Source organism: Talpa europaea (assembly GCF_964194135.1).
Source record: "Talpa europaea genome assembly, chromosome: 12".
Classification (NCBI taxonomy): Eukaryota; Metazoa; Chordata; class Mammalia; order Eulipotyphla; family Talpidae; genus Talpa; species Talpa europaea.
This window is the reverse complement of record NC_140079.1, coordinates 81,698,034-81,769,306: the sequence shown is the minus strand read 5'-3', so window position 1 is coordinate 81,769,306 and position 71,273 is coordinate 81,698,034. Positions and strand designations below refer to the sequence as shown.

At 50.0% G+C, this 71,273-nt stretch overlaps 1 protein-coding gene across 1 annotated transcript; it reads left to right on the top strand.

The window, feature by feature from the left end:
• Positions 1-20,248: 20,248 nt before the first annotated feature.
• Positions 20,249-52,141, top strand: CARD11 (caspase recruitment domain family member 11; the record flags this gene model as incomplete). Its single annotated transcript, XM_084251324.1, has 23 exons — positions 20,249-20,456; positions 22,237-22,374; positions 23,401-23,726; positions 26,165-26,344; positions 27,214-27,366; positions 27,799-27,924; positions 28,561-28,758; positions 30,414-30,590; positions 31,572-31,623; positions 32,766-32,848; positions 34,007-34,107; positions 35,161-35,213; positions 37,146-37,278; positions 37,832-38,033; positions 38,464-38,590; positions 40,123-40,363; positions 40,935-41,031; positions 41,447-41,542; positions 43,073-43,208; positions 44,055-44,234; positions 47,779-47,903; positions 50,091-50,206; positions 51,937-52,141. Exons 1-23 carry the CDS (start codon positions 20,258-20,260, stop codon positions 52,139-52,141), a joined length of 3,444 nt encoding a protein of 1,147 aa, XP_084107450.1. The 5' UTR covers positions 20,249-20,257.
• Between the last annotated feature and the right edge of the window lie 19,132 nt (positions 52,142-71,273).

Genomic DNA, 71,273 nt, shown 5'->3' with positions numbered 1-71,273 from the left:
TCTGGGGCCTGGCTGGCGGCACGCTGGAAGACAGGGAATTTGAGAGGACCCTGGAGAGACCCCCCTAGACTGACCCAGGACAGAGCTAGTTTGCAAATATGTGAGTATGTTTTCCATCTAGCTGGTCCTTTTACTCCACAGCATGGGTGTGCCAACTAGAAAGCAAGATCTTTATTTAGGGAGAATCTTCTGTGCAGGTTGGGGGCTGCTGCATTTACCACCATCCCCAGCATCCCTCTTGCTCCTCAGAGTTTCATGCATATTCCTTTCTTAATTTCTAAAAAAAATCCCAGTGGAATCCCAAACAGTTGGTGTTGGAGCAATTACTTTGTGCTGTAGCTTTGATTGTGTGGAGCCTAGAATTGAGCCAGAGAAGACTTAGTAAAGGTCTGATGGTCAAATGTGAACCAGACCGCTCTCACTTTCCTGTGCTGGTTTTTTCAACTTTCTTCCGGCAGACTATGGTGCAAAGGGCTGTGTGGGGTGAGTGCACAGAATGCGTTCTTGTTGCAGGACTGAGACAGCCATGGCCCAAGCTGGGTGGAGAGGAAGTATGTGCAGGGTCTGTTTGCAGAAGCCAGGGTCCCTGCCTTTATCTGAAGCTCACAGCCCTGTAGACGTGGTCTCTGGAGTATCCGTGCCCCCATGTGGAGCATCTTTCATCAGTTCCTCCGAGGTCTGTTAAGATTCCAAGGATTCTGTTGCTGGAGTCCAGCAGCTTACCCAAGGTCCAGCCCCTGCCCACAAGCAAAATGGAACAAGAAACAGACCCTGGAGAGCAGAAGAGGTGGGAGACCCTTCATCCAGAATCCAGTGCAGCCCCACATGGTGACAGGCTTGCCAAGGAAGCCCACCCCCTTCCCGGATCTCTTGAAGGCATCTGAGAAGGTTCCTCATTCCTTAATGAGATGCTGCAGGAAGTCGTTAAGTCCTGTGGGGTTTAAGAAACCTTGCAGCCCCCAGGGAACTTTTGCTTATTAGAGACTATAGTTTACTTTTAGGAGGTTAAACTGACATCATTGGCTTACAGATATAAGCTTGGTCTTAGAGACATCCTTGAAAATGAGACACAGTGATTAATCTGTGATGTCTCAGAGTCACCCCAGCAGGTAACATCCCTGGATGCAGAAATTATGAGTGGTCCCTGCTTCCACCGCCTGGGTCTGAACCCCTGGCTGCCCGCCACGTGTTTGGATGAGGCTGAGCAGCCAGCCTCCCGCAACCTCAAGTCCATACTGATCGAAGGTGTCTGGGTGCGGTTTTGATGGGGCCTGATTTAATTATTGGTGATTGTCTCCTTTGCGCGTGCATTAAAAGGCCAATCTGGTTGACATCTGATTTATAAGTTTTTACTTATGTGGCACGTGCTGGCAATGATCTCTGAGCATAAAGATTCCCAAATTCCTTTCACTGTGACTGTCAGAGGCCCGGGAAAGTCTTTCCATCACATCTGTGTGGGAAGCACAAACAGCAGAAAACAAGGGTCGGGTTGCCGCGCCGCGCCGGGGAGTAGAGAAAGTGAAAAGAAGCGCCCACAGCCTCCAACGCGGCAAATTCATGCAAAGACACTTTACACAACAAGCCATTAAAAGAGAGAGGGGCGCTGCAGAACCCTCGCTCCTGAAAGGAAAATCAGTGTCTTCTGAGATGTTTTGTGACATTCTGTCCCTGACTCCCCTTATCTCTCAGATACGTGGAAACTGTGAGTCTCATCTTCTAAGTTTCAACCTCGCTCATGGCTTTCAAACAGGCTGGCAGGTCAGCGGGAAATTACTCAGGCTCATGTGCCAATGGCTCAGGGTCTCAGGAGCGAGCGGGGAGGGTGAGGTGCTGGGACTCAAAGTCACAGCCCTCCCAGCCAGGCTGCTCTCTCTCACACCCTGCACCCAGTGTTTCCTGCACCCAGTGTTTCCCGCACCCGCGCCTCCCTTGACTGTCCTGCTTCATTTCTCTTTCCTTTTCTCAGCTGCGCACCTGTGGGCACCAAATAAGGCTCTTTGTTCTTGTTCCCTTTTCTCTGTCCGCATCCTCCCTGCAACCCTCACCCACTTCGTCAGCTCCAACCCCTCCCCCCACTGCAACCTGAAGCTGGCCTTCCTGATCCCCAGGCTTCCAGAACCTCCTGTCAGAAAGGCACCAGAGGGTGTGAGTGGCCTCAAATCCCTCATCCACACTCACACACACCCAATTCCTCTCCCTGGGCCTCAATTTTCTAATCTCTTCATCAGGAGTTGATGACTTTCCCACAGCATTGTTGTGGGTTGTGGTAATGTTGGTTCAGGACCCAGCACCTCTCGGCTCAAGAAATTGTAGCTGTCTTTATTTATATGTATTTTATAAATTAAGGTGAAATTCATGTGACATTAAATTCACTATTTTAAAGTAAGTAATCCAATGGCATTCAGTGTATTCACAGCATTATGCAACCACCACCTGTGTCTAGTTCTAAAGCATTTTCAACACCCCCAAATAAACCTCAGCTACATTAGTGGTCACCCTCGCATGCTCTCCCCCACCCCACCCACACCTAAGAGACCACGAACATGCTTCCTGTCTCCTGGGATTTACCTATTCTGGATAGTTCCTATAAATGGAGTCATAGCCTCTTCTCTCACTGTGTACTGGTTTTTAAATTGTATTATCTTTTATTGAGGTTACCAGTTCACAACATGGTACATGACTCAGAGATCTACTCCATCCCTCTTCCGCTGTCTTCAGAGTACTGTTTTCAGGCTCATCCACGTTGTGGCATCACCAGGACCTCATCCTTTTCACAGCTGAACAGTAGTCCATGGTGTGTGTGAGATGTCTTTATCTCAGGGGTCACTGGGTTGAGAGGTCAGGCTGCCAGGGGTGAGAAGGGATGCTGGCAGAGCACAGTGGGAGAAGCGGAAACCATGCTCAGTGCCATAAGTGAACCCGAGAGTCCCGGCCTCTTGCCCACCCCCAGGGCATTTCCCTCTGTCCTGGAGACTGAACTCCCAGCTGCCCCATTGGGGGGCATGTTGGAGAAACAGTTCTGACCAGCCTTCCCGAGCTGTGTTTGGCTCTGCTCCTGAGTACATTATAACAATTAATTACAGCCAGCCTTGATTATCTCAAGTAATAGGGACCAGAATAACACAGAGCTAATTGAAACGAGGGGCTGCGGGGGTGGTAAAAAGGAGGGGGCCGTTCCCTGAGAGCACTGTTTATTTTGTAGTTAATGATGAGTAAAGAGACCCTTCCTGGGCCTCACTCTTTTTCCGCCTCTCTCTCTCGCTCTCGGATGCCTACCATTTAATTGGACACACAAAACCTATTTTGCTCCCCACATAGTGACTGCTCAATTAATGCATTATAACGAACTTACTCCCTTGCCATCTCTTTGGCAGAGCGTTCCAGGATAGAAAATCCAACTGGTTTGAATTTCACTTCTGCGCCTGCCTAATCTCACATGGAAACGCTCATTGTTATAATAATAGTTACGGCTACTTACAATAGTTACGACTATCATTAGAACAATAAGCTCCGGATGTAGGCATCATGCTTTATTCTTCTAAAAATGCCTCCGATAAATGGTAATGTCACCACAAGATACATAGAAAAAGGGGAATGAGGCAAATCAGACATCTGGAACCTCTGCGAAACCAGGTCATCGGCTCCACAGGATCGGGAGTCGCTGTCACTATTCTAGCTTCCCTGTGAGTCCTTTCTTGAAGGAGCGGGTGTACTAACTAAATAGTGACACAGCGCCCTTATTTTCCTGCCCAGTTAAAAACTAAAACCACTGTTGTGTCCTGATGTTTTCCATCAGCGGCAGCGTGATTGTTCCTTTTCTCCTGGGAAGTATAGTCAAGGGCTAGAGTAATCCGTGATTTGGTAACAGATGACCTAAGCATGACCAGAGTGTGTGTGTGTGTGTGTGTGTGTGTGTGTTTTCGTGCGTGCGTGTGTGTGTCATGCTTTCCAGATCCTCTGCACTATAGCAATCTTCTCTCATTCTCATCTGCCTCCGCCTCACCGTCTGCTGTGGGTTTAGTTCCTGAGTCATTCTGTCCTTCTCTGATATTGGATGAGTGCCCGCTGCATGTCAGACACCGCAGCACATCAGGCACTGCACCCCGGGTGTCCAGGAATGCACCTTCTGAAGGTCAGCTGGCAAAGTGACTGTATACTTCCTTTTACTTACACAATGAGGGAAGGGCGTGTTAGACTTACTCCCAAAAGATGCTACCTGTCTTGGGTTATCCATTTTCAGAGGATTATGATTCCACATGCTGAACTGAACCCCAGCCCACCCATGGAGAGTGTGGGTGCTCCTTTATCATGCAGGAGGCCCTTCAGATTCTGGTAGTGCCCAGGGAAGGAGCACCTTGCAAAAACCGGTTGTTGCCCTTACACTGATTGTGAAGTTTGGGAGCACCAGCCCACAAAGTCTCCCGACAGAATGGAGTAGCAGCTGGCTTCTCTGCATTTCACCCTGTTATGATGGTTTGTGATGACTCTGTCCCTGAAGGTCAGAAATTGGAGAGCTGTGTATCCTAGACTTCTAATCCATGACTGAATGAGAGCGCAAGATAGATTGGTGCTTGGATCTGAATTGCAAGCGCAGCAAAACAAGCTGGGTACAAATGAAGGGCATCCCATCCCGTCAGCAGACTGTCATGGTGAAAACCCTCCCAGCACACACAGAGATAAAGGTCTTACCCACTGAAGGGAGGAGACTATAACAAGGAAAAGAGCCAGCATTTATCCATTGGAAATCAATCAGTTTATAAATATTAAACACCTACCTAAGTAGGATACATGCTGGGCCACAGGGCTTCCAAGGAAATAGGAGGTGGGTCTCTGCCCAGAGAGGCGTAAGCACGGGGGCTGACACAAGTAAACATTAACTACACCAGGTACGAGAGTTTCAAATCAGAAGCGCTGACAAAAGGTTAAGAGCAAATCTAAGCTTTTCTCTACATACTGTTTGGTGCAGAGTAATTATACAGGACACCTAGGTAGGGACTGCTTGTTGCAGTCTGGAGTTAGACGCTGGCTTCTGAAGGAGTGAACTAAGTGATATTGACTGGCACGCAGGTTGTTGCATGTGTGCAGCACCTACCATGTGTGCTGCAGCACCCCCAAGATGAGTGTGCTACTTGTCTGATTTTACAGAACAATAAAAGGGGCTCAAAGAGGTCTAGCAAGTGGCAGAACTAGAGTCCAGATTCAACTCTTCAGGACCACCATGTTCCTGTCCCCTAGAACACAAGGAAGCTTCAGGTTTATCTCTTCATGCAAAAATGTTTCAGTTTGCTTTTCTTTTTGCTTGACTAGAGTAGAATTCCTAGGCTGCATTCCCTCTCCTTCCTCTCTTTCTGGGAGGGTGGGTGCAATGATGTCTCTTCCTACCAACCAGCACAACCTATGGTAACCTCTCAAGAAGAGGAACTACATTCCTCTTCTGTGTATACCCTGCAAGTGGAATTCCAGTCTCCCACCTTCTAAGGCTCCTACAGAAGGAATCTTCTGAGACTGTCTATTTTAACAGAGTCATTCTAACCCAGCCCTTTAAAACCACATCCCTTTTCCTTTCTTCTGCAGCTGGAAATTTGCCCAGTGAACTGATGTCTGAGAAAGTACAATTTTGACCTCAAGCCTTGAACACTTCAGGGTAAAATAAGGAAGTCTGAGGTCTAAATAAAACCCAGGTCTGCTGTTTCCTGCACTAGGGTTTCGAACAGAGCTTAAGGCCTTTCGAGAAAGAGGCACTGGGGCCCTGTGCACTCTGGGGCAGGTCAGGACAACGACCCCGGGAGAACTAGAAAGTTGGAGACAAAAACTCCCCTCCCTTCAACGCCACCCCTCTGCCCTGTTCCCATATAAGAAAACCTGAAGTCTGAGTTTTTCTAGATACCAACTTTCTGGTTGATTGAAATAGTTGGCAGAATTATTTTCAAACATGAGGAAATATGTTTAGAAGTGTTAACTGCATTTACCTGTTCCCGTGACGTTTCATAAAGCAGACTACCCCACAACTAGAAATGCATTTTAAATGGATCGCTATTATCGATTCTAAGTATGTTTTTGATGTGTCTTTTGAATGCAGAGTGGAGAGGCCAGTGCTTCTGTAGGGGGCTGGTTTTGAGGCCTCAAAGGCAGCCCGTGACACAGCGGGGGAGGGGGGGGCTTTGGTCCCTAGAGATAACTTCATCTGAGCTGCAGAGGCCACCCTAAGACCCACTCTGGACACCCTTGTCAGCACTGTGCTGTGCCTCTGGTTTGCATTCTCTGAGCTCTGCTCACCTTGAGACTGTGGACCAGACCCTGCTGCTGCCCAGGCTTCCTTTCCTTCCTCTCTTCTTCATCAGGCACCTGGCTCCACCTCTCACCTCCTTTTTCTTCTTCCTATGAGCCTGCAAGCTTTTCTTACTGTTGCTCCTTCAAGTTTCTCTTTCCTTGCCTCATTAACTCTGCTCTGAACATCCCTTGTGGCTTATCCTTGTCCTCATTTTGCCCTTTTTCTTCCCTTTTTCTTTTCTATCTTCCACATATAGTGATGCTTGTTGAATCAAATGAGTGAATGAATGTCTTTAAGTCTCTCTGAAGCACTCTCATTACCAAATTTGGCAGCCATTCCCCCATAGATGCCCAAAGGCCTCGGGCCTCTGCCTGGTTTGCCACTTTAACCTCGGCTCACGCTCCCTCTGGGTTCCAGTGCCAGCCAAGTAAAATGAGAAGATAAAAGGGCAAGATTTAAGGTCTGAATGTGGCTCCCATAGAACCTTCCAGTGCTTGTTCTTGGCTGCTGTCCGAGTGGAGCTCTTATTTGATGTCGCTCGTGACCTTTTCTCTGAAATGCAAGGGCCCAGCCTTTTCATGAAGAAGATTCTCGGGAATGCTTGGTTCACCCCACACACTCATCCACAGCCCCAAGACTCCCAGGAGCAGGATTCTGCTGCTTAATGCTCAAGTTCAGGGTCATGTCTTTCCCGTATCCAATTTCGTCTCTTCCAAACTGTCTCCTCAGTTCCCAAAATCAAAAAGTAACTCATGGTTCCTCCTACCCTTTTCTGTGCTACAATTTAATTCCCCTATGATTTATGCACCAAAATGTGTGTTCCATTTAAGGGTTGCTTTTGCACAGTGGTAACCCCAAGCCTCCAGGCCAGACCCTGGAAGGAGATGTGGTTTTTCACTCTGCAGATGTGTGGAGAGCAACCTGCAGGAAGTATGCTAGAGAGTCACAGATGGCAGCCTCACAGGTCCACTCTGGAGGCAGACATAGCAGGCGTGGAAATAAGTCATGACAATCAGGGCGAAAAGCACACAAATGCTGGTCTATGCACAGCATCCTGGTGGCAGGAGGAGGGCGTCAGCGCTCCACCTGGAGGGGAGGAGGGGAACAGAGCAACCAGCGAAGGCTGATCACATCACTCCCTCTCCCTAAGTTCTTCTAGGTTACTGATCCTGAATACAGTCCTGGGACAAGGTGATAAGGGACAGTTTCTATCATCAAATCTTTGGTCACTGGAGCATTCAATTCAACACTTCACTGAAAACCCCGTACATACTATATAGCTGGTGTGATTACAAACAGAGACTTGAAACTCCAAAATGTCTCCCAACTCATGAAACCAATAGCCAAGACATGGAAGACTTTGCCAAAGGAAAAGAATTTCAGCTGGTCCACAGCTGAAGCAAAGGGTTTATCTTTGAAATCGCAGAACATTCCTGAATAGGAACCAGCTGGTAGTCCTGGGTACTTAACTGTCCCTGTGGCAAAAAGCCTTTTGTTGACCAGGCTGTGAAGGCACCAGCAGGAGAGAAAAGTACTTCATTATTGGCAAGGCGAGTCCCATAGCGAGCTGCCCTTCACAGTGGCCCGAGAGGCTGACCTCACTCTGGGGTTTGGGTTTGGCAAAGTGGCCCAGCCATGGCTCACAGTGCTCATCAGAGCTGTCAGTTTGCTATATGCACAGCTCTGGAATCCAGACGGAGCAAATGCTCATAAAGAGCCAGTGTGATAAATTGATACACATTTCAGAACAATTTAAACCTGTCATTCCTAATTGTGCTTTTTTTTTTCAAAAGCATCTCTGCAGTGGTGGTAGAAAAATGAGAGCTGGGAGAAAAGCAGTATCTTTGGTAATGCAAGAGGTGTGTGCCCTTCCAAATTTCCTCTCTGTGGTTCAAGTTGGAGGCCACTACAGTACAAGTTTGAACACAGGGGCGGGCAGAGGGGTTAGTGTTTGTCATGGCCGTGGTCTCCAGCTTGCATAAGTGCGCCATTCCACCCCCGCCTGACTTTTTACTCATGCTTCCTCCTTTCCTGACAGACACCAGGTTGGGACATTTGTATTCACAGAAACCACTGACCTTTGGGCTGGTGTCGCTGGGGGGAGCAACTCAAGGCACTCCAAGGAGATGTCCCCAGGAGGTGGTGGTGCCCCTGGCTGAGGGGCAGGGCATGCTGGGAATGATGGCGGAGGTTATGGGTGTCACGTGGATTGGGGATAGGTTGTGCATGTGGAATAACGAAGGCTAAATTAGGTTACAGCATGTCTGACACATGCTGGCGAAGTGACTAGGAATTGACTGAAAACCCAGAGGTCCAGCACAGGATTTGAGGCAGGACCAGAGTATGCAAGTAAGATAAATCATCTTGCCTCTGCATTGCAAGCCAGGAAAGGCTAAGCAAACGGACATTGGTGTAGTCTGTTAGTTACCACTTCCTGGCAATGCCTTATCTCCTCGTGGCATTGCTAACCCCCCAGAGTCCCACTATTTGTTTCTGTCCCCTGCAGCACTTTATATGTGGCCAGTACTTAGTCTTTATTGATTGCTTGCTTACTCTGGTTTTGTAACTAGAAAAAAAAAAGAAACAGGAATGAACAGTTAGTTAAGACAGCTGCCCAGATTGCAGGACTCAGAAACATGTTGCTGGGATCATATGACTTTCTTGGAAGGCTTAGATTTTATTTGTCACGTGTACCTGTTAGGGTGCATTTCAGCTACAATTAGTGGAAACAAAATCAGTTTTATACATGCTAAGGATTTTATTATTCTCATGAACCCAGAACCCAAATGTTAGCTATCCAGGGCTGCCACCAATGACCTAAGATTCTATAGTAGCCTATGCAGCCAAACTCAGAATTTGGCCTTTATCTTCATGCTGCTCTGCTCTGCAAGATAGCTGCTCTGCCTCTGAGCAGTGCATCCCCACTCCAGAGAGGAAGATAGAGACAAACAAAAGGCTATTCTCATCTGATTCTGCCCACTCTAAAGAGCCTCCCTCAATGACTTTCCCTTTCTACTTAGATCTCATTGGCGGAATTGTGTCACACAGCCACCGCTAGCTGCAAGGGATGCTGAAAATGAAGGTTTTATGTGGACACAGTAATGCTCCAAGCAAATTCGGAACTCTGTTAATAAGTGAGAGAGAATGGATATTGGGTTGGCAGCTGGCAGTGTCTGCCACTCCACTGTGAATTTAAAACGATAATTGCTGCTTTCAAAATATGTATCTGTGAAGCTCTACTGATTGCTGTACACATGTTAATTGATGAGAAATATTATCATCTCAATATTTCAGTTGAATGAGCTAAGACAGAGGTTAAAAAGTTAACTGGGATGCCAGGGAAGAATCTTGCAGGGAGAATTTTCTAGATGTTTCCCTAACTGCCCTTTTTTTAGGAATAAATGGGATGGGGTGGGAGGAGAGAGACACACATGAAGGGATGATTCTGGCTCTTTCTGTAAAGTTTTTAGTTCAGGGCTATAAGCACTGTAGATGGCTGGAGGGTGGGTGTATACGAGTGTCTCTTACAGGCAGTAGATCATCCTTTTAAATCATTTCCCCTTTTTTTGCCAGAAGTCCTTTCAATTAAGTGGAGGTATCATTGGAATAATTAAACCCTCCATCTCAAGCAGGCTAATCAATTAACTAGAGATGCATTTATCTCATGGACGGTTGGCCCTTCTAGTTCCAGAGGTTTTGCACTGGGAGAGCTGTTGGAGAGGAGATGTCTGTCCCGCAAAGACAGCTCATTCTAAAGACCATGGTACTCTGGATTTGAAGTCTTCTTCTTGACTTCATTCAAGATTTAGTTTTTAGTTATTCAGCCAACAAATATATGTTGAACATCTTCTAAGAGGAAAGCCCCATGCTGAGTTCTCAAGGGGTGGGGAAGGGGTGCAGAGATGAGACAGGCATGTGGCAAGTGACTGAACTTCGCTGATCCAGTGTCCTCATCTGTGGAATGGGACTGTAAAGGTGTCTGCCCCATGGGGTTGTTGCATTAAATGAGATTGCCCTCATGGAGAATGTAGCACAGTCTCTGCATTTAGCAGTGACCATGTACCTTTCCATAGGCAGCTATTGAAGGATCTGTGCCAGCAAAGTAAGGGAATAACACAAGAAAGAGGAAGCTATGGAGTCAAGGAAACAAGGAATTGAGTTGTTTAGATTAGATGCTTTGCTTAATAAATGTTAGTTGTGATCATTGCTAGTTTAATTAAGATCACATGACATGCTGAATTGGAGTCTGCTGCTCAGTGACTAGGGGACCCCACCCCATTATTGTACTCTCTGGTCCTACCTCCTCTTCATAAAATAGAACCAATGTTATTAAAAGCAGCTGTGCATATTAAGCAAGGTGACATCTGTGAAGTGAACTGTCTGCAATCATTGTGAAGGACAGACTAGGGAAAGTGCACAGAGAATGGGGATAAATGATTCTTTATCCTTAAATCTATTCTCTGTATTTCCAACTATTGACATTTTTTTCTTTCTCACATGTTTCTCTGTTTTGTTTTACACAGATCATACATATGTAGTCTGATCATACATGTGGAGTCTGAAAAGTACAGCAGGCTTGTGGGGAAAAACATCAGTTCCCAACCTGGTCATCACCATCCCCAGCCCTGATCCCCAGAGGCTACCACTTCTAACTCTTCTTCACTTATTTTCTCCTGTTATTTACCTTCTTACTTCTCAATGATATTTTCTCATTGCTCCATCATTTTGCTGCAGCATCTCTCCACTAGTTTCCAAAAATAGAGTACATATGTTTAGAGCCCATGCCTTTCTGAAAATATTATTATTTAATTTCACATTTAAGAGTTCACATAAAAATCTAGGTTAAAAACTATTTCTGCCAAAAATGGGAAGGCATTGCCTCATCATCTCCCAGCTTCAAGTGTTGTTAGTGAAAGATTTGGCTCCAAACTTACTTCCAGTTTTTTGCATGTAACTTGGAAACTTTGAGGGTTTTTCTCTTTTCCCTAATGACCTGAAATTTCAGAGTCATATTCTGAGAAGGTTATTTTCCATTGGTTGTACTGAGCACACGAAGGGCCCTTTAAATCTGAAGACCCACGTTCTTACTGTCATCTAATATTGTTTCTCTAAGAAGCTCACCCCTTGATTTCTATTATAACCCCAAAAGATATACAAGAAAGGGAACATAACCTTTGTAACCTCTATAATTTCTAGTTGTTGGATACTAGACTTTCCATATCCATCTTGCCCACCCTCCCGCCTTCATATATTCCTTCTCTAACTTTTTATTAACTTTTTAACTTCTGGGAAGAATTCCTCAACTTTATCTTCCAAATCTCTATTGATTATAAAACTCTGCTACCTTATTTTAATTGCCAAGGACATTTCTTGTTCTTTGAGTGTTCTGTTTTATGTCTGTTCTTTGATTGCACTGTTTTATTGCACTGTTTTTGTGGATGTAGTGTCTTATCTCTTAATGGATTTTAATTATCAAATTGTTTTGGCAAATTTTCTGTTATTCTCGGCATTGTCTGCTTCCTGCAGGGTCCTTATATCAGTTTGTCTTTTCTGATCTCTTCTTTCACATGAATACTTTCCTCAAACATCAAGTGATCCTTGGTTCTCTGTTTATCTTAAGTGAAAAATAGTACATACAAGTGCTGCTCGTCCACTGAGGGGCTTCACTGCAGGGTGAACAGGCACTGACAGAGCTTGACTAGCTCTAGGGATGGGCACCTGCAGTGCTCAGACCTGTCATTCCTTTTTGGAGAGAGAAGCAACAGCTGTTCTTCTTCAGACTGAGCCAATATTTGCTACCTTAGAACTTCTTTTTAGTTCTGAATTAAGCTTGTATGTTTAAATGATATTTCAGAGAGCTTTCACATGTACACTTTCTGGTTAGAGCCCTTTAGATAGCAAACTTTTAAAAAGAACAAGTCCAGTAGCTGTGTAGCAGTGAGTATGAGGGGGTGAGAATGTTGGTCCAGACCCTGCCTTCCACGCTGCTAGTTATATGAGCTTGGACCTCACCCAGGCAGAAATTTCTTGAAGCAGTGTTGAAGGTGGAGGTGATGTTTCAACCAGTTGACTGTTACACCTGTAAGTCATCCTCTTAGGGTGCATATCCTGTACATTCTCCCTGACCTTGGGACCTATTTCTCCAGGCTGTAATCACATTCTAAGGGCAGAAAGAGAAAGTGGAGCCTCGTTCCTCGTTGTCTTGTGCCTCTGTTTTCCCAGCCTATGTTGACTTGCTGCATAGTTATACAAATCTGTACTAACCTTTTTGCCTTTCCTATAATTATATCTTTCTTATGGTTAATTTTTGAAAAGGCTTTCCTTCTGATCATTAAAGAACACAGGTTCTCTCTCTTTTTTTAATGCTCCCCCAACCCAGCCCCCAGTGCTGGCAGTCCCCTCCCAGCTGCAGAGCAGGGGGTCCATGGGGAGGCCAAGGAGAGGGTGTCCTCCAGAGAAGCGTTCCGCTGCTACCTCCCCAGGGCCAGAGGCACTGACAGTTCACTCTGATCAGAGCTGACAGGGGCAGCTTTTGTCAGCCCTGGGAGATCTGGTGTCATCTGTGATTAATCCTCAAAACCAAAACCAAGCAAGTTCCTGATTAAACAGTGGCATCCTGAGTGGAGCAATTGGTCATGAGGCAGCTGCCTGAGCACCCACCAGAGGGGGCCCAATCTATGTCAATTCCCTGACCTTCCCCCATCTACCCTGTTCCCCTAAAACCCACAGCTACAGCTGGGCTCCTGGATTGGCTGCACCAGGCAGCCAATGGCCTTGTCAGTCACCGTAAGGAATGCCACCTTGGGGAAATTACAGAGTGTGTGCCCTGGCGTGTCCCAGCCCAAACTGGTGGCTGAGGACATAACTCACAGTGAAGGGTATTCTACTGGGCTCCGGAATGTGGTTGGGTGCTTTTGACCTAGTGAATGAGTAGTTGATTAGACTGTCTCCACTCTGCAAATGCTTCTATCAAAGACATCAACATCTTCCACGCTGGCCCAAGTACACCCCAAGGCCAGCACTGCCCTTCTGTCCATTCCCAGAGCTCTCAGGACCTGCAGTCATGACCGTCCAGGATGACCACAGTCTTAACCAAAAGCCCTTCTCCCCCAGCAACTCCTGACCACCGCATGCACCTGGAGACTTGCACGCCGCAGGATTTGCAGCCCTTTTCTTCCAAGGCAGAGCATCACGTTGATGCTATAAATGTTCTTTCTCTTTCTGACCTTCACCCATCCACAAAGTCATGTCATCTTCCTTTTACAGACCCCAGCCACTGCTGCTCCAGGTCCAGAGGAAGACCTGCTCCGGGCAACACCAGCCCCAGCCAGGAGGAGTAGAAGGCAGACCTCAATATCCGGAGAGCAGTTCCTCCAAGCACCAGCCACATGCCAGGTACCTCACACGTATCACTTCCTCCATATCAAGAAATATATAAAGGGCCTCCCCAGTGGCGCAGCAGTTGAGCACTGGGTTGCAAAGCTGCCCGCAGCCTCTGCAGCGCCGGTTCGATCCCTGGCCACCGGGCGAGGGTCCCACATGACACGCAGACCTCTCCTGCCACCCACTGCTCCCATCATCAGTGTACTTCGGTCCTTCTGCCTGCTCTGCTCCCCGCTCTGGCTCTGGTGAATTCTCTCACCCTCCTGCACTTCTGACTGTACCCAGTGCTTGTATAAATAAGTAAATTAAAATATTATTAAAAAAAAGAAATATATAAAGTGAGACCACAGACTCACTGGGGGAGTGGCGAGGGGAGAGGGAGGTGCAGGGAACAGCCCCAAAGGGAGCAGGAGTTTGTAGAGTCTGAGAGAAGCCAGCTCTGGGGATGCAGGGGTGCTGGGCCTTGGGGCCAGCAGTAGGCAGCCACCAGGGGTCAGAACAAAGATTTTGAAGCACAAGAGGGCCACGTGATAGATGTTTCGAATGAGTGAAGGGAAGTGTGGCCGGCAGGCCCTCGGAGTTTGTCTGTGAGTGGGTGGGTGATCCCGGCTCTTTTGGAAGCTTGAACCTGCTTCTCCCACTGTTTGTAGGAAACCTGATGTGGTCCAGGGTTTGAGACGGGGAGCCAGGGCCTGCTGAGGGCTGGGTCAGCACTGACACAGGTCGAGCTGAGGTTGAGAGGAGGGAGGGCCCGGTGAGGGAGGCTATGAAAAGGCAGAGTGTCAGCATCTCAGGGGGCTTTCTTGGCAGATTATTTTCAAAGAAAATGCTTCCTCCCTCTGCCCAGCTCTTGACACCAGCACCGGCTTTGTCCCCAGTGTTGGGCCTGAGTCAGGACGACTTACAGTGCAGTGGTTGAGAAGGGAAATACACCCAAAATGGTGTCTGAGAGGGTCTTTTTCCTTCAAAGCTTATTACACTCTTCATAGTTTTTTTTCCCATGAAATTTTCAGACGTAAAAGTATATGTGTGTGCGTTTATGTGTGCATAGATGTGTTTATGAGACAATGAACATGTCCACAGCTGAAGTGGTGACACAACTCCCAGCGCCACTGACATCTCCTGGGTGTCCCCCCAAGTCACAGCTGTCTGGCTTCCCTCCTGGGAGGGGACACCATGGGGACATTCATCATCCTTTGTCCCTCAGAGTCATTCCACTATGAATCCATAACAGTGCGTGCTTTGGACATGGTGCATATATTCATCTGTGACTTGCCTTTTCCGCGCACCATCACATCCCTGAAGTTGGGTGGTTGCATGTATTTCCTTTCATTTCCCCTGCTGGAGGGTGTGCCTTTCTTGAATATACAAATGAGCCGTCCTCGCTGCTGCATCAGGACAACTGTGTGGTCACCAGGTTTTGGGATACATGATGCCATTGGTGAACATTCTTGCCCGTGTCTCCCGGCACACTGGGTATAATCTCTGGGGCTCTGAAGAGGGAAGGCTGGGTCGGGTGGCAACTAGCTGAATCCATTGAAGTTTATTTCCACCACTAACACATGCCTGTAGGTGAGTCACTGCTCACCTTACCCTTCGACTCTCAAAGGAACAGATGGGCCAGGGTCATGGATCCTCACCACTCAGGTCTTGTTGCCATGTCAATGCTAATCCGTCACTCGATTGCTTGTGTTTACCTCCTCGTCTGCACAGCAAACAATTTATTGAATCAAATTCTTAAAATGTTGACTCTAAAAATAGTAAAGGCAAGTACATTTTCCCATCTGAAAGGGAGAGGCTGTGCTGACATGCTGCTAGCATGGGCACACAGCAGCGGGGGCACGTATGCTGCCCTGAGCCACTAATTCACCGAGGCCCAGGTGCTGCGTGTTGGAGAAAGGGCTGGTGGAAGTCAGGACATCAGTCCGTGAAGCAGCAGGTGGTCTGTGCAAAGACTGTTGCGTGGAATGGGACAGACTTCCCATTTTTAGTCACTTAAATCAGTGGTTGCTCTTATTAGCAAATTGATATTTTTTTTTTATTCAAGCTTCTTTACATGTAGTAAATGCCCTCTTAAAATAGCTCAGATTAATGGGGAGCATTCTGAAGGCCTATAGCAAGGACCTGCGAGCACATGTCACCAAGGCTTATAGGATGGGAACTGAAGTTATGTACCCCAAAAGCTGACTCCCGCCACTTCTCACCACCCTCGGGTCTCCACTTTCTCCCTTGCCTGCATCCTCTGTGTCCTTCCACCTTCTCCGCCTCCATAATTACCACTACCTGTGTCTCTGCTTTTCCACAGCTGCTCCAGCCTCCAGGCTGCCCTCTAGCTGATTCCCTACAATCCATGGAGCCAGCCAGCTATCTCCAGACCCCATATGAAATCTCGGGGTGAAGGAATTTGATGGCTGCAGCTCAACCTGTGCATTGGCCCTCCTTGAGCAGGGTTTATTAGGTATAAACAAGATATCAAGGCTGTGGCATTTCTGACAGTCAAATGTTGGGTACTGGTGTATCTATGGCCCCAGACCTAGCTTTCATCTTTGTTAATTTTTCTCTTTTTTCCAACTATGCAAGTAATACATTGACACATGCTTATTATAAGTTCTCCTTGACCACTAACCTCTGAATTCATTCTTCTTCCTAGATAAAACTGTTGTAATCAAATACTTTCAAATCTCTGCCCTCCTGCCTCTCCCTTTCCTACCTTCTCTCTCCCTCATATCAGCCTCATATTTACTGGTGAAAATCTGGATGTTTTTCCTCCAAGATCAGAACAAGACACTAGTGTCCACTCTTGCCATTCTATCTAACATAATGCTGGAGGTTCTAGCCAGGGCAATTAAACTAGAAAAAGAAATAAAAAGCATCCATAAGGAAAAGATAGACGTAAAACTAGCTCTAATCATAAATGACATTCTTACGTGTAGAAAATCATAAGGAATTCACTAACAAACTGTTAGGATGAATAAATTACTTCAGTAACATTTTAGAATGAAAAATCAACATGTGAAAATCAATTGTATGTCTATATGCTAACAATGAACATTCCACAAATGAAATTAAGAAAAAGATTAATATTTACAGTGTTACCAAAAAGAATAAAATGTCAGGAATAAGTTTAGCAAAAGAGGTTTGAGATTTGCACATCAAAAACTGTAAAACATCGCTAAAAGAAATTAAAGATTAAATAAGCTGAGAGACCCATACTCGTGGTTTATGACACTTAATATTGTTCAATACTACTGTGTTCCAAATTGTTCTACATATTCAATGGATTCACTATTAAAATCTCAGCTACTTCTTTTCATGAAGATGTTGACATGTTGATCCTTAAATTCATATGGCATTGCAAAGAAACCCTGAGTAGCTGAAACAATTTCTAAAAGAAAGGGCAAAGCTGGAGGACTCATACCAGAATTTTCTACAAATCTACAATAATGAAGACAGTGTGGTGCTGGTATAAGGATGGACAGATGCATCAATGGAATAGAATTGAGAGTCCAGAAATAAGCACTTACTTTATGGTCAACTGATTTTTGACAAAGGTGTAAAGGCCATTCAATGAGGGAGGAATTATCTCTTCAATAAATTGTGTTGAGACAACTGAATGTTCACAAAGAACGTAGTTGGACCCTTATCTCACATTACACACAAAAAATTAACTCGAGATGCATCACAGGCTTAATGTAAGAGCCTAATGTATAAAACTTTTAGAAACAAAATAGAAGTAAACCTAGATAATCTTGAGGTAGGCAATGGTGCTTTAGTTACATATCAAAAGGCACAAGTGAAAAAATTTTTAAAAATTGGACTACCAGGGCCTCCCCGTTGGCGCAGCAGTTGAGCGCTGGCCTGCAAAGCTGCCTGCAGCCTCTGCAGTGCCGGTTCGATCCCCGGCTGCTCCCTGGCCACTGGAGGAGGGTCCCGCATGGCGCGCAGACCTCTCCTGCTGCCTGCTGCTCCCCTCAGTAGTGTACTTCAGTCCTTCTGCCTGCTCTGCTCCCTGCTCTGGCTCTGGTGAATTCTCTCACCCTCCCGCGCTTCTGACTGTACCCAGTGCTTGTATAAACAAACAAATAAATAAATAAATAAATCTTTAAAAAAAAAATTGGACTACCAAAATTTGAAATTTTTGTGCTACAAATAATACCTTCAGTGAAGTGAAACATAACCAACAGAGTGGAATAAAATATTTTCAAATCATATCCCTTATCAGGGACTTGTATCCAGAACACATAAAGAATTACTACAAGTCAATAATAAAGACAAGCAGCCCAGTGTAAAAATGGTCAAAGGATTTTTTTATATATTTATTATTTTATGTAATTCTTATATCATTTTTCATTTTTGCACAATGTATGCATTTTCATTTTGGTTGTATTCCCCATACAATTCCACCCCCCCTTATTTTGACCCTAATCCCTCCTTTCTCCTCCCCCCCTCCCATAGTGTGTCTCTGGCTTATAGTTGCTCGTTGATTTTGATTTTTTCTTTATTATGGTTAGTCTTTTTCCTGGTCCATTATTTAAGTTTTCTAAATTCCTGCTATGAGTGAGATCATCCGGTATTTTTCTTTTTCTTTCTGGCTTATTTCGCTGAGTATGATCCCTTCCAGCTCCATCCATGTTGCTGCAAATTGCATGAGTTTGTCTTTTTTGATTGCTGAGTAATATTCCATTGTGTATATGTACCACATCTTCTTGATCCAGTCATCTAAAATGGTCAAAGGATTTGAATAGACATTTCTCAGTATACAATAACCAATATGCACATGAAAAGGTACCCAACATCATTAGTCACTTGGGAAATACCATCACAAGGTACCACTTCCCCCCCGACACCTGGCACTCAGATGACTATAATGAAAAAAAAAAAATGGACAATCACAAGTATCGGCAAGGACATGGATTCATCAAAACCCTTATACATAGCTGTAATGTAAAATAGTGCGACCACTTTGGGAAATTGTCTGGCGCTACCTCAAAATGTTCAGAGTTATGACAGGGCTCAGCAATTCCACTCCTCTCTCTGTCCCTAACAGGTATCTCCAGTTTACCCATATCTACATACAGAAAACTTATACATGAATCTTTGTAGCATGGTTCATATTAATCTCAAAATAGAAACAACCCCAATATCCACCAGTAGATGGATAAACAAGATGTGGTTTATCCATACAAGGAAAAATTATTCACCATTAAAAATAAATGATGTACTAACACATGCTACAACATGGATGAACATGAAGACATGCTAAGTGAAAGAAACCAGTCAAAAGACCACACGTTGTATGATTCTGTTTTTAGGAAATATCCAGAATAGACACATCAATAGAGGCAGAAAGCAGATTAGGATTTGCTTACAGCTGGAGGGGCAGGTATTGGAGGGAAATGGGGAGTGACAAATTAAAGGGTATGTAGAGGCTTTTGGGAGGTGATGAAAATATGATCAGATTAATTGTGATAGTTGCACAATTTTGTGAACCTACTAAAAACCATTGAATTATATACATTTAGAAAGTAAATGATATGGTATATGCATATTTTAAAAATGAATCCAATCTATATGTATCAACCTAGATGAATCTCAGAAAATTAGAGAGTAAAAAACAGGTTGAAATAGGAAATGAGGACGCATACAGTATAATATGCGAAATTATAAAATAAAAAATTATAGTACATAGTATTTTAGAAAGACAAATTCTTAGTAAGATATAAAAAGTTGGATGAAAAGGATATACTAAGATTGCAAAACTTTTCCCTCCTATAAATATTTATTTAAAGACTTATTTATTTATACACACAAGAACTGAGGTATAGGGGCCTCCCCAGTGGCGCAGTGGTTGAGCGCTGGGTTGCGAAGCTGCCCACAGCCTCTGCAGCGCCGGTTTGATCCCTGGCTGCTCCCCGGCCACCAGAGGAGGGTCCCACATGGCGCGCAGACCTCTCCTGCCGCCTGCTGTTCCCCTCAGCAGTGTACTTCGGTCCTTCTGCCTGCTCTGCTCCCCGCTCTGGCTCTGGTGAATTCTCTCACCCTCCCCTGCTTCTGACTGTACCCAGTGCTTGTATAAATAACTAACTAACTAACTAAATAAATAAATAAATAAATCTTTAAAAAAAAAAAAAGAAGAACTGAGGTATAGGTCCGAGGTGCAGGGAGGTGGGTGAGAGGATTCACCAGAGACAGTGGGGAGCAGAACAGGCAGATCTACTGAAATACACTGCCGAGGGGAGCAGCGGGGAGTCAGGAGAGGTCTGCTGCGCCATGTGGGTCAGCTGCCTGGCCGGGGATCAAACTCATGCTGCAGTGCTGGTGATAGCTTGTTAGTGCTGTCTTTAACCCCTGCACCACAAGGCAGTCCGTAAATATTTTTTTTAATGTTTATGGCTTATCTGTCCATTGTTTAGTATGTAAGGAAATACATGTCTATATTCAAATACCTTAAATACAAGGTAAAATGCATATATACTTTTCTCTACCTTTTTATCACTAAACAATATATTCTAGAGCTCATTCCAAGGCAGTTTCCAGAGCATTCCAGTGAGGCCCTTTTATTAACCTGGCTGGGATTTATGTCTAAAAGGAGGCGGGCCAGAGATGGAGGACTACATGGAGACGCTGAAGGACGAAGAGGATGCCTTGTGGGAAAACGTGGAGTGCAACCGGCACATGCTGAGCCGCTACATCAACCCAGCCAAGCTCACCCCCTACCTGCGCCAGTGCAAGGTGATTGATGAACAGGACGAGGATGAAGTGCTCAACGCGCCCATGCTGCCCTCCAAGATCAACCGCGCAGGTGACCTGGGAGTCGCTGGGCGGGAGGGGAAGTGCTTCCTCTAGTGGCCGCTCTCGGGAATGCCCTTCAATGAACTGGACCCAAAGGAGTTTGAGTCCGAAATTTTTACACTGGGGTCCTCTCCTCTGCTCACCCCCTGGACCCCTTCACGTTGTCCATGTATAGAACTGAGGTGGTGCATGAACTTGAACAGGGAGGAAACTGCCTCTTTAATTTTAACCTAAACTGAGATTTAGCATTTCCTTCCATTGTGGATGTGGCTAGGCAACAACTCATAGCATAGATTAGTAACACCCATCACTTTGTCAACAATGAAACTTGCAGGTATCTTTATATCATTATGGTTGTTACAGAGCTCTCAAAAGAGCATTTGCAGTCATCTCTCCCATGAAATCACAGTAGCTACTAGACCCAATTGTCAAATGCATTGATAAAGAAGTACATTTATTACTGCATCACAAATTTAATATTTGATATTAAATTAATTTCATTTATTTAACATAATATATATGTTTTATTAATTTATTTAGTATAAATATATTTTATTGATTTATTTAATACAATAAATGTATTTTATTATAATTTATTCCCATTGTAATCTGATGCATTTTATCTGTATACAACTATTATTCTGAGAAGGCATCCACAGGCTCCCAGGCTGCCTAGGGATCCATGACACTGTCACATACATGACAAGTAACAAGTGTGATTTGTGAGACTTGTTTTGCTTTTGCATGTGTATGCATGTATACAAACATACATGTGTTTTTGTATATTTGCCTTTGGATGTGGACATGAGGTCACAACATAAAAATATATTTCTTTCTGTGGCTCACAGTTTAAAAGGCTCAAAAATCACCATCCCACAGTGTGGCTGGTGATAAGTAGCACCTGTGCTGTGACTGTCCTTTGCATGCGTGTCAGAGATCACTAATCACAGCAGGCTTTCCTCCTGAGCTCAGATGTAACTCTAGACTCCTTCTCGACACTGTGCTCCTGGCAACTTTGCCAAACAAGCCGTAGACACAAGATGAAGCTCATTATTGTGTGTATCCTGGGGTAAAGGTAGTGCTTCAGCACCTCAAGGGAAGAAATATCTGAAAACAAAATGTCTAAGGAAGGACCAAGATATGTAACCATAAAAACTGAAAACTGTGGGAGATGTGGAGTGTAACAAGCACAAGCTGAGGGGCTACATCAGCCCAGCCAAGCACACCCCTTGATCACTTTAGATTGACCTTAATCATTTTAGGTTAAAGTTTTTTCCAGAGCAGATGATAATCCCAAAGGCGAACATGGAGCTATGCATCCTTTTATGACTGTTCCTTGCTTCCCACCCAAATATGTGCCTTCTGGCTTTAAATCCCAGAAAAACATATACTTTTCCATAACTGCAAGTGTACTACTAACCTCCTTCAAACGTAGGAGAGCTGATGCCTGTCTGGTTAATTTTAACCCTGGTCAGTTGGGAAGCTCTTTGAAACTGTTGGTTACCTGTGGCTGCAATACTACTTATCCTGGCTCCACCAGTTTCTTAGAGAAAGGAAACTAACACCACTGAATCCCTGCTGAGGGCCTGGCACTTTGATTTACATTATCTCAACTCCAAGAGCCAACTCAGGAGTGACAGGATGTGGTGAGACTGTCTTCTTAGAGGTTATTGAAAGATATGAGTTCAGGATAAGATTGGGCATTCGGGCTGGCATCCAATCAAACAGGTATGCTTCTTCTCACTGATTGGTATGCTTCTTCTCACTGAGTGATTGGGCCCTTCTCTTAGGTCGGCTGTTGGACATTCTGCACACCAAGGGGCAGAGGGGTTATGTGGTCTTCTTGGAGAGCCTGGAATTTTACTACCCAGAACTGTACAAACTGGTGACTGGAAAGGAACCCACCCGGAGATTCTCCACCATTGTGGGTAAGTGGCTTTGCCAGCAGAGCCATTCTGAATGGCTTTGCCATTCAGACTCTGGAAGGACGGTGTGTGGGCATGTGTGTGTCCAGTAGTGAGGCAGCGCTAAAGCTATCAATCTGTGGTGTTTGAGTGCCCTCTTTCTGCCTGATGATCAAAGTTAGGTGACAAAATGGAGAGGTTTATAGACTCTCCCTGTGAGCACTGAAGGGATGGAACAGAAACTCATCCCCCCATGGAGCCTGTCCTTGCTTCGCCTGCTCTTGCCAGTATCCCATGAATCAGAGCCCTTGGTCATCTTGTCTTCTTAATTTTCCTTCCTAATATTCTTCAGTCTTTTCTTCATCTGCACCCCTACCCCAGTCCAGACTCCTACAGCCCATCACCGCTCTGCATCCATTCCTGCTCTGTTCCAGTGTTTTCGCCTGCTTTCAGTGGCTTTTCATTGCTTCCATCTGAACACTCAAGTCCGTAGTGTACCCACAAAGACCTTACCTGGCCCGGCCCCTGCTGTCCCTCCAGCCTCACCTTTCTGCCTCTCCCTCTCTCGGGCCCCAGCCACTTTGGTCTTCCTTTGGTCCCTGAAATGTGCCAGGCTCCTCCCTCCTCTCTACAGAGTCTTGGCAATGTTGTTCCACCTTCCAAGAATGTGTTTTCTTGCTTCGATTTAACATTTCAGCTCAAGTGTCTGGACCATCTCTGACCTCACCTCCTCCTCCCCACCCTGCTGCATCTGGTCCCCTGCTATACACTCTCATAGCCCCAGACCTTTGCTTTTGAAATCTCTGCATCTGCTGTTTTATTCATGTGTGATCATTTGCTTTTTTTAATGTCTATCTCCCTTACCAGACCTTAATCTCTGCCAGGACCAAGGCTGTTTTGCTCACCCTGAATCCCCAGTGCCTAACGGGTAGTAAGAGCTCAGTAAAATGTTGGCGAGTGAATGGGTGAAAGAATGACACCCGACCCTCGCCTGGAATCCCCTCAGCCCCCTCCCAGTTATCAGGCCTGACTGGGCTCCCCTCTCCACAGTGGAGGAGGGCCACGAGGGCCTCACTCACTTCCTGATGAACGAGGTCATCAAGCTGCAGCAGCAGATGAAGGCCAAGGACCTGCAGCGGTGCGAGCTGCTAGCCAAGTCCCGACAACTAGAAGATGAAAAGAAGCAGCTGACACTGACCAGGGTGGAGCTGCTGACCTTCCAGGAACGGTACTACAAGATGAAGGAGGAACGGGACAGCTACAACGACGAGCTGGTCAAGGTGAAGGACGACAACTATAACCTGGCCATGCGCTACGCCCAGCTCAGCGAGGAGAAGAACATGGCGGTCATGCGGAGCCGGGACCTACAGCTCGAGGTAAGGGGCCCACAGTGGGGCTACAGCCAGGTGGGGCAAAGGGAAGCCAAGGTCACTAGAGCTCCAGACCACCCACAGGCTCTTGCAGACACAAGCCACCAGAGTTTCACCCGTAGCAGGGGGTCCAGAGGTCTAGATTCACCATACACATGTGTGCAGCTTTCGTGGGCTGTCCCACCACTGGCTCCAAGTCTACCATGCATGTGTGCACACAGGTGTACATGGACCCAGCGGCGCTTCTCTCTGCTCAGGAGCCAGGATCCACCTACCGTGTGCATGCATGTGTAGACATGTGCACACAGGCCCTGCCCCATGCAAGGAGGGGAGGATAATCATTGAGGAGACAGCACCAGGACACAACACCTGAGGTCCTCGAAACCAGGGCTCTGCCCTTCGTAGCCGTATCCACAAAGTCAGCGTGAAATCACCAGTGAACGATCCACCAACTGATGTTTGACATCGTTAATGAGTTTATCTCCAACATGAAGAAAAGGCAGGGGATTTGCTGAGCTAATGTATTCCTTTTATTTACTGAGTGCCGCCATGCACCAGGCTCTTTTCCAGGGATACATAACTCACAACCTAGGCCCTGCTGGCATGGCGCTCACGTTCCAATCAGAAAGCAAACACATAAATAGCTGATAGTCATAAGTGCTATTAAGTGGGGGAAAGTTTGAGGATAGTGAGTGAGGGGTGCTATTTTAAATAGGATAATCAGGGGAAGGTCCCTGAGAATTGGACGCTTGATTAGAGACCTGCTGAAAGGGGAGGAGCCAGCCGTGTAGGCCTGAGGGGAGAGCAAAGAGCAAATGGAGAGGCCCCAAGTACGAGGCATGCTTAGTGTTTTGAGAAACAGCATGAGAGGCAGTGGGGCTGGCATGAAATGAGCAAGTGGCAGGGAAAGAAGTGGGAGAGATGGCTGGGGTCCAGATCATGGGGACACAGCAAGAACTTTGGAATTTATTCCAGTTGTGATGGGAAGCCACTAAAGGAGTGAGAGCTGAAGAGTGACAGCTGATTTATATCTAGAAGGATCACTCTGGCTGCTGGGTGGAAAATAAACTCTTGGAATATTTATTAAGCACCTGCCATGTATAAGGCACTGTGCTAAGCACTCTGGGGGACACAGGGATAAATAACCTGATTTCTGCTCAGGTCACTTGCTCTTAGTTGAAGCAGCCAGCTCGGTAAACAGTTCACTAGTATCCAGGCAGATTGAGTCAGTGGCTTAGTGGAGAGTAGAGCATTTTTGTAACGTGCAGGTGCTTTTAAGTCCTGTAACTCTGAGTTCAAACCCCGGTTGTTGGCTTTACCACTTAGTTGGCTCTTGGTCTTGATTTCTTCATAAATGGCAATAATGAAAACAAGACCTACACCACAGGGTTGCTGAGATACTGCGCAAGAAATCTTGGGCCTAGTGGCCATCCCAGTGAGCACCCCACAGGCTAGCACCCCATGGCCATGTGCCTGGGACTAGGGGTCTGAACCCAGCACTGGACACTGGCATTGCTTATCCAAGATACTGAATTTTCTTTTTTTTGTGCATGACCAAGAGAGGTTTCTGTGCTGTTTTATCTAGGATTTGAGGGTGTTAATTTGTGCTGCAGGGACTTATAACTTTCTCTCCTAGAATTTTATTCTGTATTATGTCTCCCTGGAGATGTATCAGCAGTAAGAAAGTGTGTCTAGAACTTGAAAGAGCATCTGGCCAGCTGAGTCCTTGGGTCGTTTCTCATCCCCAGGATGCTTCCGTGCTTGCCTCTTTCCTCCCTCCTTTAGGCCATAGGTGTGCAGGCCTCTCCCTCTCTCTGCCCCCTATCTGCCAGACCTCCTGACACCAGCCTCCCCACAGGCCTAGAATTGAAAGAGGACACCCACCTATTTGGTGCCTCCCTCTCTTGCTGCCCTTGAAATGCCTCTTGTTTGGGGTATTTTACCAAGACCAGCCAGGCTTGGGAAGCAAAAGGCTTAATAACAAATCAGATCCCTGACTTCTCAGCCATCCCTTTGCTCCCTGCAATAACTGCCTGCAATAACAGTAGGGGTCTCCCAGGGGATCCTCCAGTTCTGAGGATGAGTTTGAAACCCATTACAAAAGGGTATTGAAATAGATCACCTGCCTTGGGGAAATGCCAGTTTAGGAGTCTTATCTTAATCTATAGCTTTGTCCACCCCACAAGTTTCCTGAGGGAACTTTCTAAGGCACACTCAGCCTTTAGATCTATCCTAAACTGAGGAAGGAGGGACTCTTCATCAACAAGGAGGTGGTGGTTTGTTTAACTGGAGAAGGTTTCTTTGAGCCGTTCTCTGTCACCCATTGGAAGAAGGAGAGGGTGCAACAGGTGATGCTGGAAAATCAGCAGGCTCAAGCGAGGCTGTATGTTTCTGAGTGTGTCCTCCAACAATATCCTCCCTTTGGCACTCTTGGGGTGTTTTAGATCGATCAGCTAAAGCATCGGTTGAATAAGATGGAAGAGGAGTGCAAGCTGGAGAGGAACCAGTCGCTGAAACTGAAGAACGACATTGAGAATCGGCCCAAGAAGGAACAAGTTCTGGAACTGGAGCGGGAGAATGAGATGCTGAAGACCAAAATCCAGGAGCTGCAGTCCATCATACAGGTGAGGGCCTGGGAGAGCGCGGGGAAGAAGAGGGATGAGGTTTCAGCCTGATGCCCAGGGCCCCCACTTTCTGACTGCCGAGCCGCGGCATTTCATGCCATCCTAGGATACCTTAGTTTCTTCCTGTCCAAAGTGGGGACAACCACACCACCCACTTCTCAGAGAAGGGACATTGTGTGAGATAATACTGCTGTTCACACGGATGTCAGTGTCCCAAGCACTGCGAGAAAAGTGCACTCAGGAAACCTACTTGCTTTTAAAGATTCCTGGAAACTCGCCCCTCAACGCCATGTGATTTGTTAAAACTTCTGAGTGCCTCCCCGCATTTGTCAACACGGAAGCACCTGTGGGTATGGAGGAGAAAGTCGCTGAGGAAGAACATCCCAAAGTACATGGGCAGGGAAAGATAAAAAGGCACCCCTTCCCTTCCTCCGAGTTACCCCCTCTCCCAGGGCTGGCAGCCTGGTGTTGGACTCTGATTTGGAGCAGAGGGTAAATCCCTGTCTAATCGGAGCAGATGAACTGATATTTCAGGGGCAGTGTCTGGAAGGCAGATCAGGCCTCTTTGTTGTTACCAGTGAAGTGTTTGGAGGAGCAGCAACTGTTTCTCTCAGTTCCGATAAGAGCTAGGACAGAACAATAGGCACCGGATGTTCCTGAGTAGAAGTGGGTTTTATGCTTCTTTCCAGGTGATAAAATTCTTAAATAATAAGCTGCTTAAAGACCCCAAGAGACAGTGATTCCTGCCTCTGCCTTCCTGGCATAAATCAGTCTGTTGCCAGCTCTTTTGTCCCCCATCTTCCAAATCCACCTTGCTCCCTGCCCCTCCCTGACCCCTGCTCGGTTAAACCTGCCCATCTGCCCCATAGGCTGGGAAGCGCAGCCTACCGGACTCAGACAAGGCCATCCTGGACATCCTGGAACATGACCGCAAGGAGGCCCTGGAGGACCGGCAGGAGCTCGTCAACAAGATCTACAACCTGCAGGAGGAGGTCCGCCAGGCAGAGGAGCTACGGGACAAGGTGAGAGCCCCCCAGGTGAAGGAGCAGCTTCCACACCAGGGAGGCCCTGTGGGCTGAGCTGCATTAGTGGGACCGACCCCACACTCTCTTCCAGGGAATAGGTCTACCCCTGGTATGAATCCACTAGGCATGCCAACATCAGCACCCGTGTAGGTATTTATGAATCACTGAGTGTCGGCATAGCACCTGTCTTCCCTTGGGGCTCAAGGCCACGGGAGGACATGCCTGCACCATCCCCCATCACACTCCCTGGCTCAGAGTAGCCTCGCAGCCAATCTCAGTTGATTAACTCCCCTACTATTGTGATTCTTCCAGTCTGAAGGCTGCCCCCAAGAGGCACAGGTAATGTAGGGAGGGACAGGCCAGTTCCAGCCAGTCAGCCGTGCCATGCTGCCAGCCTGGCGCATATTGATCTCTGCCTGTCACTTACAGTACCTGGAGGAGAAGGAGGACCTGGAGCTGAAGTGCTCAACACTGGGGAAGGACTGTGAAATGTATAAGCACCGCATGAACACGGTCATGCTGCAGCTGGAGGAGGTGGAGCATGAGCGGGACCAGGTACGGGCCCCTGGGGCAGCTGGCCCTGTGAGACCCCGCATTGTACCACAGGGCCCACCCCCAAGCCATTTGGGTCAATCAGGATGTTGCAGCCAGTGCAGTGTCATTAGCTCTGCAGGAATTACTCAGGGGTCCATCTTTCCTATTTCCATTCCAAAGTTAAAATCCATCCCCAAAAGAATTTCAGAATTGTGAATTTCAGAATTCACAGGCATTTGAATATCATGGGGGCCTGAGCTGAACTCCAGCAGCTCCTACAACACAGCATGGTCCTTCAGTGCCTGCTCTCCAGAGTAAGATGGCCACTTCAGGCCCTGTCACTCATTAGACATGTGACTACCACCTAGCTGCCACCCCTGGGAGCCCCAGGGCCCTCACCTGTAAGTGGGAATAATAATGACAAGGCCACCTCACAGGTGCAGGGAGTAGGTTCCCAGAGATTCTGCACCAGTGCTCTTAGCACAGGGCCTGGCACCTCTCAAGGGCTGCGGCATGTGTTGTTGAGGAAGGCAGTGAGTGTCATAGCCCAGAGCTGGGGAGACACTGTGGCTGACACCCAGCTGGAGCCCACACTTGTCCCTGGATGCAGTTTGGTTTGGTCAGGTGAAGAACCAGGATCCTCTCTGTCCCCGGCAGGCCTTCCACTCCCGAGACGAAGCGCAGACCCAGTACTCACAATGCCTCATCGAAAAGGACAAGTACCGTAAACAGATCCGCGAGCTGGAGGAGAAGAATGATGAGATGAGAATCGAGAAGGTCCGGCGGGAAGCCTGCATTGTCAACTTGGAAAGCAAGCTCAGGCGCCTCTCCAAGGACAGCAGCAGCCTGGACCAGGTGAGTGTGGGCTGTACCCCCACTCCTGCAGCCAGGTGCCTCCCACCCCACTGAGCAGGCTCACCACTCTCCCTTGCGGCGAGTCTCCAGCCAGAAGCACACCATTTCTTACCACTTCCAGAATAACCCAGGTCCTGGAACTTTCTGTGCATCTGTGTCATAATGAGAACAAGCCACTCATCTTGAAGCTGGAAGATGCAGGCTAGATACCTGACTTGGCCTCTCACCAGTGAAGCCAACTCAGGGGGTCACTTCACCAAGCAGCTTCAGCTCCCTTTCATGGCTGGTCACTAGCCTCCCCCAGGTTCCTTTACACCCCCCTGGCGGTCACTGGGTTTAAGATGCCCTACTTCCCCTGTAGTTGCTAGTGCCTACAAGGAAACTCACTCATGAGCAGTGTCAAGTTCAGGTTGCATGTCACAGCAGGGCCCAGCTCTCAGAAATGAATGGGCTCTGCCATTGTGTATGTGGCTGAGGGGTTGAGTGCCTCAAGCGCAGGTCTGAGGACTGTAAATCCAGGAACATGAGCTTCCAGCCCAATGTTGTAAATTATAAGTACAAGGGGTGCTGTGGTTGCCCAGGACCGCTGTACCATCTGTCGGGTTTCAGGAAAGACTTCCTACAAGAGCGGTTCTTAATGCCTCGGGACTGCCACCTGGAATACTGCCCCCTGACTTCACCTGGCCAAATTCTGTCCACTGTCTGGTCCTGGCCAATGTGTCACTTACTGGGCTAGGCTTCCACTAGTCCCCATATTAAAAACCGCATGTGATGCCCTTCTTTCAACAGATTTTACTACAGTTGTCATTATGCAGAAACTCCATGAGGGCCTCTCAACTTGTCCAAGGTCCTTAGCAGGGTGTTAGGCTCAGGGTAGCACCTCAGGGTGCAGCTACCAAATATGTGAAGGGAAACTGTGATAGACCCTTGTTAGGTGAGGATTCTGATATTCCAGGCTGGGGGGCAGTGGCAAAGGCCTGGATGACCATTGCATGGCATGCTATTGGCAGACTGTAGAGTAGGAGGTGGGCACAGGCCAGACATGTGGCCAGAGAGGGTGGCAGGCTGTGGGTTTATAGGCTAAGGAACTTGGTTGTTATTCTGGGACCTCCAAGGATTTTGTTTAGGTAAATAAGGAAGTAGATTTGGGTTTGAGGTAATGTAGCACACAGGTGTTGTATGGCTCAGGCACAGTCAACCGGAAATTACTTAATGCTCCTGCAACTCAGCTTCTGACAGTATTATATTCAGACAATATAAAGCAATTAGAACAGTACCTGGCAGTGCTTTTGTCCTTGTTCAGTGACTCAGCATTTTTTATTTTATATGTGCAGCTAAGGCATGGGCTGGGCTGGAAACTGGGAGTGTGATGGTGTACATCAGATCTAAGGCTGAGACCAGCTAAGGCCAACCCCTTTGTTATTTATTGTGGAAGAAAACTAGTGTTTGCTCCAGTTCCCAGCAGGAGGGAGATGGGGGTGCAGGAGGCTGCAAGGAGCAGAGTTCAGCTAGGATATAAGCCTTGGGATCTGGGTGCACGCCAGTTGTGAAAGAAAATGGGTCATCCAGAGCTTCAGGCACGGTGGCCAAGAGATCGCTAACATCATGAGCTGAGCCTTTGGTGACTGGTGTCCTGTACTTCTCTTTGTCTCCAGAGTCTACCCAGGAACCTGCCAATAACCATCATCTCTCAGAATTTTGGAGATGCCAGCCCCAGGACCAACGGTCAGGAGGCTGATGATTCATCCACCTCAGAGGAGTCGCCGGAAGACAACAGATACTTTCTGTCCTACAACCCGCCCAAGCGCAGGATGAATCTGAAGGGCATCCAGGTACTTGGTTTGGTCAGGTGAAGAACCAGGGTCCTCTCTGTCCCCGCAGGCCTTCCACTCCCGAGACCCAGTACTCACAGTGCCTCATCGAAAGGGGTGGAGGTGAGGAGCCCCCTGCAGGCAGATGAAGATGCAGCACAGACACACGTGGTCCTGGCACATTCCTTGACTTCTTTCAGCTCTATGAACAGAGATCCTGCCAGCTCATGCTTTTTATGTGTGTGTTTTTACCAGTTCTCCCCTCTCTTATAAATGTAATAAAAGTGTAAAGTAGAGAGCGAGAGTGAATGAAATAAGCATAATTTCCAAATTCATTTGTGCATTCAACATATTAAGTATGGAGTACCTATCACATGTTTATTAATATTAATTGCTTGGGGTAGGCACCATTTGGGGAACTGGAGTTTCAGCAGGAATCCCATCTGCTTTGCTCAGTAGCTGGTGTAATCCATGGCACACGGCTAATGCTCAGTGAGGAATGAATGAATGAATGGAGCCATCTTAAATGAGAAGGGCGTGACCACCAAGGCCTGACCATCCACTCCCCTCTGCCCTGCCTCTGTATGTGGAGCTAGAAGGCCCAGGGCAGCAAATCCCAGGCCCTTGGGAAACCTCTAGCAGCTCGTGATGAGGGCAGCTACTCCGTCCTTTGCTGAAAACGCCCCTGCTTCACATCCCAGGTTGTGCTCAGCCTCATATACTCCTCCACACACACTCCTTCCCACTGGGTTCTTGTACCATCTGAGCCACACTGCGCCGCCCCCCGGGGGAAGCTAGTCTGCACAGCAGTGCCCTAGCTGGGCCAAGGGGAGATGGACGTCCTGTGCTTTCCGATTCCAGAGACTCCGACTCAGGCAGCCGCGTGACAAGGGGCAGCCTGGGCACACCTCAATTTATTTTTTTCCTTAGCTCCAGTGACATGTGTCTGGGGCCTTGTTTGATTTGTGTCCTCTGTCTCCTTTCTCCCTCCCTCTCTTTCAGCTGCAGAGAGCCAAATCCCCCATCAGCCTGAAGCGAACATCAGATTTTCAAGGTTAGTGAGACGACCGGATCCCTCTCCTGTCTGTCACTCTGACTCTCTGGGTCCATCTGTTTCTCCCATTGCAGCCATCAATCCTACGAGGTAAACCTGGGACAGACCTGGGGGCCCCCATGGTGGTGGGGTGTCCAGATAGTAATTAATGTTCATTGTCATGTCCAACCTCGGGAGCGTCACGTCTGTGGTTTCCCTACCCCTGCTCCTCCCTGTGGATCTGATGGGGCTGCTGCTGTCTCAGCTGAACTTTGCATTTCTGCTCATGGCCTCTCTGCTGGAGGGCTGTGCCACCTCCTCCCACACTCGTGGTCAGGCTGTCCCTGGGGTAGACGGCTGCTGGTTCACCCAGAAGTCCCTGGCTCCCCGAGACATACTGTCTTCAGAATTGCTGTCATTTGTCCTTGCCTCAACTCTGGGAGTAATAATTGACTAGCAAGGGTTTGCCCACGTGAATCAAGTGCCAGGTGCCACCGGTCCACTTGCAGAGCCCAGGCCGTGAGTAAAAAAAGTGGTTTTGGAAACCCAGGAGAGAGGTCAGAGGAAGGTCGTGGAAGGATCTGCCAAGAAAGGAGTGTTTAGGCTGGACTTGGGAAGGGGGGAATTTGGGCCAAGGTACATGATCTCCACGAGGGCACCTGGGGCAGAGCCGGGAGCAGAGCCGGGGTCAGGAGCCCACACTCTGCCATTCTGAGGCTGACAGGGTTGAGGACGTGGGCGACTTCACCCCTCCAAGGGGACAGGAGTGGGGAGCAGGGGGTCCAGATCTGGGCTGTGGGCACTCGCTTTGAATCTGGTAGAGGGCAGAGAAGGGAACCAGAGAAGATGACAAGGTGTCACTCCTGACAGAGGTACCCTCCCAACTCCCCATACCCAGAGAGAGTGGGGGCCCCTAGCCAAGTCTCAGAGACACATGACATTGACCTGCCTGGAGCCCTGGCCCTGGCTCAGGCAGGAATATGCCGGGGAGTAAGACTAGGTTCTCCCCACCTTTTAGGAGAATTGCAGGATGTCACCCAGAAAGGACAGCCCCCAAGTGCTCATAGCCACAGGGGCTCTCAATTCCCTTCTCCTTCTCTCTTTTCTACCTCACCACCATCCCCCCATCCTCTCTGCCTCTCCTGCCCCTTTCCTGTGGACAGCAAAGGGACATGAGGAAGACGGCATGGGCGGCAGCCCCAGCTCCTGCAGATCCCTGCCCATCACCAACTCATTCTCCAAGATGGTAAGCCATGGTCCTCCGCACCCCCCCCCCTTCTAGCTCAGAACCTGATTCCCAGGCCCCCAGCTTTGTCTGCCCCAGCACCCCCTCTACTCCCTAAGTGGGACCTATGAACAGTCACTGTTCAGGGGGGGGCTGCAGCCCAGGTCCTGCTTATGTTTATTTAAAGATGTTTCCACGGCTTCATGATGTATTTACACCTTCTTGCCGCCTCCTTTCCCAATTTAACACTTGGTGGGAGGAAGAGATGGGCCTCCAAGGGGCTGTAGCGAATTGCACAGGCGGCTGAAAATTCTGCCGCAGCTTCTCAGCCCCTGGCAACTCCGGCAGCCTGGGGAGGCAGCGGCAGGCGGATGCAGCCTGTGAGCAGCTAAAGTCTCAAATGCCCCAGAGCAAAAGCTCAGCGATCCCTCCCCTAGCCCAGTGTCCCCCACACTTCAGCTCCAGCCCACCTGGGCCAAACCTGGCAGAGTCCCAACCACAGACCTAGTGCCACTCCCCCCACCAAGCAGCAGAAGGCCTAGGATTAAAAATTCTAACCCCAGGGGATGCTCTGGGAAGCTTGTCAGCTCTGCTTCCAAAATCAGGCCCTCGGGGAGGCAGAAATTTGATAATGAATGATTTCTGTCTGAGTGTGGCTGGGGGTGGGTTGTGAAATCCAAGGTTCTTCTTTAAGGCAGCCCTTGCCAGGAGCCAGCAGGGCTCATTTTAAAGGGTCACCCTCCAGCAGCCATGCTATCTGAGGGAAAGCATCCATTGCCACCATCACCACCAGGTCCCTAGGACCACATGGCATCCAGGTGCTCAAGGCCAGTACAGCTCTGGGGCCACTGAACTCAGCTGTGCAGGGTAAGGGACTGCTCCAGCTCCCAAGCCTCCATCATTCCTGCCTGCACCCTCCCTGCCTCTCCAGAGGCAGCGAGCAGATGTTCAAGCAGATGTGCACCAGGCTCTATGGCTGCAGCCGCCCCAGGCTGAGCACAAGCCTTCTCTGGCCAAGGTCGCCTCTGAACACCAGCTTGCTGCACCCACATTGCCTATGTCAGAGGCAGGAATGCATCTGGGTTAAATTTAGTTCCTGTATATATAATATTTATGCCCGTGGAGGCACAGGCAGGTAGACATCCAGCTCCTGTAACACCTCTGGGTGTGTGCTTGCAGCAGCCCCATCGGAGCCGCTCCAGCATTATGTCCATCACTGCTGAGCCCCCAGGAAACGACTCCATCGTCAGACGCTACAAGGAAGATGCCCCTCATCGCAGGTGAGTGACAGGTGACAGGCGGAAGGGGATGGCGCCTCCACCTAGTACCTGTGTGGACCTCTGCAGCCCTGAAGCAAACTTGATAGGATGAAGGTGCCCAGTTTACAGGTAGGAGGCTGAGGCTTAGGGAAAGGATGTGACTTTCCCAGGGTCACCCAAGTAGGTACCAAATGATGAAAACTTTGCTGCCTCCAAATCAGTTCCCTCCATCCCCTGGGCACAAGGCTTAGCTTTTCCTGCCAGAGAGGGAGAGAGCCCATGAATGGTCTCCCCAAAACTGCTCCCCCTCCCCCTTCCTCACCTCTTGGAAGTCATCAGTGTCCCCAACAAAGAAAATGCCTGGGCATCTAGATCTTTCCAATCGGCCAGATATTTGGCACATCACATTCAAAGTCAAGATGACTAGGTGGTTTCCACAAGGGCCAAGAGTGAGGAGCTGGCTGGCAGGGCTAGATCCTCACCTCTGGTCCTGCCACGGACCTGAGCCATGCAGCATCACACTCGCCAACTTGGGGAAGTGTCCCAGGCAGCTTTCTGAAGCCACACGTGGCAGCTGCACGGAGACCGCCTCCACCTCATTGCTCTGGTGAGGACCATACGTGGACAACTTAGAACTCTTGGAACACAGTGGTGCAGCACCCCCATCCAGTCCTCTGAAGGGGCACTGAGCTGTTTTCGGCACATTGCACATTTTAGTACCCATCCAAGTAGAAATGGATATTAAGTATCTGTCAAAGAAGAAGAGTAAGTGGGAAGTAGCAGGTGGAGCTGTCAGGGACCCTTCTCCTCATGTCCGCTCACATGGCTAATGCAGCCTCTCAAGTCTGCCAGGTCACTCCACCCTCCCAGCAGAGGGCCCAGCCCTCCTTCAGCCCCTTGTCCTTGACCTACCTGCTGACTTTCCTGTCAGCACCCACCCTACCCTCTCAGAACCAAGATACCCAAGAAACTAGAACATTCCGGAAGGTTCCCCCTCCCTTGACCACCTGCACACACTCATGAGAGCTCCTATGCACACGTGCGCTCCCTCTGTTCCTCCCTTGTGTCTTGCAGCACAGTTGAAGAAGACAATGACAGCGGTGGGTTTGATGCCTTAGACCTCGATGGTAGGTACCCTGAAGATCTGAGGGGTGTTACAGGTGTGGCAGCTGCCTGCCAGTCAGCAATAACAAGGCCACTTCTCACACATCCCAGACACCCTGCCCCCAGGCAGATGGAGGCTTGCACATAGTAGGTCCTCAGGAAACTTAAGGAATGGATTTTGAAAGTGCTGTCTGTGCACATGGAAGTTAGGTCTCCATCTCAGTGCTCTGTCTGCAACCCGAAGGCACGCTGAGGAGCTTGTCCTTTGCAGGCAGGAGGGGCCATCCAGCTGCTGAGCAGGGAGTCAGACTCAGGTCTGAGTTTTTAAGAAAGAATGGCTCTCGTGATCTTAGTCCAGTGCCGTGGAAGTACTTGCTTGTGTCCCTGATCCAATTTAATCAACTCTCAAAACTCCTTTCAGAAATGCTATTGCTGTTCTCATTTTGCAGATGAAGACCCAGAGTCTTAGTGAGATTAAGGAACGGTAGGCTGGAGCAGGGACTAGAAGCAAGGACACATCTTAAGAAATTCATGGATTAAGCTGTTAACCAACCTGAACATCACTTGACTAGTGCTGGGAATGAGAGGGGAGACTGGGCTGAGGGGTGTGGCGATTAATGTTGTTCTTCATGCCCTGAAGTTAGAGGTGTGGATAGGCCTGCATTGGGGAACCAGGATGTAGTACTTGGAGTGGGGATTATGGAGGAGGATATTCCCTTGGCCCAGAACATTCTGTGCAGAGAGCCAGCCTTGAATGCTCAGCTCCAGGGCAAGAGCATGTGTGGATGCCAGCCACTGCCCCTCACAGCCCAAAAGTTGGGTTCAGCCTAACACATGGCAAAGTCCCACAAATGCCAGACCCAGTACTGGCTATGCAGGACACGAAGATCCATGTCGCCAGATCCTGTCTTGGCAGAGACTGTGGGTCAGTGGTGAAGACAGATAGGGATGTACAGGCCTGGGGAGCATCTGACTGGGTGGACAGAAGAGGGAGCAGGAAGGGTTTGAGTTTCGCTCCTGAAATGTCTCAGTGCCTTGGGATAGTGTCCTACAGAGCCAGCAGCATGGAAACTGATTCAGAATCCCCTGGGTGTGGCTGCCAGCCCTCTCGTTCCAGGGTTCCCCCAGTCCTGCCTCCACCCCTGGCCAGCTCAGACTGCCAGTGGAGAAAATGAAAGATTAGTGACTCTCCTTAATTGGGGACCATCAGAAGCTATCAAGTGTTAAAGAGAGGTTAGCACCTAATAGAGGTTGGGTAATGAGAAGAATTGAAAGAGTTTTGGAAAGGGGAGAGCTGGGAAGAGAATTCTGGGCAGCAGTCCAAAGCATTTTGCAGTGTCGGGATAAATTCCCTTTGCAGAGCAGCCTTTGTTATCAGCCTGGAGCAGGGTTTGCAGATCCTGCATCCCAGCTGCCCGAGCCATGTGGAGTGAGTGGGCATCTCCCCCAGGGCCTCTGGGGTCCCACCAAGTTGGGGTGAGAGAGGGCATCTGTGTCATCCAGATTCTGCTCTTCCTGCCTGTTTCTGCCGATGACCGGGAAGGTCATGGGACCACTGGTGGTCTGAGACCTAAGGTGGCCCCAGGATGAAAACAGAACTAGCGACCAATCCCAAAACAGAACTAACGACTACTGATGGAGCCCCTCTACCTTAGCCTGTTCCCAACACACACACACACACAAAAGGGGATTTTTCAAAACCAGTTTGCTGGCCAAGCCTGCCACTAAGAGGGGACCCACAGAGGGAAATTGCAAAAGCTGCCCCCTTCCCCTGGGGCCCCAGAGATCAGTGACTGAGGCAGACACACTGTTTACTGACCCTTCCCCAAGCTTTCACCCAAGGGGAGCACTTCCGGGGGGCCAGACAGGAGAAACAGGGGTCAGAGGGCTGATCTGCTTCCCTTGGTATCCAGGAGGTGCAGGGGCCGCTGCTGATGGGCTCCTTTCCTTTGCAGATGACAGTCACGAGCGCTACTCCTTCGGACCCCCCTCCATCCACTCCTCCTCCTCCTCCCACCAGTCTGAGGGCCTGGATGCCTATGACCTGGAGCAGGTCAACCTCATGTTTAGGAAGTTCTCGCTAGAAAGGTACCATGGTCATGTGGGAGGGGGAAGAGGGAGTGGAGGGCAGGGACGGGGTAAAAACCATTCAGACCCGAGAGTCCCCAGAGGGGACAATCCATGACACCCCACAGGCTCCGAAAATCAGAGTTCTGGAATCCTAGCATCCCAGAGTCAGCAATCACTTCCCCTGAACCCAAAACAGGTCCAAAAGAGAAGGGGCTTACCTGGGGCTACACAGTATGGTGGAAACAAGGAAGCAGGACCCCCAGGTCCACCTGTGACACACTGAAACCCAGTGGGCCGTGCAATAGGGGTCTTCCTGGAGTTAGGCGAGAGCAGAGTAACTGACCTGGGTGCGGGTGGTCGGGTTTGAGTGGTCAGTCTGGGTGGCACAGCCTCCTGTCTGTTTCACAGCAAGAGCCATTTGCAAAGTGTCACCTAAGGTGGCAGCTAATGCAGCTCCCTCGGCATCTGATGACTCCAGGAGGCTATGCCCCCCAGATCCCTGCCCTCTGGCGTGTCCTGGTAGACCTGTCCTGTTGCAGCTGCCTAACTCCTGCTTTATTCCCCAACCCAGACCCTTCCGTCCATCTGTCACCTCTGGGGGGCACGTGCGGGGTCCCGGGCCCTCGGTGCAGCACATCACGCTGAGCGGCGACAGCCTCATCTCCCAGCTCACCCTTCTGGGAGGCAACGCACGCGGGAGTTTCGTCCACTCGGTCAAGCCAGGCTCCCTGGCCGAGAAGGCCGGCCTCCACGAGGGCCACCAGCTGCTGCTGGTGAGAGGCTGGGGCTGGGGGAGGCGGCAGCACAGCCAAGTGGTCCAAGACTTTTCCTCTTTCCTCTGCACATCTGCTGACAGGATGACCCTGCACCTTGCATTAGGCTTCTGCCTCGCAGCCAGGAGGAGGGAGCTGGATGGTGGCTGGGCAGTCAGCGCACTCGCCACCAGTCCCTCCCTGGCCTTCCCCTCACCTCCTCGCTGTGTTTCCAGAGCCTGCGTGTGCACACACATGTGCACATACGCCAGCTCCAGGGGGTAGGCGGAGGCGAGCGCACCCGTTGAAGTGGGATGCTTTCTTCCCCTCGGCAGCGCTGAGCGGCCGTTGTTGGGGGAAAGATGCTTTTATCCCCTAGTGGAGCAGGCTCACCCCTGCAGCTCTGCCGGCCTGTGGAGTCTGAGAAGAACAATGTGTCTTTGATATCCAGCTAGAAGGCTGCATCAAAGGCGAGAGACAGAGCGTCCCCTTGGATACGTGCACAAAGGAGGAGGCCCACTGGACCATCCAGAGGTGCAGCGGCCCCATCACACTGCACTACAAGGTCAATCAAGAAGGTGAGACCGCCAGACTCACCTGCCCTCAGCCAAGGCCAGCAGGGCAGCGGCCAGGGTAGGGCCCAGGGCTGCTGTTCTCTGCTGTTCTCCACTGTTCCGTGGGAGGAATAAGCCAGTCCTGGCCCTGTTGGGTGGATCTGATGTCAGATATGGGGCAGCAGCAGGGAAAGGCAAAGAAATATGCACCCTCCCGGGGCTTGCCCAGCCGCGAGTGGACTGCTGGGTCCAGCAGGAGGAGGCAGGGCCCCAGCCAATGCCCACAGCCCTACCTGGCCCACTCGCCCTTCTCCCTGCCAGATTGAAGTTTGTTGCTTCCCTCGGGCTTCCCAGACCCAGCAGCATGACTGTGGCTTTGGGGTGGCCACTCTGACACGGTAAGTTCCACCGAGCCAGGTCACAGGCCTTTGCAATGTAGGCTCAGCCTGTCCTCACCCTCCCTGCCTATCTGGCCCCCAGCAAATGGTCATCCTGCCTCCTCTTTCTGGGCCAGAACTCCTGGGCAGTGAGACCGAGCTTTCGCTTCCATGTCCTAAAGTCTGACTTCTCATTCTCACCCCTGGGTTTCTTCCTGCCTGTTCCTCTCCGCAGCTGGATCTTATTTTTAACCACCAGGGCTCATGAATGTTTCAACAGAGCATAAATAGCCACTTTCTCTCTAGTCGTTCCCCACTGCCGCCTGCTCGCCCGCACTCCTTCCGGCGGAGCTTGGTCGGTGCAGATGATAATGATGCTCTGTCCCTAAACACAGGACCCAGCCTCCTGCTCGCGGGCAGGCCCCTCCTCTCGCCCAGGCCTGGCTTTCCAGCCCAGCAGAAAACCTGTGGGCAGCGCCCCGCCCGCCTGCCAGCAGCATGACAGAACACAGCGTGCACATGACCCCCACACACCCCAGGTTGCGGGGCTGCATACCTGTAGATGGAACTCATGAAATTAAGGCTCCCTCTCCCAGGATGTGGCTAGTAGGGCCTCTCCTCTGAAGTGGCAGAGTGTGCAGAGAGCAGTCAGTGCTGTCTCCCACCAGACACACAAGACACACACAGATGTGGGACCATCCATGGCCCCAAGGACAGGAAGCAAGGCTGGAGGACAGGACAGTGGTTACCCTTTACGGTAGCCAGAGGGGCCAGGGGAGGATTCCCAGATGGTGGTTACCAGGCATATCCCTTTGTGAAAATTTGTCAAGACGAATACTTAGGAAGGTATGCTGTTTCTTGGATGTGAGCTAGGCCTCAATTAAAGAAAGAAAATTCAAGCACCGTGTAGTAGTGGGAAGATGGACATGATAGCAGAGCTCCAAGATTTGTTGCAACTGGGCACAGAATTAGCTCTGAGTTTCTTAGCAGCCAAGACAAAAAGGGAAACCTCATAAATGACACCGCTCTGCATTCATCCTGGAGGACCAAGGTTCCCCTAGGCAGAAATGCTAAGGGGAACATATCCCAGGGCTGCGGTACTGAGGGTGCCCCTCCAGAGCCGTCTCTGCAGAGGAGTCTGCTCACAGATCGGGGCTTCTGTTCCTCCCCACTCCACAGGGTACCGGAAGCTGCTGAAGGACATGGAGGAGGGCCTGATCACCTCGGGGGATTCATTCTACATCCGGCTCAACCTGAACATCTCCAGCCAGCTGGATGCCTGCTCCATGTCCCTGAAGTGTGACGATGTCGTGCACGTACGAGACACCATGTACCAGGACAGACATGAGTGGCTGTGTGCACGGGTCGACCCCTTCACGGACCATGACCTGGACATGGGCACCATACCCAGCTACAGCCGGTGAGGCGGGCGCCTGAGCAGGCCGAGGGGCCACTGGGGCACCGAGAAAGAACACCTGTCCTGTTGAATAGTCAGGTCCCCCCATTTCCTCCTCCTCCTTGAAGGCTTCCTTGCCTCCCAGGAATGCTGCTCTCTAAAATCCCAGTGCTTCACTAAATCCCAGAGCACCCTCTCAGCTATCTCAAGACAGCTTGGGACTTGATTTTATGCTCTCTTGTCTTTAGCTGGTTCTTCCTTTTCTAAAGCCTCCTCCCCGACATCATTACTAATTATTTAGCAGTAGCTGCCAAGAGTTGATCACACGCGGTAGACACCCAGAGCTCTATAAAGGCTCCGCAGGCTCTGGTGCTGTCAGAGGCCAGCCGTGCAAGCATCAGTTGGTCCAGTTTATAGACAAGGAAACAGGCTCAGAGAAGCTAAAAGGGACTGCGCCACAGCATCACCGAGGGTCAGCACCAGAGGAAGACAAGAAGGGTGCCCCTGAGGCCCGTTGCTCACACCTGCACAGGGTCCCTCGTGCACTCCCTTGTACCCCACAGACCTGAAACCCCATCCCTTCTCCCCTCCCCAGAGCCCAGCAGCTCCTGCTGGTCAAGCTGCAGCGCCTGATGCACAGGGGCAACCGGGAAGAGACCGACACTGGCCACCACACCCTGCGGGCACTCCGGGTGAGTCACCGGTGGTCAACTCCAAAGCGCCACCTGGGGTCTTTTTGGAGGGTAACAGGTGGAAACCACTTATGGGATGGTGGGTTAGAGAGAGCTTACTTCCTCAGGAAGGGGACGCCTCTCCAGAAGAGCCCCGCCCTCTGTGCCTTCCCCTCCTCTGGCTTCGATCCTGGGTTGCAGGCTTCCCCGCTGCTATCCCTCGTCCTCTGTTGGAACAAGTTCTTTCCCCAAGTCTCGGGGCTCCTCTTACCCTCCCAAGCTTGCCCCTCATCTGGAAGGATTTGATTCCACCACTGGCACTTAGGCCCCTTTCGCACAGAGGGTCTCGACCACATATCCCTACTTCTGTGGCTTTGTTACACTCACGTGTCCTGCCATGCTAGCCTGGTCTGACTGATTGATAAACTGATTTCAGAACACTCTGCAGCCCGAAGAGCCACTTTCTACCAGTGACCCCCGGGTCAGTCCGCGCCTCTCTCGAGCAAGTTTCCTTTTTGGCCAGCTCCTTCAGGTAAAGCTCTCCGGAGTGCCTACTGACTTTTCAATCACATGTTACTGCAGCTCTGCCCTCTGCCTACTGAGAAGAGAAGGCTGTGTCAAAATAACACTGCTTTGTGTTTGTGTACCACTTGCAACTTTTCACAGTGCCTCTCATCTCCTGTCCCATTTTATCCTCACAGTGACAGGTCGGTAGACAGTCTCTGCACCTGTTGGAAGCAAATCCTGCTTTCGTAAAAGATTTGAGGAAACTTATGACTAGAAGAAATTTAAACAACTTGCTGTTAAAATATTAATAGAAAAATCAGAAACAGTGTATCAGCAGAGATAAACAAACATTGCAGATATCCAGGTCAGTTTGACCCCTCAGATTGAGCACTAAATTTATCTCTGAGCATCCCAGCAGCCAAGGAAAAAAGGGAAGCCCAGTAGAGTCTTTAAACCTTATCTGACCACAGAAACCTTTTAGCTATTTGGAACTAGAAAGAATTTTATCTTTGTACTTAATTCTAAAAGGATAGGGTTTTTTTGGCATGAATCATTATGCAAGGAACATTAAATAGCACAGTGGGTAATATCTTGAGAAGTGATTTCACATAAATGCAAAAGCATTGTGTGTGGTCATGATCTCTCACCAGTTGACAAAAGGTAAGGAAGTAATACTGGCATGTAGCCTTATGAGCATGTCCCAGTGTAGGCGCTGTGCTGATTAGTCCCCCGCGGGAATAGTATGTCATTCCATTGCTCTGTCCTGATGTTGGAACTCAGGAAACCCAGGGAAATGGCTCAATGGTATGACCCTGAAACCCAGAACAGGTTGCAGAAAGACACTTACACGGGGGAAGGGATTCCTAGCGAAGACTAAGTTACTCCTGAAGGCGGGGTCTTGTGTGACTAGACGTCCCTGTTCAAGAGTCTAACACCTTGAGCATCTGGGAGACCCAGAGGCTGGTTGGCCACAGAGTCAGGCTGAAATCATGGATTTTCTCCCCTATGGAAGGAGGGCAGGCGAGACTCAAAGTAGTCCAGGGAATACAGTGGGAACCTGGGTTCTCGGCCCATCACTTGACATCCCTGGCTTGCAGAAGGGAACGCGAATGCCCCCCTCCCCGCAAGGAGACTCAGGGAAGCCAAGACAGGGGGTATGGAGAGCAGAGTGGCTCAGGTGGGCAACTGGGGACTGGACTTCAGCAGCTAGGCACTTTAGATCCTCAAGCATCAGCAGAGGCTGCTCCCCTGACCCCGCAAGTAGCAGGGGGGTTGCTGAAGGGAGAGCTCCTAACCAGCCTCCCAGTAGACTTCACACCCTCTTGGAGAAGAGAGAGCAGTTGATCATTCACTTACCTACTAATGACATCTCCCAAACAACTCAAGGCCTCACGTGACCTGCTAGGCACCTCCAGTTTTCACAGGGGACATGACTGAGCCAGGCCCCCAGGAAAGAGCTGGGATTGAACAAGTCTTCAGCCCACCCAGTCTGGGTCAAGGTCTGGTTGGGAGCAAAGCAGGGAGAGCAGCCCCCTCCACCTGTTCGTTCCTCTAGTTCGTCAGCAGGTCTGAGAACAAGTACAAGCGGATGAACAGCAGTGAGCGTGTCCGCATTGTCTCGGGGAGCCCGCTGGGGAGCCTGGCCCGGTCCTCGCTGGACGCCACGAAGCTCCTGACTGAGAAGCAGGAAGGTACGGCTCTGAGTGCCACCCACAGGCCCGGTGGCCGCAGAGGTCTGGGAAGCCATGAGGTTCTGGAGAAGGGGAATGGGGATGTCCGCTCCCTCAAAAAGGAGGGTGCCACCTGAGACAGCCTCCAGGGGGGTCCAGCCTCATCTGGGAGGACCAGACAGCCTCCTGGGGTGGCATCCCCGCCAAACTTACCTATAACGAATACTCACGCTAGCTACTTTGAGCCCAGATGCCTTAGTTAATTGGAGCTGTTTGCTGTGAAGCGTTTACTTATTGATTCTCTCCCCACTGAGTGCCTCTAGCCATTTATCAAGCAGGCAAGAGGCTTATCCCCATGGAAGGGAGAGGAGTAACTATGGGCTACCCACTCTCCTCAAGTCCACCCTTCCCTCGGCCTAGTCTGCTCTTGTCCTGCTCTACCTACTGGGCTCCTCCTCCAAGCAGCCCTCCCTGTCTACCCTGCTGCATGCCCCTTTCCTTGAGGACTCAGCAGCATCTGAAGTAATCAGTCTGCTTCTTACCTGTGGCGTGTCTGCCTCCTCCCACCACACCCTCCCTGCCATGGGCGCTCCAGGAGGCAGGGCCATGTCCTGCTTGTCTGCCATCACCCCTCTCCCAGGGCAGGGTCTGACCCACGGTTTTTTGGCGAATGCTCCTAGATGGCTGGCATGCTGCCTGGGCCCTGCAGCTTGCAGTCCACAGTTGTCTTCAAGAGCTAGCCCCCCAGAAAAGTTTTCAAGGCTGTGTGGGGTCAAAGAAGCTCAAGGTCAACCAGGGCCCTGGTGTTTCTCACCCCAGTGGGGCAACTGGTGATCTCACAGCCAGCCCTTTGCTGTCCCCTCCCAGAGCTGGACCCCGAGAATGAGCTTGGCAAGAACCTCAGCCTGATCCCCTATAGCCTGGTGCGCGCCTTCTACTGCGAGCGCCGCAGACCTGTCCTCTTCACGCCCACCATGCTGGCCAAGGCGCTGGTTCAGAAACTGCTCAACTCAGGGGGCGCCATGGAGTTCACCATGTGTAAGCCAGGTGAGTGCCCACAAGCTGCTCCAGGGAACCCACCCACTGCCCTGCCTCTATCCAGGAGGGAATGGCAGCACATCCTCCTGGCCTGCTGCGGACAGGAAGGGGGTTTGCCATTCACATTTCTATGGAACAGTGGCCCCCAGGAGACTTGCCAGGAGGCAGGGATAACAGGCCTTCCTTTCCTCATTTACTCTGAGAGTGACCTTGAAGGTCACAGGTAGACTCAAGTTGGGATCCTTCCTCCGAACCTTTATGTGGAAAGCAATCCACCCCATCTCTGGGGGCCTCTGTATCCTCTTTGGGGAGTAGCTAGGGGACAATGATAATACCACCATCCCAGACAGAGTTCTGAGCCCAGGCCTGGCTGTGCACTAGAATCAGCCTTAGTATCGTTTGCATTAATGCTGAATGTCCAAGTCCACCCTGACCAACAGACTGTCCAGTGACCAGGAGTAATGTAATATAAAAGTTACCATTGTAACTAGTTAAGTGTACACTTCCGCGGCATTATGTACATTCACGTGCAACCATCACCATGTCCACCTTCAGGAACTTTCATCTAACAAAAACTGCGTTTATTACACACTAGCCCGCCCCTCCTCCACAGCCCCTCCCCACCCCAGGTAACCACTATTCTACTTTCTGTCTCTATAAACTTGACTCTAGGAACCATAGCATGGGCTCCTGCAGAGCTTGCCCTTTGTGCCTGGCTTATTTCACTTAGCATGATGTCCTCAAGATTTACCACATTGAAGTGTATTGCAGAATGTCCTTTTTATGACTGAATAGTATTCCATTGTGTGAACGGGCCACATTCTGGTTACCCATTTATCCACTGGTGGACATTTTTAACTGTTTCCACCTATTGGCAAGGGTGACTAATGCTGCTGTGAACCTGGGTGTGCACCTATCTGCGTCAGTCCCTGCTTCCACTTCTTTTGGGTGTAGACTCAGAAGTGGAATTGCTAGATCGTAGGGTTATTCTGTGTTTTTTGTTGTTGTTTATTTTAAGCTGCTACCCCCTTTCCATAGCAGCTGTACCATTTTATGTTCCCACCAAGAGGACATCCCACATCTCCCACATCCCACATCCCATTTCCCACATCCTCACCAACAGTTTCTGTATTGATCTTTTTCAATAATAGCCATCCCGAGAGAGTGTGTGAAGGAGCAGTGTCAAGATTTTAAATATACTTTTTTGCAGCACAATTACATACAGTGACAGGCCCCCAGTGCAGTCCAGTGAGTTTGGACAAAGCTTATACCCAGCGACCACAACTACAGCCAAGACACAACTCTGCATCCCTCCGAGTTACCCTGTGTCCCTCCCTCCACCCCTGCCCCAGGCATGTGTTTATCTGCTTTCTGTCACACATTAGTTTGCATTTTCTCCAGTTTTCTATAAATAGAATCATGTGGCATGGCATCTTCTGTATCTGTCTCCTTTCCCCCAGCATAATGTTTTTGAGCTCCTTCCACCCTGTAGCTCCTGATGCTAAGCAGGGTGCTGTTGGCGACATGTCTATCAGAAATGGTTTATTCAGAGCTTCCTGGTGGCTATTCTGTGGGGCCACATCTGCACACCAGCTGTGCAAAATATTCCCTACAGTCTGGTCCCAGATCAGAGCCCCGTAAGCATGAGCCGCTGCTGCCGTAGCTTGCCTTTATCACAGGTGTGCTTGCTCAAACCTGTGATTCCTGGGTTGGCCAGTTCTGTCAGCAGCTGAGATTTCCAGGGATGCCCGACTGCACCCACCATGCCCACCTTCTGCAGTTTAGGCCCCTACAGTCCCACCCAGGAGGGCTGCAGTGGACAGCACGGCTGGTTGAAAGGATTAGTCACATTCTCTGAGGTGGTCTACAGCTTAGGCCTTGCCCTGCCCCTCACCCCTCTGCTGTATCCTTTGGGACAAGTAAACCCTTGTGTCTCTTCACCTGCAAGACCAAGATAATGACAGCAACTTCCACAGAGGCCAGGGGCTCATGGAAGGGCAGAGACTGGTTTAGGGCTGCGCCCAGCATGGGCTTAGGATTCTCTTCTCCCTCCCCCCAGGTAAAGCAGACAGGGTGCGGGGGCCAACACCTCTCTGAGCACCCACCTCTTTTCTTGACATGGCTCTCCCAACCCTCCCAAGTCCATCTGTTGGACTTAGAAACCTTTGAAGCTTGTGCACCTGCATGGCCTTCTACCAACTGACCCCTGGGAAGCAACACCCCTTCCAGGGAGGCTCCAGGAGAAGGGCTTCACCTCTGCCTCAGGCGCCAAGCACTTTCCGTCAGTCAGTAACTCTAAGAAAGTGAAAATCAAAATCAACAAAAAACTATGAACCAGAGACACTCTGTGGGGAGTAGGGGGCGGGAGGGGAGGGATTGGGGTCAAAATAAGGGGGTTGCAATTGTATGGGGAATATAAAAATAAAATTTATTTTAAAAAATAAATAAATAAAATAAAAAATAAATAAATAAAAGGCTTTAAAAAAAAAAAAAAAAAAAAAAGCCTGATTTGGGAATCCCATTTACCTCTGAATTGACATGCTTCCCCTGAGTGCACTCACAGCCAAGTGGCCCTGGTGCTGTCAGAACAGGCCTTCCAGGCTTTTCCCTTCCCCCAGGCCACCAGAGCTGCTCCCCTGCTAGCTCTCCCCCAGGTCCCTTCCAGCTCACTTCCTCATGTACTCTTTTGAACCAGGGGGCTAGTGTGGGCTCCTCCAGGCCAGCCTGGACCTAAGCAGGTAATTCCAGTCATGCTTTTACTCTGTCTTCCTCTTTGGTAGAGAATCTGAGGCCCAGAGAGGTTCAAGACTTGTTCAGGGTCACCCAGCCAGCAGATGGGGCATCTGATACACACCTCCTCTAGGAAGCCTGCCTGCTTCCCTCCCTCCCCACACTTTGTTAATGCTGCCACAATCAGGAGCTCATTACTGTACTTCCTATATTGTTTTATAATTATCTGGCTCCCACATTCTTCTCCCAGCTAGGTCATAGTTTCTCAAGTAGAACAGATATGTTTTTGTCTTGTTTTTTTTTTATTTTTAATACCTGACCCTTAGTGGGTTTCTGGTAATTGTTGAATTAAGTCAGCGGATAGGAGGATGGATAATGGCTAGATGGATGGGTGGATGGGCAGGTGGATGGGTGGAGGATGGATAGATGGATGGGTGGAGGATGGATGGATGGATAAATCCATCAATGGATGGCTGGGTTTGTGGATGAGTGGAGCGGGAAATTCTTCACGATGGGTGATTATGATGGGTATTGCACCACAGTGCCTGAGCGACTTTGTCCAAGGAAATGACTTACTGAAAGCCAAACCACAAGTTATTACTTGCCGGTATTTTGTGGGCTGCCATGGGCGTAAGAAGTGTGACGTTTATCCTGACCTTTGGAAGACTCAGTCTAGTGGCGGAGACGAGATTCATTTACATGTGGCCAGAACCGGACCAGACACTGAGTTCCTCCCAGCTCAGAAGGGGGCAGGCAGGGCTTCAGTGGGACGATCCACCCAAGGCCACTCTGTGCCACCCTCACAGCCTACCTCTCTCGGCAGATGTTGTCACGAGAGATGAGTTTCTCAGAAAGCAGAAGACAGAGGCCATCATCTACTCCCGAGAGAAGAACCCCAATACCTTTGAATGCATCGTTCCCGCCAACATCGAGGCTGTGGCAGCCAAGGTGAGGGAGGCTCCAGGAGCCTGAACAGGCCCTGACACCCAGCCCATTATCTCTGCGAGCCCACCTCAGCCATGGACAATGAAGGGTCTCACTTCCTGGTGGCCAAACCTTTTCCCTTTCTCTCTGCGTCTCCGCCTTACGCTTCTCCCCTCTCCATGCCCTCATTCTCTTGCTGTGATGTGCGTTTATAATGTGAGACCGCCTTCTATTTCTGATGGCTTCACGGTGCTGGTGTTCTAGTTCACATTGTTTAGGGATATGTGTGTGTCTGGCTGTGATAACAAGGGCCAGAGATAGCGAGCAAGCGTGTCAGACAGAGAGACAAGTGGGTGGCAGGTACCGTGTTGTCCAAATGAGGGAAGTGGGGCACCATCAGAGGGCTATTGGCAGCCATGCAGGGAAGGTGTCTGCATACAATTTAGACTCTTGTGGAGCCAGGCATCCTCCCTAAGCACTGAGTTCTTTCTCATTCTAGGACTTTATGAAAGCAGAGTTCTCAGCCTGTGGCAGATGGGTGCTGCCCCAGAGGCTAAGTGGCCAGTTCACAGGGGGCAGTGTCCTTAGGGATGTCAGGATCAGGTGCCCAGCCAGGAACTCCTGCTGACGGTCACTCCTGCCCCCTCCCCATCTTGTCGCTTCCGCAGATAAAAGCATGGACAGAGTTATCAGTCTTGAACGGTGTGCTTGTTTTCAAAACCAGAGACATAGCAGTTTAGAGAATCCTGACAGCTGGAATGGATAGAAAATGAGTGGGCAGGGTTGGAGCTGAGGTACTTTAGCTGAAAAGATGCCATCAATGAAGCTGTGCTGTTAGAAGTCTGGGTCGTGCCTACCCTGGCAGGGAGGGGGTGCAGTGACCGGAAGGCTCAGGAGCTCATCATTTCTACCTCTGAACCCGGGTTGATTCCACCAGTAGGTTGGGTTAGTGGTGAAAATTCGCTGAGCTGCGAATTTAGGAGCTTAGTACTTAGGAGCTCATGCACCTCCACATTCTACATGTTCTATTTCAGTGCAAAGGTGGTGTCAGGCAGTACCCCAGGCTCAGGACGGACACACAGGTTCATTGTGGATTTGGGCAAATGGATAAAGGAATCTTGGAGCCCTTGGTATAGTTGACAGGGCTTTAATGCTGAAGCAGAGAACCAGGTACAGGCAGACCAGTGAGCAGGGAGGCATGAGGGAGGCAGGGGACCTGGGGGGTCGGCAGCAAGCAAGCCGCCTAGAGCCCACAATCTCCAAGCTTGTTCTCTCTGTCTCTCTCTCTCTCTCTCTCTCTCTCTCTCTGTCTCTCTCTCTCTCCCCCTCCCATAACCCTCCCCGAATAATGATCTTTGTGATGATCTCCTTACTTATAGGTACGTGTGCCCCATGCTCTCCGTCTTCTTGGCCCCCGGTGTCTGTGCGTGCCTGGCGCTCACGCTCCCAAGCACTTTTTGCATTAACACATATCACATGCGGGTAACACACCTGGAAGGGAAGCAAGACTACAGGTGGCGGCCATAGAATCTAGTGGCCGGAGGGCAAAAAAGAGCCCAAGCCCCTCTATTTTCCCTACAGTGGTTAGTTTTTTTGTTTTTTTGTTTGTTTGTTTTTAAAAAGCAAGACCAGAATGGCTCTTCAGAAACAACGCGCTCACAGTGCAGGGACTCGTGCTTGCAATGCGTGCAGGACACGCAGCCGCCTGGCTTGCCCCTGACCAAGCTCGCCTCCATAGGCCAAATAGAGGAGCAGGTGTTCTTGATTCCGACTTTGATTTTTATTAAAACTCATTTACAGCACCTGACTCACCTCAGGCTGGGTGCCTGGCCCCTGCCAGCACCCATCGCTGCACCCAGCACAGTGGAGCCAAGAGTCCAGATGGATAGGTGGGGGCCCAGCTGTCTCTTGGATCCAGGGTTCCCTTGGGTCATTCATACCCCGGCTCAATGAATCTGTGCTGTTAGGAGTCTAGGTCATGCCTGCCCCAGCAGGGAGGGGGTGCAGTGACCAGAGGACTGGAGCAGGCCGTTTCTACCTCTGGACTCAGGTGCTAATTTCACCAGTAGGTTCAGTTTGCGAACTGGTTGCACAAGAGACCCTTGCCCCCATCTCTGTACCAAGGATCCTGACCCTGAATCTGGAGCCACCCCAGGCACCCACATGGGCTGGAGGGGGCCTGCTGCTGACCGCTGGCCCCTGTGCTTACAGAACAAGCATTGTCTGCTAGAGGCGGGAATCAACTGCACGAGAGACTTGATCAAGTCCAGGATCTACCCCATCGTGCTCTTCATCCGGGTGTCGGAGAAGAACATCAAGAGGTTCAGGTAGGGCTCCGAGATCCATCCTTTCCTTCCTGCCCTGACAGCCTCTGGGTTCTGGCCAACAAAGGCCTTGGTCGGCTTCTCCTCATCCCCCCTTCACTGCAGTGAATCTTTCTTGTATGTCAGACTCTAAATACAGGGCCCGTTTCTGGTGGGGACAAGTACTGAGAGGGACAGTGGGGTGCTGAAGGATGTAAGCTGTGAGGGGAGCTGAAGTTGGAGCATGGGGGTGCGGTGGCAGGTGCTAGGGGAGAGGTGCTCTGGGTAGAGGGCCAGCTGGTACAGGCAGTGAGAAGGGCAGAGCCATGAGAGGTGACCTTGCAGTTTAGGGGAGTCCAGATCGCGTGGGGCCGTGTGGGCCACAGGAAGAGTGTGGTGGTTTATTCTGAGATGGGAGCCACTGGAGCTTTAGAGTGAAGGAGTGACCTAATCTAACGTGGGGGTGAGTGGCTCCCTCTGGCTGCTGTGCTGAGACGGTTGCTCTGATAACCTGGCAAGAGATAATGATTCTGGGACCCTGGTCCTGCCTAGAGGGTGATGAGGAGAGATTCAATTCCGGGCTCATGTCCAAGGTCGAGACTGTGTGATTTGTTGAAAGGTTGTCTATGGCGTTTGATAGAGAAGAAACCAGGCGCCACTGAATTTGGAGTCTGGCTCTGACATACATGGCACGACCCCTGACTCCTGCCTTCCTCACACATGATAGCATGTGGGACTAGGAGGAATTGTGCCCCTCTGTCCTTTCACCAAATATTTACTGAGCGTCTATTGAATGTCAGCCCTGGGGAACCTATGAATGAGCAAATGAGACAGAAACACCCACCTCACCCCACATTTATTCTAACAGTTGCTACCCAAAAAACAAATGCTGGTGAGGATGGGGAGAAACGACCCCTGATGCACTGCAAGTGGGAATGTAAATGGTGCAGGTGCTATGAAGATGGTATGGAGGTTCCCCCAAATATTAAACAGACCAAATGATGCAGCACCCCTCTTCTGGGTATATGCCCCAAAGAATTGAAAGAGATACTTGCAGATTCTTGTTTTTTAGTGCACTATTCTGAGTAGCCAAAAAGAAAAAACAGCCCAAGGATCCACAGATAAACAAAATGTAGGCTCTATATCCAGTGGAATATTACTCACCCTTTTAAAAGGAAGGAAATTCTGTCACATGCTACAGCATAGATAAACCTGGAGGATATACTGCTAAGTGAAATAAGTCAGTCACGGAGGGACGAGTATGTATTCTTGTGTGAGGTTCCTAGAGGAGTCAGATCCAATGAGACAGAAAATAGGATGGTGTGTGCTCGGGTCTAGGCAAGGAATAAGGAATTCATGTTCGTGGGCATAGAATTTTCAGTTTTGCAAGAAGAAAAAGTCCTGGAGATTGATTCCATGGTGATGTGATGTTCAACATTACTGAATGGTACACTTAAAATTGGTGAAGATGATAAATTTTATTTTATGTGTACTTTACCATAACTAAAAATTTTTAAAGACTTTTGTAAATCCGCACCTCCGAGGAATTCCATAGTGAGCAGAATTAAAAGGGACACTATACTTAATGTGCTAGAAAGCAAGAGACTCTATGGAGAAACAAAGCAGGGGTGGTCCAAGGAGAACTGTGGATCCTCTATAGGGTGCCCTAGGCTCTCTCAGGGGGTGGGCAGAACAGCATCTGGGCTTTGTCCCGCACCATGAGGTCTAGCCCAGCCCCTCACTCCTGCCTGCAGGAAGATGCTGCCTCGACCTGAGACAGAGGAGGAGTTCCTGCGGCTGTGCCGGCTAAAGGAGAAGGAGCTGGAGGCCCTGCCGTGCCTGTACGCCACGGTGGAGGCCGACATGTGGAGCAGCGTGGAAGAGCTTCTCCGTGTCATCAAGGACAAGATCGCAGAGGAGCAGCGCAAGACCGTCTGGGTGGACGAGGACCAGCTGTGAGGCAGGGCACCCCTGAGTCCAAGTGGGACTCGGGATGGATGTCAGGGCCCCACTGGTTGACGCCATGGGGAGGAGGGGGCAACCTGCTGCCCCCAGAGCTGCCCCAGCCTGGGGGGTTCATCCTACCCAGTTGTGGAGCTGCTCCAAAGGAGCGCCCAGGGGCAGAGCAGCTGTGGGGGTGCTCAGACGGAGCAGGGAGTATTTCCACCCAGGGCTCCCCTGGGGTTAGCAGGGAGGCAGGGCCAAGGACACAAAGCCAGGGCAAGGCCAGCTGGCCCCCAAAAGCCAGAGCAGCAGTTGGATGTAACTCATGGAATAGGGGTACGACCTACTGGGCAGGGGCCCTGAAAGCCAGGCAGCCACCAGCCCGCAGACACTTGAAAGGCACGTTCCCAGGCAGGACAGATCGGGAAGGAAGGAGACATATGTCATGCTATTATTTTTCTTGCATTAAAAGTTCCCCATTTCCTTGTTTTAAGTGTTTTTTTTTTTTAAATGTAATCATTTACAGAGGTTTTCAGCTCTTGCCACCTTCCTAACCTGCAGACTGCTCCCAGAAAGCCTAGTTCATCTGTGTGATGAAGCGAGGGTGACATACATCCCAACTTCCCAGGGCAGGGCTGATTACACCTGGGTTTGGGGCATAATTACCTATGACACCCCTTTGACTAAGATACCTCGTGATTTGGGTAATTGCCTAGCAGCCCAAGAAAGCACCTGTCCTTCCTCAGGCAGCATGGGAGTTCTTGCTGTTTATGCACCTGCATCCCCCAACCCAGTCCTAGGCCAGGCCCCCTACAAGCTCTCCCCTCACATAGTTGTCTTTCAGTATATAGTGTTCCACATGCAGCCTTGCTTCATCCTGGCTCAGGAGGGACCACATGGGATAGGGCCCTCTGGTGGGTTTGCTCCCACTGCCCAGGGGCCGGGAACTGCAGAAAGCTACACTTCCCTCCACAGCAGATAGCAAAGTCCCTAGGGATCCTAGAACCTTCTCCTTGACTTCCTTGATGCACTCATTCCAGGTCTGCACCCAATAGGGCACAGCTAAGCCAGGCCCGGCCCAGCCTTACACCATGCTGGCGATCCAGCGTTGGTAGGCGGCAAGCAGGAGTTCAAACTTAAGTCTGTGGGGCCTCCCCAGTGGCGCAGTGGTTGAGTGCTGGGTTGCGAAGCTGCCTGCGACCTCTGCGGCGCCGGTTCGATCCCCGGCTGCTCCCCGGCCACCGGAGGAGGGTCCCACATGGCGCGCTAGACCTCTCCTGCCGCCCCGCTGCTCCCCTCAGCAGTGTGCTTCGGTCTTTCTGCCTGCTCTGCTCCCCGCTCTGGCTCTGGTGAATTCTCTCACCCTCCCGTGCTTCTGAATGTACCCAGTGCTTGTATAAACAAAACAAACAAACAAATAAATAAAACATGCCTCTATTAAAAAAAAAAAAAAAAACATTCAAACTTAAGTCTGTGTGTGTCAACTGCTAGTTGACAATCCAATATCCACATCCCCCTCTTTAATACCAGAATCTAGATTCTATTCTGGGAAACTGCACAGTTTCCCAACCTCCTTTGCAGCTAGAGTAGTCAAAGAAATGTACGGAAAAGTTTAGGAGAGAGACAAAGCAGACAGACCGTCCTTCCTCCAGTTTTGTGCGTGGAATGCAATGTGATAGATGGAGCTCCAGCAATCATAATGGATCTTGAGATGGCCTTGAGAATGGAAACCCTATGCCAAGGATGGTGGAGAGAAAAAATAGAAGGAACCAGTCACTGATGAAACTTTGGAGACCAGGACTGCTGCTTGGGTTTTTTGCACATGATACCAAAATAAATTTTTATCATGTTAAAGGGCCACATTTCAGTTATCAGTTATTGGCAGCCTAGAACAGTTCCTAGCAGATATAGGAACAACCCTTTCCTGTATAATATTAGGAGCAGGGCATGAGTTAATTATCTCGAAGATACTTGCCACTTATTCGAGGTATGAATTACTAATAAAAGATCTCAATAAATATCAAAAAAAAAAAAAACCAGTAGTATACACCTATTGCATTTTCTGGCATTTCAACCCTTGGAGGTCAAATTAGCACCACAAAGACCAGGAGGTGTAAGTGGGGACCTGAGGCCCTAGGAGGGCCTACTCCTGTCCTCCCCCATGACTGTCCATCTCTACATCATCAAGATCTGAGTTTGCAAGGGAGGGCAAGCCCTTTAAAAATAAGCAACATTCCTCCAAGGACCAGTTAGGAAATGCTTCCTTCTTCAAAACAGCCCCCAGAAGCAAGTTGGATGCACTGGGTCTGAAGAGCCCTTGATTGCAGAGGTCCAACTGCAGTTATTTAGGAACCAGAGAAGCCACCATGGGAGGCGATGTGGCACTGGGAAGGTCTTCTGCTTCCATCTTGTTAGAGTTTTAAATTAAACAGTAAATTTTCCCCAAGCAGAGGCATTCGTGTTTCTACTCAGAAACTGTGCTTCCTTGTAAAGTACTTAGAGCCAAGGGGACAGACGTGACTAGAAAAGAGGCCCGGAGTAAAGGCCTGCTGGTTTATTTATACTTATTTATTTAACTTAAGAATTCTCAGGTTGATGTGCAGAATAACCAAACTCATGACTTGCATATAATTTATGGGGGACAAAGGGAAAATGGGCACAAGGAAGGGTGGAATGGGCCACAGGTGAGGAACGATATCTGTAAAGAATTTGTGGGGAGAGGATTCCCCCCAAGTAATTTTACCCAGGCTTCAGAATGCAGACAGTGGATTTTACATATGTTAATAAGATGGGGTGGGAGGAGAGAGGTCAGAAATGTGGGTCTGTGTTCCCTTGCTCCCTGGATGAAATGGTGAAGTCAGCAGGAGGCTGGGGCTTGGCACAGGGGGATCCATCCACATGAGCATTTCAAAGGAGACCCCTGGCACCATCTGCTCTCGCTCTGGGCTTCTATTTGTCAGCCGCCAGAAATGGGAAGCCCTGTGGCTGCCTAGAACTGAGAGTGGAGCTGAGCAGAGCTGGGCAGCGAGTGGGGAGACTGACTAAGCTCTCTGCAAGGCCCAGCTGTAGTCGAATTAGCACATCAGGGTCTACAGACTGAATTTTTCCTTTGGAGCCAGACCAGGGCTCAGGCAGCCTGCCCCGAGATGCACAGTGGGATTGCAGCCTGCACAGAAAGCCCGGGCCCCAGGCTCTGGAAGGCAGCCTGTGCCAAGCTGATAACACCAGTGACCTGGGCTTGGTCTACCTCGAAGGACACCAGCCATGCAGCTCAGCGCCCTGGAAATCATGTTGTATGTGTAGCCCTACACTTTACTAGAGAGAAAATCCTGACTTTCTCAGATTCCCTGAGCGTTCTGAATCCCCAAAAGATTAAATACTGCAGCTCTTGGGCTAGGCAAATATTAATATTTTTTTAGCTCCTATTCTGTGCCAAGCACTTTGTAAATGTTATTTTATTTACTGTCCCCAAAACTTCTCCATCTCACATTCTCATATATGAGAGAATAGAGGCTCAGAGAGGTAGAGTAATTTCACCAATGTCACACAGGTGGTAAGCTGGAACTCTGCCCAGGTCTGATGGATTTGCCAACTAAGGTCTGCATTGGATCTTCTGTCAGAGGTGCTACCTAGGGTCTTGGTGACATCTGTCCTCCCTTGGCTCTTCCAGTGGTGTCTGCATCGGTGACTAGTTTGGGGCCAGCTCACAGGATGATTAGATAGAGAGGATGTGGATTTCCTCTCTGAGCACTGACTGAGCAGACCTTGAGTTTCTACCAAATCAGGTCACAATCTGGGAAACTGGTTTCTTGTTCAATTCAGAAAAGGGGCTACTTTTCTGGCAGGAGGGGGATAAAATTAAGGGGGGGGAACATCTTTGAACCTTGGCATCATGCCATCATACTGCCCTCAAAACCCTCCGCATCTGCTGGCCTCATTTTCCTGTGTGTGTCTATCCGGGTGGGTGTTCTCATCTAGCCTGCTTTTCTCCCTCTCCTAGATTTTTCTTTGGCACTCTTGCCAAGGTTCACCCGGATGCTATGGGTACTTGATGGGAGACTGTTTCCCAGAGCCTGTTTCCATGCCTTTTAGCCCCCCAAATGTTTTACAAGGATCCTGTCTGCATTGCAACAATAGCAGCTCTAGTGCTGGCCTCAAGATCCCCACCCCTTTCAATTCCTGAGGGCTTCAGGGGAGACCTAGATTGAGCCCCAAGAGAACTGAGGTTATGTACCTTGGCCCTCACCCCCATCCCCATTTCTTGGACATCTACCTGTGATGAGCCACAGCGGACAGGACACAATGGCCCAGGTGGGCACTGTCCCTAATACAAGACTCACCTCCTGCCCTCACCCCTGAGAAAGACCTCATAAGGTTGCAACAGATAAAGGAGGCCACAAAGTCTTTGACTCCACCTTCCAGTTGGGGTCTATTTACCTTCCCCTCGACTCTCAGATATCCTTTGAGAAGGCTGGCAACTCCCGCATCGCCATTGTCCCTGAAAGCCCTAAACGGCCCTGTTAGAAGCAGGGGAAACCACATGGGGAGGTCCCAAAACAACAAAGAGAGGGAAGGAGTGAGCTGGGCCAGCCCTCCACAGTTCCCTCAGGCACCCAGCAGGTGATGGAGACCAGCTCGATGCTCCAGACCCATCTCACCATCTGGGTGACCCCAAATGATATCAAGTAGGGCAAAAGGTAAGTCCTGCCCACAGAGCTGAGATGCAATAAAGCTCAAGACTTGTCTTAAGCCTCTAAATTTTAGGGTCATTTATTACATATCAATAGACCCCTGGAATAGGGACATAATGATAAAAGCACCAAACTCCAAGCCATCCAAGTCTGGGTCCCAATCCTGGACAAGCCATGTGCCTGCTATGTGAGCCAAACAAGTAGCTTGACCTCTCTGAGTCTTCGCTGCCTCATCTGTTTAGGTGGTTGCCTAAGAGTTAACCCAGGAGAGGGCACCTCCAAGTCTGAGTGCCATCTGCTGTGTCCCCAACAACTTGAGAGAATGGTGAGGATGCTGCAGATCAGGAGACTGAAACTGCGGCGTGAGGGGGTAAATCCAGCTCTTCCCACTCCAAGTCTAATAACTCCTCTCCCATCTCTGCTGGAAATCTAGGGTCTCTGTTTTCCATATCCCTGTCCCACTTTCCCCAATTTTTCCAAGTTAAGGTGCCTTTGGGTGTTCTTCCCAGAGTGTATTCTCACCACTTCTTGTGAGCTTTGCCTCTGAGTCTGACAGCCTAGGACCACAGAAGTCTCCAGAAAGGGAGGGGGCTGCTCCAACTGAGGTTGAACCCTAACTTTCAGTTTCAATTTCAAACCCCAGCAACCCAAACTGAAAGCAACAGGAAGTGCCTCCCACCTCTGTCCTGGCTCCCCCCTACCCGCCTCACCCAGGCCAGCTTGCTGTCCACAAGCCCAGATGTTCCCTCTCGGGTCACGGGCTATGAGTCACTGGAGAAAAAGGAGAAGAAAGGCCCTAAGAACAGTTCCAACCTCACGGGGCTGCCACCAGTTGGAGGAAGCTGCAAACTCAGATCACCTGCCCAGGCGTACCCGCCAGCGACTGTGCAACCTGGAGGGACCCCACCTCTCAGGCCAGCCGCATGGAACTGGGAGCCACAGACCAAAGAGAGGCTCCCAAAAGTGGAGAGGCTCACACAGGCTTTTAAGCTGGAATTTTGTTCCATTTGCAATGGCTAAAACATTCATAGTTCAAAAGTCACACATGATAAAAGGTCCTCCATTTAAAACTCCCTCCTCTGCCCAGGCCCAGCCCCAGTCTCCCGCTACAGACTGAAACCACTTGCAGCGGCTCGTGTGCCCCGCGAGTCCTGCATGGGTGTTCTCACTCCCCTGCCTGCTCACACCACTCTGTGCAGTGTTGTTTCCAGGAGCACGTCCCGGCCTCCCTGATCTGTACCGGCGCTGTCCTCCCCACGGCCGCCTAGTGTGCCCTGTCTGGTGAGCCCATACCCCCTTCAGCCAGCCCCTGGTGGAAGGTGAGCTGAGAGGTGTTCAAGGAACAATGCCCCTCCGAGTCATTCTATCCAGCCTCTGCAGGAGGGACGCACGTCCAGAGGGTTATGATGTGTCAGCAGGTTGAACCCTGAGGGCCCCCCCACAGGGGCAGCGTCCTTTCACGGGGCCTGGGTTTCCATGGCTCGTGGCCAGAGCAGCCTGGCGCTCTGGTCTGGGACTTCTCTATCTGGCCCGTCTGATCTGTGAGGGCTGTTGGCATACGACGAATAGCTGATGCAGCCTCAGCTGCACTTGGCAGTTCTAAGACCCTGACCTTGGGGTTGCTCACTGCTGCAAAGCGGTGTGCAAGGTTTAAGAGCTGCGGCTCCTCCAGGGGAGTCGGGGCAGGGGGCTTGCGCTGGGACCCCACTCCACCTCCAAGAGATTACAGACTGACCCCTCCCGCATCCTGAGGTTACTAGCGTCCTCAGTGAATGGCCTCTTCCCACCCTCCCTGACTGCCACTTGGCCAGAACCTTGGGTGACATCGGTTCTCGCTCTCACTCTCGCTCTCGTTCTCACTCTCTGTCCCTCTCTCTGTCCCGCTCTCTACCTCTCTTTCTCTCAGTCTCTTTCTGTCGCTGACTCTCTTTTCTGTCCCCTCCCCCCCAAACACACACACATCCCCAGGTACCCACTTTTCCTCATCCTGTTCTTACTCCCTCTGAATCCATTCACTTCTCCCTCCTCTCACAGCCACCACCCTGGTCCAGACTGACCTCGTCCCCTCCTGGATCACCAGGATGCCCCCACACCACACATACCACAACCAGCCACACCAGCCCTCTTGCTTTTCCTCTGACTTCTGGGGCTTTGCACATACTTCCTCTTCTCTGAAATGCTGTTCTCTTCACCCTGCCTGACTCACTCCTGCTCATCCATCAGGTGTCCACTGGAATGTCATCTCTGGGGCACGGAGCCTTCCCTGACCTGGGCTGAGACACAACTCTAGTCACGACCCTCATCAACCTGAGTTGGAATAACTCTTGGTAGCCTTTTCCTCTTAATCTCGAGCTTCACTAGGGTGGGGAACTTATCTATCTCATTCACCCCTCACCTCCAGCACCTGGTTCATAGCTGACACTCAGTTCTCATTCATTAAGCTCTCCTGCCCCTACTAACTGGTCATGCCTCCTCTCAGTCATTAGAAAACTCACCCAATACTTGTGAGATCCCCTACAAAGCCACTGCAATGATAAAAGCCAAGATACTTGGAAGGCTGCTGGTGGGATCCAAGCATGAACAACCAAGAGGTAGGTCAACCCCCACATATACACACTGCACCATGAAGGCCAAGATGTAAGAAGAGTTTCTCTCTGACTCCCAAGCCCAGGTGTACAGACTAAGCTGTGCATAGAAACAGTGTCTATGTGAATTGTGCCTCTGAGAGTTGTGTCGTGCGCAACTTGAGCAGCTCTATGTGGCAGCCCTGCTAGCTGAGCCCTGTCCCAGGTCTGTGGGCCTGAAAGATTCACACAGGGGTGACTTTTTCAACAGTAGCTGGTGTCCTGAATGTATAAGAGTCTACAGTTCCTATGGTGCCGGTCACTGGGCAGGGTGCATGCATATTCCATTTTGTAGTCCTCTTGACCACCATGTAACACAAGAACTGTTATCACCCCACTGTCCACATGAAGACTCAAGAGATGGAGAAGAGGGCGACTCACCCAGAGACACACAGCTCAGTATAGACAGGGCCTAGAACCACAGCTCCGGCCTTCTTCCACTACAGCCCTACTCAAGCACAGCCAAGAGTGGATGGACCCACTTCTATAAAGTTAAGAAAAAGATAAGCTTGTCTGATAATTACCAGCAATCCAGTGATTATACAGAGACTGTAAATATTGAAACAGGTATTTTTTTAAGATTTATTTATTTTTATACAAGAACTGGGGTACAGGCCAGATGCACAGGAGGGTGAGAGGATTCACCGGAGACAGAGCAGGGAACAGAACAGGCAGACGAACTGAAACACACTGCTCAGGGGAGCAGTAGGTGTAACAGGAGAGGTCTGCTTTGCCATGTGGGATTCTTGCCAGCCAGCCGGGATCGAACCCATGCTGCAGAGGCTATGGACAGCTTCACAGTGCGGTACACAACCGCCTGCGCCACCAGGGAGGCCCTGAAACAGGTGTTTAAATGACAGCTTATACATGAATGGTCGTAGCAGCACTATTCATAACAGCCAAAATCAGGAAGCAACCCAGTTGTCCAACAATGAATGAGTGGATGAATGAGAGGTGGTCTGTCCAAACAATGGAATATTTTTCAAGCATAAAAAGAAGTGAAGCACTGATATCTACTACAATATGGATGAGCATTGGAAACATGATGCTAAGTGAAAGAAACCAGACACAAACAACCTCCTGTTGTAGGAATCCATTTATACAAAATGTCTATAGTAGGCAAATCCATAGAGACAAGAAGTAGATTCTGGGGTGAAGAGGAAAGACTGACTTTTGGGTAAGGGGTCTCCTTTTGGGGTGATGAAAATGTTTTGGAACATTGTGAATATATAAGATGCCCCTGAAATGTACACATTCACAGGTGAGATGTGCCCCAAGGGAGGGGTGATAACAGTGATGGGGAAAAACAGACAGTGATGGGGAAAAACACCTGATGACAGTGTGGGGAAAAACAGCGCAGGGCTAGACCCCAGTCCCTCTTCACAGGGTGCCTAGCCTGCTGGGATGAACATGTAAAAGAAAATCATGGCATTGCCATTGGAGTAGACAGGGACCAGCAAGGATGTAAATGAGTGAAATGGGCCAGGGTAGAATGATTGGAACAGGTAGGAACCATGGCAAACAGGCAAGCACATAATCCATCAAAGAGGGGCAGCTTGGTGCCATGTAGAAAGAAAGTCTTGTCTTGACACATCCTCTGACTGTTCGAGAGAACTATTTCCTCTTCAGGCTGTTGATCTCGTCATTATAAGATGGCTGCCACAGCTCCAGCCTTCACATCTTCACGTGCTGGTACCCAAAGAAAGAAGGGAGGATCTTTCCTTTATCATGGAGGAGCATCTTTCTCAGCAGCCCCCAGTAGTCCTTCCCTTATGTCTGGCCACTACTGAGTCCCTTACCCATCAAGGACTATACACATTACCACTCAAAAACAAAAACCAGGACTGGTGGCTTTGGAGATAAGCAACAGCATTACCACAGAGGAGTTTGTTTAGATAGCTGATTTCCTTGACAAGGTGACATTTGAGCAGAAGCTTCAAGGGAATGGCAGCAAGCTGTTCAAAGATGTGGGGCCAGAGCCGGCAAGCAGTGGAAACAGCCAAGGAGAAAGGCTCTGAGGTCTAACACATTGAAACTTGTCCAAGCAAACTCAAGTGAGATGGAAAAACAGACTGGCTGTATGAAGGGATACATTTTTCCCTCCACCACCGAAGCCTGGGTGCCTACTCAGCTTCTACCACTGGGGGGGGGCGGGTCAACCACCATTGGTTAACCTCTGGGGCTTTTAGGACAGGGAGGGCTTGAGAGGCCTTTGGGGAAGTATGGGTTGGAGCCGGGGGGATATTTTCCAAGAAAAGAGGAAGCAGCTGCAGTGTGAGAAAAGTCAATGGAAGGGAAGAAGAAAATATCTTGACTGTTTTGGTGAAAGACTTGTTTGCTTCATATTATTAAGAAAGTTGCATCTTAGAATTCCTTTTCCAGTTCCCAAACTGTTTCTTGGTTTTGGTCTTTTTTGAGAAACTGCCCTGGATCAAATCTTCAGAGGGGCTGAGAACATCAGTAACCAGAAATCTCTGGGAAGTGCAGAGCAGTCAGGCCCCCAGGCAGCACCAGTGGTGGGCAGAGCCAGTTGTGGGCATTTCTTACAACTGTCCGCCCAGTTACACTGGCAGCTGACAGCAGCGTGGTGGAAGTGTTTACACCACAGGAAATGGCTAGTCATGAATCCAGGCCCTGTCCTTGTGGAGAGCACACCCCTGTCTACATACCCCCGTCTACAGACCCCCTGACGGCAACCACGTGGCTCCTCTCATCTGCTTTTTGGCACACCGGCTTCCTCTCTTTTCCAGTTGTTCCTCTTATACTTGGCTTCATATCCATATGTCTTGCTGTTCAGTGCCCCAGAGCCACCGGCCCAACTGCCCAGGCGGCACCCAAGTCTCTGTGGGGGGATCTGTTTGGACCACCCTGCGTCAGGCCTCTGGTGTGACCAGCTGTGACCCCCCCAGGGGGATTGGGAGATTGGCCATCTTTGGAAAAGAGGTCATGGAGGAGGGCACCCCAGATTCACCTACTCCATAGAGACCCAAGGGCCCTCCTGATGCTATGATTGCAGCTTTCCTCACAGCCTGAGCCTTAGCAGAAGGAAAAAAATCCAAAGGAAACATCAGAGATGCATTTTCGTGGGGAGAGGAAGGGCCCCTCATGGATTGCTGCCCCCTCCATGACCCTTACTTGGCTCACACCTAACTTTTCTTCTGATCCAATTGTTTTGGTGAATTTTTATGCATTTTTTAAAAATTTGTAAACTGAAGGCAGAGGTCACCTTCGCACATGGGGGTCTCTGGGGAGCTGGGCTCAGCTGTGTGCCACTGAGGAGTCAAAGTCCTCTCTCCTGCGGGCCTGGGTCAACATGGGGCTTGGCCTGCCCAGGCAACTGCTGCCCTCCACCCGGGGCAGCCCCGGTCCCCACCCCCGGCAGCGCCTGGCCTCTTGTTATCAGATTGCTGTTGACGAAACAAAGCACCACTGAGGGGGCTGCTGAGGCCCTGCCAGGCAGCCTTCCTAGCTCACATCGATTGTCCATCTCATTCCATTAGCACCTTGCTCGCTGTGCCTCTGTGCACAGCTTCAGGTGAGCAGGGCAAGAACGGGGCTTCCTTTGCCTCAGGGCTCCCGGGCTTCTGACTTCAAAGAAGACCCTCCAAACTAGCTGAAGAGTGGAGAGTGTGCCTACTGTGTGCGGGGACTTTGTCATTTGTGTTATTTCCAAACCAGGCACCCGTCTTCCAGTGGCAAGATCACCCCCATTTACTCCATGGAGAAATTGAGACTCAGAGGGGCTGGCTGCCGGGAAGCAGCAGAACTGAGATTTGAAGGGGGCTGCTTCACAAGCGCCAGGGGCTTCCTTGGCGCAGGCCTGCCTGGGGCACACATCAACCTCTATTCTAGGGGCAGGGGTAAGGTCAGGCAATATCAGCAAGACTGGAGTAGTTAGGTCTCCCAGAGGTGCTGAAGGAGAGGGCAGTATCCCCATGTTCAAGGAGGCTGTGGAGAGTACACAGCTACCCAGAGACCGGTGGGTCTTGGCTCCATCCCCCCACCCCACCCCACCCCCCCACCCACCCACCCCCCCCCCCCCCCCCGTCTCCTCACCTACCATGCCTCCATGCTAACCCTCTCTGAGGCTGCCCAGCACCCCACTCCCTACACTACCAGCGACACAAACAAGGTCTCTGCCCCAGGAACACCTGGGTCTGGGTCCCTGGGTCCCCAGGTCTTATCCCCATCTCTTACCCCACAGGGCCCTGGCCATTGGCAGGAAATGTGGGGTTCATGGGCTTAGGCAGAGCTCAGCCACCTAGGAAGACTGTGGGTGATGGTAGGTGATAAGGGGGCGTGGAGGAGAAAGAGCTTTGAGACTTTTGGCTGTCTGGTTTGTTTGGATACTAAAATTAGCCAATTGTAAATGAGGGGGCTGAGGGCTCACACTCTCTTCTTTCTGTACTGGCTGCTTCGAAACCCCAGGTGCTTGTCTAAAAATTGTATTGAAAGTTTCCGAGCTGGTTGGGGTGACTGGAAATAAATCTCTAGTACAGGAATTTCTCTCTTTCCTATCACATGTCATGATCTGTTCTGATCTTGTTTTGATTAAGTCTGTGTGTCCCCCAACTTGCTGTGTGCCTGAGTGAATGTGTTTGTGGCTGTGGAATTAGGTTGACGTGTGTGTGTGCGTGTGTGTGCGTGTGTGTGCGTGTGTGTGTGTGCGTGTGTGTGTGCGTGTGTGTGTGTGTGCGTGTGTGTGTGTGTGTACTGGGAGGGAGGGAGAGGAAGAAAGGTGCCAAGAGAGGGAGGAGGAGAGAGTCAGAGAGGAGTGAAACACAGACAGGCACAGAGAGGTAAGACCAGGACTGAGGACCACAGCTCCCCCAGAACGCACCCAACTCCTTCCTCCGGGTCTCCTGTAGGGCTGGGGGCAGCATAGACAGCAGGCATCCAGGGACGGCTGTGGCTCATGCGCTGCAGGGGAAGTGTCCTCGGTGACTGTGGGCAAGGAGCTGCTGGATCCCAGGTGTGGGGCCGGGACTACATTTGCAGATGACTTCCCGTAATTCCCCAGGTCTCTATTTCCTCATGGTAAAGTGAAGAAAATTGGCATTTCCAGCTCAGCTCTTGTTAAACTGCTAGTCTCGTGAGGCCAGCATCGCTTGGCTTCTCCAGTTGGATTGGCCCAAATTAAATTTTCAAAACCAAACAAACACACCAATTCCCCCGAAAACCTACCCTTCTTCCCCTCCAGTCATTCGAGCTGGAAGCCTAACAGTCAACCTCAATTCCCAGTTTAACCCAGTGTGCAAAAAAACACACCCAGGGTGGCAAAAGAAACCATACAGTTATCAAAGTATTGAAAAATCAAACTTGTAATCTGGTAATTTATGTGCAGTTTTATGACTGCATCAGAAAACAAGATTCAACAGCAAGATCTAGTGAGGGGCCAACCACTGTCATTATCTCAAGGTCAGGATGAGTGCAAAGGGCATTTCAAATCACCTGTGGCAGCCACAGATACCAGCCTCAGCGTCCGGTTGGTAAGTAGGTCCCAGGGGCTGTGCGCTCACTCCTGTGGTCCATGGCCATCATAATGAGAGGAGTCGCTAACTTTCAATTAGGCAGTAGGAAAAATGAAGATGTCATTGTTTCCAGTCAAATTTCACTGACCTCCCCCAGCCCTGGATTCTATTCACAGACCCATGTCAAGAAGCCTAGATGGAGGGAGCTTTGTGGAACATAAATTGGATTGTGGCCCTTCTCTGCTTTAGACCTTCCTTCTAGAAGTTGCTGGCATGAAATAAGAGTGGCTTGCCTGGTTCCATAGCCCAACCCCATCTAACCCTTCAAGTACTTTCCAGAGCCTTCCTTCCTCCTGCTCGCTGTGCCTGGCCACACTGGCATGGCCCCATTGGTTCCCCAAACTCTTTTCATCTAAAGCCTTTCCAGCTGTTCTTCCTCTGTATGTGCCTCCCTCAGCCTTTCTAACTCTCCAAAAAGATATGTGGACCACCTAAACTCCAGTATCAGTGAAGATAATCTTATTTGGAAATAGGATCTTTGCAGAGGCGGGTAGTTTAAGATGAAATGCAAAGTGTCAGTTCTACAAGATGCTGGAGTCCTAGGAACTAATATATAACACGGTGACAGTGGTTAAAAGTACTGTATTATATGCTTGAAATTTGCTAAGAGGATAGTTCTGAAATTAGATGTTCTCACCACACATAATGGTAACAACTTGAGGTGATAAGTAAGTTAATTAACTTGATAGTGGTGATCTTTTCACAACTTATACATAATCAAAACATCTAATTGTACAGCTCGAATATATACAATTTTAATATGTCAAAGAGCTTTTCTGAACATTAAAAAAAAGATGAAGTTATACTGGATTCCGGGTGGCCGTGCCCAATGACTGGTGTCCTTACAAGAACGGAGAGGGAGACCTGGCTCCCTCTGGCCACACAGTGGGAAGGCATGTGTGGCCCAGGGGAGGGGCTGGGAGGTGTGGCCTTGAGCCAAGAGCTGCCTAGAGCCACTGGAGCAGGAAGAGGCAGGAAGGATCCTCCCTGGACCCTCCTGAGAGAGTGTGGCTCTGCAGACACCTTGATGTCAGGCTTCTGGCCTCCAGAATGCATTTAAGTTGTTTTAAGCCAGTGAGTTGTAGTCCTTTGTTAGGACAGCCCAGGACACTCACACACAGAGTCTAAACCCCAACAGAGCGGTGACACTTTCTTAGTCACAAGCCCGGCACACAGAAGTGCTTACTAAGTGGCTATGGAAAGAATGAATAGTTCTCAAAAACATCAGCCTGTGTCTGGAGGGAAGTGCTGCTGTTGCCCCCTGCAGCACACTCCCCCCTGGGGCTCAGTGCTGACCACCCAGTGCCCAGCCTGCATCATCACTTGGTTTGCAAGTGAGGGGAGCTTGGCCACTCCCAGCCCTTGGGAACCCGTCTTATTCATCCTTCTAACCCCAACCCTAGTGAAGCCTGCAGTCTGCAGGACACATTATGGAGACAGGGGCCCAGGAGGCCAACCCTGCCTCCCAGCCAGGAAGGAGAGAGAAGGCCTGGGGAGCAAAATGCTGGAAGTGTAACCAGCAGTCGCACACTCTGGGCTGAGGGCCCAAGGCAGAGGCCCCTCAGACTTCTTACCAGAGACACTGAGAGTGTGTCTGGCCCTGAGCATTGCTGGGGTGGGCTGTTGGGCCCCTTTGTGGTAAGGGGCCTGCTTCTGTAGAAGCAAACCTTCTAATAATACATGAGCCAGAAGCCTGGCCCAGAACTCACCTTGAGAAAGCCCAGCTCTCCCTATCCTTGGAAGCCCTGCCAGCTTAAAATAAGCTACTCCCCACATTTACCGCCACCTTAGCACCAGGTGAGAGCAAGAAGTTAGCAACTGCAAAGAGCTCATACCAGTCCTGACTGAAGAAGGGCGAGGAGCGGACGGGGCCCTGCGCTGTACATCCGTGCCCCTGGGCTGCGAGGGAAAGGCAGGCCTGTCCTGAGGCTGGAATCCCAACAGGACTCCCACCCAGTAGGCCGGGTGACTTTTGCAAGACCAACTTCCTGCAGAGGGGGAACAGGATGGCCCTCAGACTAGGGATGTTACATCATGACAATTCTTCCCATCCCCCAAGCCCCTCCTCATAGCTCTTAATGTTTCAGAGAAGTTGGGAGGGGGTATGGGGAAGGCTGGGTACCCAGAGCCTGAAGTCTGGAGAAGGGGCCAGTTGGCAGGGTGTGTACGTCAGGAAAAATCTAAGTTTGGCATATTGATACAGAAGGGAAAGCATTAAATATCTCCATTAATCTGGCATATGCTGTTCACACGTCATTATTGTTATCAGCCACCAGGATTTATAGTCCTTGTCTGCCGGAATTATCAACTACTATATCTTTTGAAAGATTTTCTTTTCCTTTTCTTTCTTCTTTTTTTGGTTTTGTGTGTGTACATGCACATCAGTTTCAGCAAGTGAATTTCTAGGCTGAGGAAGACTTCTAGTGCCCTCTAGTGGCGGGAAGGGTTTCACTGTGCTCGCTGTGTGTTTAGTGTGTGCATGTGTGTTTTTAGTGTGTGCGTGTTTGTTTGCATGTGCATGTGTGTGTTTATGTGGGTATTTTCTGTGCTCGAGTATTTGTGTGCATGCATATGTTTGGAGTGCACAGATGTGTTGGTGTGTATGTCTCTGTGTGTTTGAGCCAGGGTGAAAATTTGTGTGCATTTACATGCGAACGCATTTGTGTGTGTCTCAGCATTTCCAACTGTGAAATGGGTAGATCTGTATAAGACCGGGAAACACCACCATATGTATCATTCTGGCCACATACAAGCACAATCATAGTATAAATCAGTGCAAGGGAAGGATGACTAGTCTAGTGATAGCATGGCTCTAAGGAGGAAGAGACGTGGAGAGGGTTGGGGTGGGGTGCAGGGGGAGAAGGCCTTCAATAACATCTGTCATGGGCTATTTCTTTCATAAAATTCAGAGAAAGCAATGCATAGGAAATAGAATTCAATGGAGCTGGAAGGCAGGTTCACTCAGCAGGTTCTTCTCTCCCCTCCAAAGCTTTCTGAAGTCCTGCATTATTTCATGAGAAGAAAGTTAATGGAGTGAGGACACTAAAATCCCTCTGAGGGCTGTAGCTGGGAGGAAGATTCAAAGTGTCTAGTCCAGTGCCAGGCATTCATTTGATTCCCATTCTGCCTCATCTCTGCCACCTGCTGCCCAGTACCCACAACCCTGACCTATGCCAGATTGTCCCCATCAAAACTCAGCTGCCCTCTGCCCCTCCCCAGCCCAGGAGAGCCACCCTGAGCAGCTCCTCCCTGCAAGATCCCGCCATTGTGAGCAGGTTTGCTTCGTTTAAAGTCTGCACATTTGAGTGACCACCTGCTCTGTCCATCTCTAGAGACCTGCACCCAAGACAATTAGTCACAGGTTCAGGCTAAGGAGTATTTTCCAACATACAACATGCAAGTGATTTTAGGGAGGGGCACAAGTTTTTTAAATAATATCTCTACAATGACATATATGTAATATATATGAATAATATCAACACAGAGACATGTGTATCATAGATACATATAACATAAGAACCTAAGATGTGTTGGAGATATTTATTTCTGTGTCATTGTCTATCTTTGGCAGGCAATGCTGGGTTCTCGTAAGTCATGAAAAGGCCAAGTTTTCTTTTATAATCAGTTTATGTTGAAGAACAGGTGACTTGACTAAAAGAAAGATGAAGTTGGGGTCAGATGCTAATCAAGACCCTTTGTGCCTGGGAGGATCTTGAGTGAGGCTGATGTCCTGCCAGTGCCTGCCCCAGGCCACACCATCTGCACTTTATATACAAAGGGATCGTCTGTGCATCCACAATTGTGATGCTGGAATTTGAGGTTTGAAAGATAGAGGGCAAGACACCTGACCTCCTTTCTATCTGATGACACAAAAACAAACTATGTTTTTCCATCCTCGTCATCCTATGGGGCCCACAGGCCCAACTGCTAGTCATCCAGGTCCATGTCCCCGTGACCCAGATTGGTTCCAGCTCTTCTGTTTGCTTGCTGTGTGACCTCAGGCAAATGCCTGCCCCTTTCTGGCCCTCCATCTTTCAATCAAAGGTGGGAGCTGATTTCTAATGGTTTCTTGGGGCACCACAGCACCGACAAGTCAGGGTTCCCTCTCCTGCCCACTCTCTCTTTCATGCACGTGTCCTACATCTAAACTAACAGCTTTGGGCCTCCCCAGTGGCGCAGTGGTTGAGCGCTGGGTTGCGAAGCTGCAGCGCCGGTTCAATCCCCGGCTGCTCCCCGAACACCTGAGGAGGGTCCCACATGGTGCGCAGACCTCTCCTGCCGCCCGCTGCTCCCCTCAGCAGTGTACTTTGGTCCTTCTGCCTGCTCTGCTCCCCGCTCTGGCTCTGGTGAATTCTCTCACCCTCCTGTGCTTCTGACTGTACCCAGTGCTTGTATAAATAAATAAATAAATGTTTAAAAAAAAAAAAAAAGAAAAATCTTTTTAAAAAAAATAAAAATAAAAAAAAATAAACTAACAGCTTTACTTGACAGATCCAGGCAGCAGGAAACGGTCTCTCTCTGAAGTGGATGAATTTATGCCTCACATATCAGTCTCAGCCCAATCAACCCATCTTAGCTTGCTGAGGTGGCTCCACTGGTACCCTGGGGCCTGCAGGGCATTCTGGGAGCTGGACCAGCCCCGAGGCCCCAAGGGTGCTCTGCTGGGCAGTGGGAGTGCTGGGGTGGGAGGAACCCTCAGGAGCCAGGCCACCATCCCCACTCTACTAACAGGGACCTGTTGCCTGCAGTTGAGGCAACCTGTCCAGGGTAAACAGGAAACCCGCTGGAATGGCCTAGGTGACCATCTAGAAGCTCTGCGGGGGGGCCATAGAGTGGGGAAAACAAAGAAAAATCTGGGTTTTGCTCCTGGTCTCCAGGCAGGTTTGGGTGAGGCCTCAGCTTCTCCCTGCTCCTCCTCTCTACCCACTCTGTGCAACCTCAGAGCACACACTCCACCTGACCTCTGCTCCCAGGATGCCTGTGCCCCCGACCCCCCGGAAGCCATGAGCCATGAGCAGCATCTGGGAAGTTTCGAGAACCACAGCCCCTACAGACTTGGCTTCTACCTTGAGCCACACACTGAAAAACTCCACCTAGTGAATCCTCAGGACACCCTGGACATAGGCGCTCTCATCTTCCCCAACATTAGAAGAGAAAACTGAGACTCAGAGAGGAAAGTGGTGTTGGGAGCAGGCCAGCCTCACCCCGTGGTGTTGACCCTGATGAAGCACCCAGAACCTATGTGTGCTGTGCACTCCTGGCTGGGAGGAAATGCCACACAGATGCCCACAGGAAGCATGTCCCATGCTCAGCGGCCCTGGAAATGCTGTATCTGTGTGGAAATAAGAGCAGCAGGGAGAGGGGAGTTGGGGACTCCTGAAGAGCCCCAAAATCATAAATCCTCCCCTCCCTCAACATCTCTAGCACACCTGGTCCTAGCACCTGGTGGGGCCTCCAGTTCCTACAAAGGGGAGGAGTGGGGACCCTGCCTTTGTGGAGTCTACTAGAGGCTTACACCTGAGCCAGGTAGGAATGCCTAGACAGGGACAAGGCTCAGAAAGGTGGTTCAACTTGCCCAAAGTCCCAGGCCTGGCAAGACCCTGAAACTTTAGGGAGCACCTGCCACCATGGGGTGGCACCATTCCCTCCTATAAGATTTGGTCACAGCCCCCAGGACCCACCAAAACAGCCCCCATCCTAGGGTTGGGCCTACCTCAGGCCAGGCACAGCCCCACCCCCCATTGTGGGTTGGGATATAAATTAAAATTCAATTTCATTAAGCCAGTGAGCAATCAATCCCTGGCTCCAGCTAACAAAGCCGGGCAGGGGGCCTCTGCTTCCTCCCAGCTGTAATTCACTCGGCCTCCCCCGCTCTTGTTCACAAACTGCTAGAGCTGCACTTTCCGCCCAAATTTATGGTGCTGGCAGCGTCTGGGGCCTGAGTTACAGCTGCAGGTTTGATGGGGGACTGCATTATTCTGCATCTAATCCTCACGCCCTGACAGCCAGGGAAGGGCCTGTTGTTCTCCAGAGCTGGGCATTGTTCTCCGACCATCCAGGCTCTGATGAAGGACCAGGATCTTGGGTGCAGACTGGGAGACACCCACCCCCAGGTATAGACCCCCCCCATCAGAGTGCTCAAGCCACACTGGTGCTAACACACCTATCCGTCTATCTATAAAGGAGGGATGATGGAATCCCATTCCACAGACCAGCACACTGAGGCCCCAAGAGTGTGCACAACCTGCCTAGGAGATGCCAGCCTCCACACCACGCTAGCTAACAGCAGGGCTCATGTTTA